The 63,979-nt window shown below is 47.0% G+C and overlaps 4 protein-coding genes and 1 long non-coding RNA gene across 6 annotated transcripts; 4 read left to right on the top strand and 1 right to left on the bottom strand.

Moving 5' to 3' along the window:
* Positions 1-3,623: 3,623 nt before the first annotated feature.
* Positions 3,624-50,373, bottom strand: LOC6589342 (carboxypeptidase N subunit 2). 2 transcript variants are annotated; one of them, XM_026988733.1, is made up of 4 exons: positions 50,280-50,373; positions 7,102-8,130; positions 6,693-7,033; positions 3,624-3,767 (listed from the first exon to the last, which is right to left on the bottom strand). In XM_026988733.1, exons 2-4 carry the CDS (start codon positions 8,097-8,099, stop codon positions 3,751-3,753), a joined length of 1,356 nt encoding a protein of 451 aa, XP_026844534.1. In that variant the 5' UTR covers positions 8,100-8,130; positions 50,280-50,373; the 3' UTR covers positions 3,624-3,750. The 2 variants fall into 2 exon arrangements, with proteins under 2 accessions (XP_026844534.1, XP_026844533.1); XM_026988732.1 differs by having other exon boundaries at positions 50,284-50,373.
* LOC113565736 lies at positions 36,978-37,299 on the top strand. Its single transcript, XR_003408752.1, has 2 exons — positions 36,978-37,057; positions 37,125-37,299. It is a non-coding gene; the product is annotated as an uncharacterized LOC113565736 (long non-coding RNA).
* LOC6589344 (chitinase-like protein Idgf1) lies at positions 47,785-49,267 on the top strand. Its single transcript, XM_002015283.2, has 2 exons — positions 47,785-48,490; positions 48,548-49,267. Exons 1-2 carry the CDS (start codon positions 47,830-47,832, stop codon positions 49,204-49,206), a joined length of 1,320 nt encoding a protein of 439 aa, XP_002015319.1. The 5' UTR covers positions 47,785-47,829; the 3' UTR covers positions 49,207-49,267.
* On the top strand, positions 49,541-52,175 carry LOC6589345 (chitinase-like protein Idgf2). Its single transcript, XM_002015284.2, has 3 exons — positions 49,541-49,667; positions 50,850-51,407; positions 51,469-52,175. The coding sequence occupies exons 1-3, from the start codon at positions 49,559-49,561 to the stop codon at positions 52,119-52,121; spliced, it is 1,320 nt and encodes a 439-aa protein (XP_002015320.1). The 5' UTR covers positions 49,541-49,558; the 3' UTR covers positions 52,122-52,175.
* A 232-nt stretch (positions 52,176-52,407) lies between these two features.
* Positions 52,408-54,450, top strand: LOC6589346 (chitinase-like protein Idgf3). The gene is made up of 3 exons (XM_002015285.2): positions 52,408-52,898; positions 52,982-53,533; positions 53,600-54,450. The coding sequence occupies exons 1-3, from the start codon at positions 52,778-52,780 to the stop codon at positions 54,253-54,255; spliced, it is 1,329 nt and encodes a 442-aa protein (XP_002015321.1). The 5' UTR covers positions 52,408-52,777; the 3' UTR covers positions 54,256-54,450.
* The last annotated feature ends 9,529 nt before the right edge of the window (positions 54,451-63,979 follow it).

Below are 63,979 nucleotides of genomic sequence, written 5' to 3'. Positions count from 1 at the left end.
CCATCAGAGATGAGAGAACATTTTGCAAATCTAATGAGCCTCGACGGCATAAAAAAGACGCGCTCAGACGAAATTAAAAAGAATAAAACGACAACCAGAAAAAGGCAACAGACGTTGGCCCGAGAAGGCCAGAAATTGACAGCATCCTCAACGTCGGAGGGGGATGGGGGGGACGGGGGAGGGGGACCCCAACGAGGGTGCAAAATCAAGAATTAAAACGTCTTAATGGTCTGCGTCTTTATGAACTCGAACTGTCCTCTAACCCCTAGATGGGGGATGATGATGATGATGATGACTACCCCCCACCACCCTCCCACCCTCCCCCTCCCACCGTGCGGCGTTGCCTCTGCTGTTTCTGGCATTTTTCTCTGAGATTTCGTCCTCGGCCGCGGCCTCGGCCTCGGCCTCCTTGGTTTAGTTAATTTTCATGTAAATTAAGCAATCAAATGTTTGGGCTCTAATGTTTCAATTAACGCGTTTTTGTGTCTCTAAATTAATTTCAATTTTGGCGAACGGGCCTTGAAATTGGGGCACAGAAAGTGAGGGACAACAAATAGGTTTAAAAAAGAAGATACAAAGGCAGTTATCTGTGAGATACAGCATGTCCAAGAAGTGCCTTGAATGGGGAGTAGCCAGCAAAGTGGAAGGTGGGAAGTTGCACAAAAGTATCTTTTAGGGGAGCACCAGTAATTAGTAGTATCTCACAGATACAATATTGCATCTATGACTGCCCTAAACACGCCAGTTCTTGCCTCTTAATGAAGCAATTAATGCTGTGAAACATTTATTTTAATTTCAATTTGAACTTTGACAATCTGCTAACCCCCTCCCGCCCCCTGGAGCCCCCCCAAACGCTGCCTGGCGGCTTCTGTTTTGTGCAATTAACATATTGGCGAGAGTCTCCCAAAAGCCAGGCCTGTGCTCCAGCCACAGTCGAGTCGTGGATGCCACTTATCCGACAATCAACAGTTGTGTGTGTGTGTGTGCGGCCCCCACAAGAACCTGGGGGCAGCCGAGCAGTTGTAGGCGTGTCCAGGCCTAGGCCCAAGTAAGAAATTTGCAACTGCAGAAGCCAAGTGCAGTGGCTGCCACTGCTCCACCCACTATGGGGCACACCCCCCCGCGTCCCCCCGCCCCACTGTATTTTCGGGTATCTGGCAGGCGATCTGAGCCTGTTTCGGGGAGTGGAAGACTGGTGCAAGTTTGCATGCCAAGAGAGCGAACAGAGAGTTGGGCCCTCGCTTGATTTACAACAGTCGCCACTTGGCACAGTCTGAGTTATGGCCCGATCTGTGGGCCTGGTTCGGGCCTGGCTCTGGCTCTGGGGACCGTGTGTGTGGGCGTCAATTACCAGCTCATAAATTTCAATCGATTTGCCAACTATTGTTGCTCCTTCCGCCCCCCCAACCCCCCCTCGTTGGCCTTTTTTCTAATTGTTTATTAATCAACTCATTAACGATTTTGGTTTTCCTTCTCTATTTTTTTCTCGATAATTTTAATTAATTGTGCATTTTTGATTAGTTTTGTGTTTTGTGCGTTTTGTGGATTTGAATCGAGTATATTTGCCCAAACAATCAACAAAATGCTCGTAATTAAATGCATTCAAGCATTTTTAATTGTTATTTGCGCTAATTTCGATGCTTAGGCAAGGGCGGGACGCTGCCAGGGGGCGTGTCCCTGCCTAAATATGATCAATTATTGATGTGTTTTTGTGTCGGCACTGGCCACAGTCCTTTGGGGTGTTTAAACAAGTGCGGCTATGATTAAGAAAACTATGCCTGAATGGATAGGAGTTCCCAGAGCTCTTTTAGCCATCATTCCAGGTTTTAGCCTCGCGAAAAATGCCACCGTTAAGGCCTCTGCAGGCGACGGGCTGGTGACAACCCAATCACAGCCACAGCCCGAGCCCGAGCCCCGGACCGTGTGTCTGTGAGCCCATTCTCTGGCCTGTTAGATCTGACTGCATATTTTGTTTGACATCATTGTTGCACATGCCACGTGCTGGCTCTGGCCGTTGTTGCACCTGCAGCAGGCCACTCCGCCCCCCCAAAAGAGGCGGAGAGAGGCCTTGCAAAAAATGCAGCCAGCTGCCTGTGCGTGCATAAATTTGTGGCAGTTGTTGTTGTTGTTTGCGGCAGGCAATGAAGACATGACACCCGGAGAAAGAGAACACCTTTTTGTTGCAGTTGCAACGTGGCGGCTGGCCTTCAGCTGTCCCTGGAGCGCCCCCTCCCCCTCCGCCCCCGCCGGAGGATTCGAAGGTATTTGGGGCATCTCTACGCCCCCCCTTGCAGCCCCATGCCCAGCTCTAATTAACTGCAGTGCGTGGCAGCGACTTGGCAATAAATCCAAATAAATAACCAACGACACATGTTGGCTCTTGGCCTTTGTTTGAGGAGGCACAATGCAGGCCAGGCACAAACAATAGTTGAATGCGATGCCCATATGACAGCCAGTCGGCGGCAAACAGACCCGCAAGACAGCGCCAGTCATGGGGAGGACAAACACAAGGAGCCGGAGCAGGAGCCAGCAAGGATATCGCGTGCTAGCAAAAAATCACCATGCAAACACATCAGCCGTACAAAAGGCGCTGCAGGACTGGAGAAAGCTTTCAACCTGTGTGTGTGTGGCACCCCCCCACCCCCCCATCGCTCGAGGAGCTCCTCCTCCTGGTCTCCTGGTCTCCTGTCCTCCTCTGTGTTTCCTCCTGTTGTTCTCTGGTTTTGTTTTATTTTATTGTGATTTTTATGCTGGCATTCTTTTTGTTTGCCAAATATTAGTTCCATTCGGTGGCCATTGTTGTTGGTGCCTGGCAAATGGAATGCTATTGTGTTACGTTTAGTTTTCCAAGGGGGGGCGGGGGGCTAATAGCCGGAAAATACTCGTTTGGGAGAAATATCATCCGACTGCGGGGGGGATATTCGATAGTTGTGGGTATTTCACTGAACAGCTTTTATTTCGGGGTGCCTTTGATCTGAATCATGGTATTAAATATTTATTTAACTACAAGCATGTCCCAGAACCCTTTTGTTCACCAACGAATCCCCCATTTTATTCTACAGATAATTCTAGGAAATTCTACAACATTTTTAAAAATTTTTTAAAATTGTTATTACAAAATTATAAAAAATTTTACAAAGTTTAATAAAGTTCTAAAAAATTCTATAAAATTATATAAAGTTCTACAAAAAAAATTCTATAAAATTCTAAAAAATTCTCTAAAACTCAATAATGTTGTATAAAATTTTATAAAATTCTACTAATATTATGTAAAAATTCTATAAAATTTTTCAAAGTTCTAAAAAAATTCTATACAATTTTACAAAATTCTAAAAGTATTTTCTATAATTATATAGAATATTTTAGAATTCTATAACATTTTACAAAATTCCACAAAGTCTGATAAAATTCTATAAAATTAAAAAAAATGTATATAATTCTATAAAAATTCTATAAAATTACAGAAAATTCCATAAGCTTTTAAAAAATTCTATAAAATTCTATAAAATTTTACAAAATTCTACAAAGTTTAATGAAAATCTATGAAATTCTCTAAACATTCTATACGAAATCTAGAAAATTCCCAAAGTTCCAAAATAAAGTAAAATCGTCTTCCGCAGTGCTTTAAGCTTAACCTAATTTGTTTTTAGTTTATTTGTCAAATGGGGTTTCTCTTTGAATACATAAACATGGGCATAAAAGCAAATACTACGCGTATTGTGCTGGGCAAGGCCTGCAGGTCCTTCGCGGCTAGTCCACCGAGTAATCTGCAAGAGAAAGAGTTTCAAATTAGATACGTTTACGGAGCCCTCGGAGCCCACACTCCCACAGCGAGCCACCGTCCAGGCAGACACAATAATTGCTAAACATTTATATTAACTTTAATTGGGGCCCACGAATGGAAGGGGGGGAATGGGAGGGGGGAAATGCATCAGATATGTATGGAATATGTAAAGTATTTTATGATTTATGCAAGACCCTGCCCCTGCCCCGCCCCCGCCCCCGCCCCAGCCCCTGTCCAGCTCCGAGACAAGAAACAAAATCAACAAATCATTTTTCTGGGCAACGCTGACAGCTGCAATTTTTCACTGCTACTGCCACTGCCTACTGCCTACTGGTGGAGTCATGCAACATTTAGCAGCAGAGTCCAGTGGCAGTCTTTAAAGACCCTGCCCCCTGTCCCTGCCCCCCACCTAGGCGGCCAGCAACCCCAAAAAGCTGCAGAATCTCCACTAGACCCCAAGCTGAACCCAAAACCAAATCAATTAAATCCAATTAAATTCGAAAAACCACAAGCCAAGTGCATTTCCTGCGTCTTTGGGGCCCATCCAAGGGGGGGGGGGAGGAGGCGGGCGCTTAACCTTATCCGTAGAGTGCAAGTGCATTGTTATGGGGATCCAGACCCAGGCTGGGGCCCAGGCTGGGGCTTATCTGTCAATCTTATTCTAATTGAAATGCATACAGAAGGCACACACAGTGCCAGGACCTTCATCTTGGACTGGAGTTTCGTTTCACAAATTGACTTTTACGCATCAACAATTGAAATAACTCTCCACCCCCTGCCCCCTGTGGGGCAAAATCAACAAGTTAACTGCATTCCTGGCACTTTGGTTGGGGGGGGGGGGGGCTGTCATTCAAATTGATTTGGATTTTGGCCCCAGGCCTGGGCACTGAGTGTTGGGCCTCTCACTGTCTAATTGACTGGCGGGCGGGGCGGGGAGGGTGCGGGGGCCATTGGGCATGGGGATTGGGTCACTCGAAAGGGAAATGAAATGCCGGCTTAAAGGAGTCTTAAAGGAAAAACTGCTGCAAACTGGAACTTTATTCATTTTTGTCTACGAAATCACTAGAGAGGCTTCCCCCCCCCCCGCCTTTGGCCCCCAAATACCTGCCATTCTTTGGCCTCTTCGTCGGCATACATTTTTCCAATTTTTGCATAATATTTTGTCAAGCCCTTGGCTATCTTTTGGGTCTGCCTTCTACATTTTTTGCTCTTAATTAATTAAAAAAGTTGCGTCACCTTTTTTTTCTACTTTTTTTTTGGGGCTTGTGCGCAATTTTTATTTGGCACATGCGAAATTAGCGCCGGGCCCTGTTAAAATATTTGCAAATATTTAAATTGACATTTTTCCCGTCATGTTATGTGTGCCCCTCAAGGGGAGGGGCAGGGGGCAGGAGGGGGGGTTTGTTTTTGTGTTCTTAAGGGAACACTTTAAGTTTCAACTAATCAAAACAAATTCAATTAAACGACACAGCCAACGGATGGGGGATGGTGGGGGCACGCCAAAGTCGATTCAGGGTCCAGTCTGTAGACTGGGGTCTCCAATGGCCATCGGCAGGCAGCCTCCTTTTGCGGCCCGCTTATCTGGCAGCACAATCCATTAAAATTGCACATCGTTTACACCAAAAATCAATTCGCCAAAGCATTTAGGCATTACAAATGCCAAGCCAGCCACTGAAGCTAGTCCAGCGACAGGGCACTCCAGTCCAGAGCAGGCCAGAGACTCCAGAGAGCAGACCTGGCCTGGACCCCGGCCAGTGGCTTTCGGGGTCCCGCTTCAAATTCAACGCTGATGCCCATAAATTTCACATACGGCTCTTTCTCTGTCTCTCGTTGGGTTTTTTGGTTTGTTTTGCTGCTGCCTCCTGCCTCCTGCCTCCGTCTGTCTGTGGGGCTACCAAGCGATAAACGCAGACCAGTTGGCATTGCTTTGAAATGTATCCGCCAGATACGAGTAGTACAAAAGCTGCTGGTCGTGTGTCGCCTTTTAAGAGAGGAGCGGATCAAAGGGGGGGATCTAGGGCCTGCCTCTGGGCCCTGTCAGTGTCACCTCACGCGCCCCGACAAATGATGTCTATCGGAAACACAGAACCCAAATCGAATGCCGTGTATCTGGAGGGGACTGGGGGGCGGTGGGGCTCGATGCCTTGGTGTCAGCTTGTCGTGCGTTTTATTAGTTGGCAACTCAAACAGCAAATTGAGATTAGAATGTGGTCGGCCCCCCTGAGTTATGGCCTGCATTAAAGCGCATCAAAAGGGGGCGGGGGCCATTAGCAGGTGACACTTGAAGGCAAAGGCTAGAAGCCTAAACAGCCAGGGGGGCCCACCCCCCCCCTGGAGACCTCTTGAGGGCTCATCCAGAGGGCATTCCATTTGTGGAAATTAACATTTGATTGCTGCTCAATCGGGCCAGAGACCTCACATGTCGAGCATGTGATATCCTTGACATTTATGAGTTGTCATCGCTGTGGGGCCCCCTCCCCCCTCGCCCCTTTTCCGCCTGTCAAATGTGATTTGCATAACACAAAAAGAGGGAAAAACGCTTCCTCCCATGGCTGCTGTTTGCCTTCCCCCCCCCCCTGGACCCGCATAACTGCAACTGTCTGACTTTCACTTAGAGACCCGGAATGGAGGCCAGCATTAGGCCTTATTAGATTTGACGTGCTGCTCCCTGCCGAACAAAAAGGAAAAAGTTTTCCGCTTCTTTCAACCCCTGGCTACAAATCAAAAGATAAATTGTTTCTTCCCTCCAACCCCAAAGTTTTCCTTCAGCAACAAATATTAATATTGTTTGTGTTTTCTTTTTTGTGTTTTGTTGGCAATGCAATGGGGAAATGCGTATGGCAGTCGCTTGTCAAATTTAATATAAATTATTGTCCAACAATCGACCGAGAGACTCGACTCTACACACCCTCGTGGGGGGCCCTGGAGCTGATGTTTAGCTGGATTTCGTAGGCCTTCTTGGCCAGGATCTCCTTGGCCTTCGGGGTGGCCTTGTTGCAGGTCTCGTGGTCGGCAAAGTGGTCGGCGTACTCGTCCCGCTTGCAGTAGATGCACACGCCGTAGATGTACTCCTCCTCGCAGATGGTGGCGTTCGAGGAGCGGGCCCACTCCGCCGTGGCCACCAGGGGGAACAGCTTGCCCACGTAGATGTGCGACGACAGAGTGCTGAAGGCCGTGGGTGCGATGGTGGTGATCGGATTGTGCTCCAGATTGAGCACCTGGAGCTGTTTCAACCTGTCGAAGAGGCCGCTGGAAAGGACAGGGGGGAAGTGGCTTTAGATTTGAACTATGTATCGCCTGGTTTGGCGTCCACTTACGCTTGAATGCGGTCCAGGTTGTTGAAGGCCAGGTGGATCTCCAGCAGCATGGGCGTGTGGTAGAACAGCTGATCGGGCAGGCGGGCTATGTTGTTCCGCTCGAGGCGGAGGGTGAGCAGCCGCCGCTGGGCCTGCAGGAAGTCCCTGTGCAGATAGCTGATGTTGCTGCGAATGCCGATGTAGGCCAGGTGCTCGGACTTCCAGAACAGCTCGGTGGGCACGTTGTCGCCGCAGTTGAAGAGCTCGAACGACTGCAGCTGGGCCATGTGCCACAGCTCGTCGGCGGCGAAGGCCGACATCTCGACGCTGCTGTTCTTCACGTCGCAGTCGATCACCAGGTGCTTGAGCAGCGCCTGCTTGGCGAAGATCTGGCTGGCCACCTTGTGGATGTTCTTGACCACGATGTTCAGCTTTGTGAGCTGGCCGAGCGGGTGCAGGATGGTGGCCGGCAGGTCGCTGTAGCCCTTCAGCGTCAGCTGCCTCAGCTCGAACACGTTCTGGAAGAAGTCCTTCGGCAGCGTCGACTTGAAGCCCAGGATCGTGAGCTTCGCGAGGCCCGGCAGGTTCGTGTAGCGCTGCTGCAGCACCTCCCCCCGGTCGTTCTTCTTCGGATCGAAGAAGTTGAACACCTCGAGCTCCGTGTAGTTGGTGATCCCCAGCTGGGTGATCAGGTCGGGGATGCTCCGGGCGTCGGGAATGGCGCAGTTCTGGATGGTCAGCGCCCCGATCTTGCCCACCCTCAGGGGCGGTATGTAGCCAAAGCCCCGGGCGTCGAACAGCCGGCAGCTGACGCTGTACAGCTTCTCGTGGTCGCTGTTCACCTGCAGGGTCTCGCACTTGATGTCCTGGTCCTGGCAGTCGCACAGGCTGAGGTCCTTGATCAGCGCCTCGCAGCCGGCCTTTGTCAGATAGCTCAGAGTGGCATTTCCCTCCTGCCACGACGGGCAGGCCAGGGCCAAAAGCAGCAGCAGCGGCAGCACCAGCAGCGGAGGCAACATCTCGAGGCGATCGTCAAAGCCGAACTGTGGCCTGAAAGAGGGGCAAGAGGAAAGTGGCATTAGATATTAGTTTCTAGCAGCTGCTCCTGCGGCTCTAATGGTTTTCCCCCCGCAGGTAGCACGCATTTCTGCGTAATATCCACCCAAAGGCCGTCTGCGCCGTCCCCTGCGCCATTTTTCCCACCTCAGGCAGGGCCCCGCACCTCTCTCTCTCGGCCCCTACCTGTCCTACCACTTAATGGCCCATAATTTCCTACGCAACTCGCTCGATCTGTGCATAATATTAAACCATTTTGGATTCGAAAAAAAACCCGCCAAACAAAATGACTTAAATTGCCATTTGCGTGGCAGACTGAGGCACTGGGCGCTGGGCGCTGCCTGAAAGCGAGATGATCTGCCAGGGGTCCACGGGTCGGTCGGGGGCTCTGATAACAGTTGAAAATGCCCGACTTTACATACGTTTGGCGGCTCGGCGGCTCAGCGAGGACCCCAGGCAGGCAGCAGGGCCAAGAAACAGTGGTTTTTGGAGGGCGAAAAGGTGTCTTTAGGAGAGGAAGAACCAGGCAAGGGGACTATGGAATTGGGATAGGTTTTTAAAGCCCATTTATAGGTTGTTTTGTTACCCTTTTGCTGGCAGAATATCTGCCAAAGACAGGCCTCTTTTCATGTAGAGTTTCCAGGTTTCCCCATCGCCGACCCACTGTGCCACAAAGTTCAATGCTATCAACCTCTGCAGCCTCTGCCCGCTGCTGCCCCAACCCCAAGCCACATCCTCAATCGCAAATGTGGCCTTCTTTTGCTGCAACTCCTGGGAGCCAAGCGGCTGCCGTGGCTTGATTTCGAACAAATTACAATTCATTCTGGTTTCTGGTTTTCAGTTTCATTACAAATGCAAAAATGCAAAATGGCAAGCCGGCCATTATCTCGGCCTCTTGGATGGCTCTCGATGGCTCTCGATGGGAGTCTGTCTGTTGATCGATGATCGCTGTGGCCGGCCGATGATCAGGTTTGTGCCTTCGCCTTCGCCTCCTCCTTCTCCCGTGTATCGTTTGAGGCGTACATGCGTAAGTGCCTTTTGATCCCCCCCCTCCGCGCCCCCTCCGCCCCGTCCTGCCGTCCGTCCTGGATCGCAGTTGCATTCACAGATCGGGGCCAATGCATTTGAATTTGTCTGGCCGCCAGCCAAATCGATCGACAACCAATCAGCCGCCCGTCTGGCCGGGTCCAGTCCGTCAGCCATCATGGCCAGCCACAGCCACAGCCACAGGTACAGGTCTTGGCCAGAGTCTGTTCTGTCTCTCTGTGGCTTCTGCTGCTGCCGCTGCTGCTGCTGGCAGTGGCAAACATTTCATTTTTCACGATCCGCTGTCTCGTATTCCCAAGAGCTAAATCAATAAATTACGTGACAGGCATGCAGAAAACCCGATGCTTCTCCAACGATTCGGGATCGCAGTCGGAGTCCCAGTTCTAAGTGGTTTCTGAGCTTTGCTTCGTTTTGATTGAATCAATCAAAAATGTGCTGCATTTATATGAAAAGATACAAAGAAAGGGGCAGGGCGGGGCAGTGCTCCAAAATGAAGTCGAAATACCCTAGAAATGGGAGGCTGAAGGGAATTTGTATTTCTTTGAAAGAAGAGAGGTTTAAAGAGGTGTAAAAATGTTAAAGGAAAGGTCTAGAAATTACTGAGAACTGAGACCCCCCCCCTAGAGGTCTTTGCCATATCCTTGGAAGGCAGTTCTCCCTGTAGAGATATGCCCCTGATATTGCCCCCATTTGACGCTTGTTTCTGTGTTTCCTTCCCCCACAAACCCCCTGCCCTACACCGCCCTACCCTGCCCCTCCACATATCATTTTGCAGATCTTCTGCTGTCCTGCCAGCACATAAATTATTATTTTGCCCAGAGATACACACGGAGTATTCCTCGGCACGGCCCGGGCCCGGCATCGAGGTAAATTCGCATTAAATTTGATTGGTTTCCATTTGTTTGGGCCAGGAAATGCCCAATAAAGTTCTTAACTCGATTTAATTAACTTTGACAAATTGAACTCTAAGGAAAATGCTTGCTCGTTTTTTTGTTTTTGTTTTTTGCTTAAAAATAATCAACTTAAGGCATTGCCAGGGCTGCCTGCCACGCCCTCAATTAGTAATAAATAATTTGAGTTGAGTTTTGGTTGAAAGTTTTGCGTTTTTGGGCTAAGCGATGCATAATCCATGAAAGCAAAGTTCGGGAAGCCAAAAGGCCGGAACTGAAAGTGGAACCGTAGAACTAGAAGCCGTAGAAGCTGCTGGTCTTTTGTACAAGAAAATCTTCATTGATTTTGATTTTGATTTTCTTGTAGTGGAGCAAAATCGCCTTAGGCTGGAAGGCTGCCCCCCCCCCCCCCACACACAGAGGAGTGGGGGGAAAACAGGGAAAAGTATTTACCATTTTGAGCCACAGGACAGGCAAATAAATGGCCATAATCCTGCCCAGACAAAGGGTGCAAGGGCGTACCAAGTCCTTCAGGATGTGTCTGGCCAGGACGGAGGGGGAGGGTTGGGGGGTGGGGAGGGGGTGTGGCGTCTTTTATGCGTTCTACATTTGATTTATTCCACATGCAAATTGTGGAAAAATTAAGTTGTACTCCCAGGCCGAGGCCCAGGCGGAAGCCCGGACTTTATTCCCAGAAACGTTTTGCGTTTCGCTTCGACTAAATAATAATTCGCTTCAAATTCGAATGCGCACGTTCCACAAAGGCCCCAGGGCCCCCCACCCCCCTTCCACCCCCCTGCCACCCCCTTCCCCCTCTCTCCGGGCAACTCTTTTGTCCCGGGGCCCAGCCCATAAATGCATGAAATTGAATACCAGGCAAAAAACATTTCTGACAGAGTAATCGAGAACGTCTCCATCATCTCTATTTGTCGGTTTTCGGTATTTGCTGGCCATTGTAGTTCTCTTGTGTTTATTTATGTGTTTGCGCCTATTTATTTATTTTAATTAAAAGGGCACGTGTTGCTGTTTTGCTGTTTTGTTGTTTTTCTTTTTGCCAGGGCAACACACACCAAGAAGGGTGCCGTCGAGGTGTGGCAGTGGGGGCGGGGGTGGGGTGGGAACGGGTTGCGGCAAGTGCAATGACAGCCCCAATTACAGGGGAAAGAAGTAGAAGAAGGAACTTTCCAAAGGGAAAGCATTTCTTAAGAGAGAGAGAGAGAGAGTCACTCTTCTGCCTTGGAGGAGGCCCTCTTCTGCCTTGGAGGAGTCCCTCTTCCGCCTTGGAGGAGGCCCTTTTCTGTTGCCAGTTTCAGTGACTTCATCGCCCCCCCCAATTCCGCCGCATCGAATCCGCCTTCAAATGGACACTAAATGAGTGTCAAAACAAACAGAGCCGCCGCTCCAAACTGGGCGTGGATAAGCTGGAATAAATGGCTAGCAAATAGTAATAAACAAAGGAAGGGCCAGCAATCAGAGCAACTAATTAAATGCCACAACCCCCAGGAACCCAGGAACCAAGGAACCAAGGACTCACGACCCACAACCGAGACAAAGTCAAAGTTTTCCTCGACTCGTTTTCATTACGAGTTAATTTGAATGTAAATGAACAGACAGAGAGTAGGAGAGAGCTCTGAGGGGCGGGGGGCACCGAGAATGTTTGGCTAATGTTTCAATTAAGAAGACAGTGAAAAATTTAATTTTCTTTCATTTGGCCCCCCCTTCACCCCCTCCCAGAGCCCCCCTCGAGACTGTGGACTTTGGACTGTTGTCCCGGGTGATGTTCACAAGGAATTTCAATGTTCCACTCATAATTTCATATAATTTCCATTAATTGCATGAAATGAATGCCCCCCTTGGCTTCTGGTTCCTCTCGTTGGCCACTCCAGTAGCCATTTTCATGATTTTCTACGCACTTTGGAGCGCCAAAAGCGAAAACCATGTCTATGCTAATTTCCTTGTTTCGATGGCTAGTCGGCTACCGGCCTAAACAACCGCGTAACCACGATCGAGAGGATCGAACACTCAAGGGCATTTGGGGCATATTTTGTTCTGCTCGTGCTTGAGCTGGCTCGATGGCTCGCTGGCTGGGCCATGGCAAATCTCCAGTGCCCCGAGTGCCCGGGCAACGCCCCCTTGCGACTTGGCAATTGTCATGGGCAGGCGGTGGGATGTGAACAGAGAAATGACTTGTGAACCGAGCGATGGAATGACCCAGAACTCTCTCAGAATTTGGTTACCTTTCTCCAGTTTTCTTTCCCCATATCCCTGCCTTTTACCAGGCCAGGAGTCCGCCAGCCGACACTCATTTTCCGCACACACAGCACAAATTGCAATCAAAGTCTGTGCCCCCTCCCTCCCCCTGGAGGACCCCTTGAGGGGGGGCAGGCAGGCACCGACTTTTTAGCACTTCAAATTGGCAAACAAACAAACTCGCGTTCAAATGAAATGTGAGCATAAACAGAACAGAGAGACCCCCTCCCCCCCCCATCCCCACCCCTCCTTAAAGGCAAACAAACTTGAAAAGCAGAAGCGGAAATATTGCGCATACGACGCGTTGCACGTGGAGGAGCAGGAGGAGGAGGAAGAGCAATGGGAGTGGCGAGGCGAGGAGGGGGGAATCACTTGACACGCAAATATGCATAAACAAGGCATGAATATTCATGCACACAGCAGACACTTGCCACTCCATCAGTCCGCATCTTGAAAAGGACTCGTCCTCGTTCTCGGCCACGTCCTGGCCGTCCTGGCCGTCCCGCCCATATCTCGTTTAGAGATGAAATGCAATGCGCATTCAAAAATTTGCCCGCAAAAAATGTTTACCCAAGCTCCAGCGAGAGGTGAGTGACACCACAGTGGTGAGTGGCTATAAGGGAAGAGCCTAAGGGTGAGAGGTCAGGAATGCCTTCACGTCTTGTTCCACTGTACCGGGGGCTGTGTCCACTGTACTTGTAATATGCAATTTTCACAGCATTTGAATGAATGCCTTTGTTTGTGTTTGTTTTATCAGCTTTTTGCTTTTCTTTTTCTTTGCAAGCAAAATGCAAGCAGGTCATTCACTTTCCTCTGTCCCTGTCTCAAGCCCCCCCCACGGCCCCGTTCTGAGAAGATTTTGTAGAAAATTTTTAACAATCATAAATCCTTGTCAATCACACGCGGCTGTCATCATCATCAGCAGGGGCATCGGCATCGGCATCGGCATCATCCGCCCTCTAGATAGGCCGAGGCCTATCCTCGTCCTCGAGAGCCACATAGTTCCTGCTTCCCGCTTCCTGCTTCCTTGAGCTCCTTTGACTTTTGTGACTTGCCTAAGCGGAACTGATTACGCGACCGTCTGCGACGTCATCGACTTGGCTGCGTGACAGAAATGTTTCTTCTTTTTTTCAACAATTTCGATGTCATTTATTTGATGCTGCCTTCGACTTTGACAGCTGCGCGGCAGATCGATTGTGCGGGGGGGTGGAGGAGGCGGAGGAGGCCTCTTGAACTGTTAATTTCTTGGGCAACAATCAATCATTTCGCTATGGAATATATTGCCAGTTATTGTGGTGTTTTGTTGGAAGATAAAGAAGTCAGAGCATGACTGGGAGGCTGAGATGGAAGAGGGACTTTATGCTGGAAAGTACTATAAGAAATAGAAGAAATTTCATTCAAAAAACCCCATCGTCTGGCTCAAAAGCCTCTTCTACTGAATTTGGTATCCAAAAACTCTCACCTTAAAAAAAGGGCCACAAAAAACAGTCGAGCCACTAAAACTAATCCCCCAAATCTGCGACGATTGCCAGAGCAAATCAAAGACTTGAAACCATAAAAAAAAACGGAGACAGGGCCTGGGCCCGGGCCTGGGGCAACAATTTAAGATTTACGCCACTTAGAAGACATTTAAGCGTGCAACAAATGCAGGAACAACGAAAACAAAAAGCCAGCTCCACATGCAAAAGGCCGCCAGAACTTGTTGTTGGGTCGCCTTGTGCGTGCAGCTTCCTTTGGAGGAGCCACAGAGAGAGGCCAGTTCCCAGAGCCGACTCGGGGACAGGGGCTGTGCCTCCGCCTCTGCCTCCGCCTGCCAAAAAAAAAATCAAAAGGGATTCTCTCCGGACAGTTTACAAGGTTTTCTCGTGTTTCGACAACATTAATTTGTTGTCGCTCTGGCAGCATGTTGCTGGGCAACATTTCGGTGGCCAGCTACATGTTGCCGGCCGCAAAAACCACAAAAGATATCGGCGAACGAACAGTAGCTGCAACAGCAAACAATAACAAAAATTATTTTAGTTTTTTTTGGGTCTTTTTCTCTACCGAAAGGCGAAAACCGAAAAACCACAACATTTTACGAGCTCCTCGTCGCCCTTAACAATGTCTCATCGTCAGGTCTAAATCATTTTTAACGATCAATAAATGAACACAGGGGTATTCAGGGATATGCTGAGATATTCAGGGATCAGAGCGTGAAGGAAACACGAGATCGGAAGAGGACATGTTGGAGGAGTTATGGAACGTTTTTCGGAGGTTGTTTGGTTAAAGGTTATAGGAATACTAAAACGAATACTAATACTAATAAAAATTATTATAAATACAAAAAATAATAATTATACTAAAAAAAATAAAAGTAGTATTATACTCAAAATAATACTAAAAATAGTAATATAAGGATACTACGAATAATAATAATAATACTAAAAATAATAATAGTTCTAAAAATAATAATAGTTCTAAAAATAATAAAAATAATAATACAAAAAAATAATAAATTTAATAATAATAATAATAATATTACTACAAATAATAATTAAAATAATACTAATAATAATAGTACTAAAAATAATAATAATAATTAGAATAATAATAATAATTAGAATAATAATAATAATAATAATAGTCAAATTACGAAAAATAATAATAATAATGGTAAATAAATAATATAATAAATAAAATAATAATACTTAGAATAATAATAATAAAAATAATAATAAAGATAATACTAATACTAAGAATGAAAATAATAACAACAATAGCAATAATACTTATAAAACTAACAATAATTATAAAAATAATATAAAAAATAATAATAATAATAATAATAATACTAATACTAATCCTTTTGTTCCTTTGTGTTTCGATATTATATATATAATATATCTTATATCTTATATGTATCTATTGTCCCCTTATCCGTATGTATCTTAGATGTATCGCATGTAATGGATAAGTGTCTAGTTTTTCGTCTATATATGTCTCTGTTGAGCTTAGTTTCCTCCTATTCCTCCTAATCCGCTCTCCACAAACACGCTGCCATCCCTAACGCTTGTGCTCGGCCCCACGAGAATCCATATATCTTGCTTCTTTGGAACTCATCGTCCGGCGCGCTTTGTGTGGGGCCCTGCACCGGCTCGGCTCAGAAGCTCAGAAGTCGCGAAAGGTGTAAAGCTAATTGAAAGCCCCACTCTGGGGCTCTGGGGCCGCTCAGGCGGCCAACATCAAAGCCACAACTTTGTTGCGGAAGCAGAAATGGCTCTAACCAGAACTACGCGTATTGCCAGCCAAAGAGTACTCCTCCCAGACGGCAGTACAGACATATCTCGCATTATTTTATTGACAACTGTGAGGGGCGGAGTGGGTGGGAGTGGGTGGGGAGTGGGTGGGAGCCCACGATAAGCTCTGGATTGCACACATGTTTCGATATTTAGCCAAAGGCAAACACCGGCGACCAGACAAATCTATCTACAACATTGTAAACACTTGTATCGATTCGTGGGCTTTATCAGTCTATAACTTTTGTCCCTATTTACCAAATGCTTCAAAGTGACAGCTGTACGCCCCGACGGGACGCCTCGACGGGTCTCTGAATCGAATCTGAATTCCTATGATTAAATTGCAATGCCGGCAGCCCCCAACAGATGTTCCAGGAGGGGGCAGGGGGATTGTAAGCGGATATTTATTAACCATCATTTCCGCTCGTTTTAATTTTACAAAACCCAAAAACACAAAAAACTTATTTGCTAATAAAAATTCAAAAGATAAACACACAAATCAAAATCATAAGCCCGAAATGAAACTGAAACTCGAAAGGCAAAATGGAATCGAAAGAAAAAAAATCATTATAAATGGGGGAAAAATTTCGTGAAAAAATGCGTAAAAAATTCTTGAGATTTTTAGGGTAATTTGTTCGGGCCCGCCACCCCCGCCACACCCCCACAGCCCGGTGGCTTATTAAAGCAACACGTGCGGGGAAATACCGCGAAATCTTATTAGAAAGAACGAATTCCAACGACTTGGCGGACTCTGGGAGTCCAAGCAATGGGCGAGGAGATTTGCATTTGTACGTACAACTGATTGCACTTACAAATCGTAAAAAAAAGGGCGAGAGGAGAGAGGGAGGGGGGAGGAACATTTACAGCGAACATCCATTTGGGCCCACTGTGCACAGTGGGTAGCAGTCAGGGGGCAGGGGGCAGGGGCAGGGGCAGGGCTAATGCACAAAAGGAAATTATAATAAGCGCAGCTTTTCCTAGTACATCGTAGGGGGGTGGAGGGGTGGAGAGGGCTTAACGGGGAAACGTAAGAAATTCATAAATAAAAGACGCCGCAAAGTAGGCAATGCCAAGCGTTCCGTTCTCCCCATTTTTATCGCACTAATAAAAAGGATTTTCCCCGAACGAATCCCCCCGCCCCCCGCCCCCACCCCTCGCCTCGCATTTCTTTGTATCATTTTACTGCAGGCGGCGGGCGGTCCCCAAGATCTAAGGGCTGTTGCCACATTTCCTGCAACTTGGAAAAAACCGTCATTTTTTCCCCATTTATTGCTGTTGTTGTCTGGCTTTATTTTGTTTGTTTTTCCTCATTTTCTTTGGCTTTTCCCCCCGGCTCTGGGGGTCGTTGTGCATTGTGCGGCTATGTTACCTTATAAATGGATTATGGCAATTAGAATGGGCCGAATCCTAGGGGAGGGGTCTATAGGTTTGATTTGGCCAGAGATGGAATGAAGATGGTAATCAAAGGGGAAAGGGGTCCAATTTGAGGGGACAACATGCCATTTTCGACTATAGAAGTCTCCTCAATGCTTTTACTCTGTAAAAGATTGATCTTTAGGGCCATATCTGTCCCTCTTTTGATGCCATTTCTAGGGCAAACTCTCCCCCCTTCACTTAGCCCCACTACAAGCCCCTACCGATCGATGAACGATCTCTTTTGCTAGTCATTCCCCTGCCGAAAACCAATTAAAGGCCAAACAATCATCATTAGGCAATGCCACAAAATGATAATTCAAATGTTTTCGCCTGACTAGCCGCAGCGAATCGAAACAAGAAAAACACCAAACACCGTACCTATTTTACACCGTGAAATTGTACAAATAATATGCCAAGAAAGTAGGCGCCTGGGCCGACGAGAGCAGATAATTAATGATCTGATATATCAATCGGGCAGCAGATCAAAGAGGTTGCAAGGGGCAAGGGGCACGGGGGCACGGGGGGGGGGAGGGTGGGGGGGCTCCACAATTTGTACAAGAGAAAATATTTGGAAATTCGAACATTCTTTGAAGCGCACAAAATGCCAGACCGAAAACTAAAATTGAACCCCCAACGAGGGGGGGGAGGGGGGGCATCAAAGACATTTAAGCATTTTGCGGTTTTTCTGCGCATGAGATGCCTTTTGTCCTGTGGCAGGACATGTGCAGCAAAGTGTCGCATATGTGGCTCGAGGTTTTTTCTACTTTCTCTGGGATTTATACCTCATCCTGCACATCCTTCGGCGTGCCGTTTTGGGTCGCTTATTGCTTGGCATTTATGAAATTCTGTACGGAATGCCGGGGCGGACCAACTTGAAAGCCAAGAGCTGCCGTAGAGACCCCAAGAACGAGACGAGGTTAACAAACTGCTTGCCACAGAGCTCCCTTCTCGAGAGTGTGTGTGTGTGTGTGTGTGTGTAGACTTTTTCTAGTTTTAATTTATATGTAAATTAGCCCCAACTCTGAGTAGGGAAGCGCTGCCTGCAGCTCTCGAATAAAACTATTACCACAAAGCTGTAAATAATGACAAGTTGAGTGCCATTTGATGACAGTTGCAAGTCGTTCGAGTAGGAGGAGGAGCAGGAGGAGGCACTTTGCCACCCAAGGGGCAAGGGAGAGCAGCTCATCATCGTCTCTCGATAGTCATGGACTCCGGGCCCCATCAAATCAGCCATGAAATTGTACAAGTTCCACGTTTTCTGGGATAATAAATTAAACAAATTTTAATCAAAAAAAAACTCCGACTGATATTTTTGTGTAATTTTCTCACAGCTCCATTTTGATCCACAAACCACTCGAGGCGAAAACCAACTCTGGGTTTTATTTAAACATTAATTAAATGTTCAACTTGGGAGAGAGAGGCCTCCCTCCCCCCCAGACGAGGCGTGAAAGTCGGGATACATAATTTATGAAAGCTGCCAAGCATTGAACGGCAGTTGGTAATCGACATCGTCATCGTTATCGTCATTGCGATTGCCCAAAACGCAATTGTAATCATCCATTGACAATCGTCATAATTTATGGCCTACTTCTGGTTGGGCTCTGAGCTCTGCTGATTGATAAAAACCACAAAAATATGACAATCAAGAGGACAGAACGGGAGCGGGTCTAAGGGAGGGACTAGAACGATTGGGAGTCGCTAGGGGAATACCCTGCCTGAAAAAGGGGGAGTATTTTGGGGTAAATACAAGAAGAGTAGTTGGAAGAGCAAAGAAAGGGGTTTGTGGAGGGTTTTTAAGGGGTAATTGGGGCTTCAGGTGAAAGAAATGAAGAGCTTTAAGGTTGAAGTCTCTCCTGCTGGAAATGTACCTTTTTTCCATGGATTTGAAGGCCTCATCTAAGCCTTTAGGTGCTAGATAATCCCTTTGATTCTCCTTTCTCTCTTTGAGGGCATTCATTGATGATATTCCCAACCAGTTGATCTTTATTCCCGCATGGTGCCTTGCCTCGAAGACTCACTCCCAAAGAGTACAATCGGAACTGAAGCCAGAGTGGCATCAGGGAGCTGGTAGCTGGGAGCCCAGACAGCAATCGAAAGCTATGCAATAATAATAACAGCCACAGACAGAGGCACAGACACAGCCACAGCCACAGCCCGGGCAAAAGGCCACACGAAACAGCTGCCAACATTCACACGTCATTTAATTTCGATTAGTCCCCGAGAGAGAGGAGTCCCGGAGGGGGGAGAGGGGAGAGGGGACAGAGAGACAAAACAAATAATGCGACAAATGCCAAGTCGAATGCGAAAGGCAAATGCTTTGTGGTCAATACTTTGGCTCTGGTAATTGTCGCCTTCGACAGAAGCTGGCCAACAAAAATGTACAAAATGCCTAATTGGCACTTGGGCCGGCCCAGAGAATGCCAAGAGGCCGAAAGCGGACAGAAGGCCAAGCCATCAGATCAGTTTTTTGTGGTCTTCTGGCAGTTGCAGCTGAAATATCATCTCATTTCGATTGCATTCGATTCATATTTTTGATTGATGATTCAATTTCGTTTTGCGGGCAGAGTTCAAAAGCTGAGAAAAACCCTAATGAAGTCCGGCCTGTATCCGTTTCTGGTTTTCTTACGGGGATTGACTGACTGATTGAGGCCTGAGAAATGCCCTGGGGGCCTGGGGGTCTACATATTAGTGACAAGCCGATGGAAATGGGTGTGGGAAAGGTAGGGTAGCCCTAGAAGGTCTCCAAATCATAGGTTTTCCCTTAAAACTGCTTCTCTTAACCCCCTCCTAGTATAGAACTCTTCAAAGCCCAATAGGCCTTCCAGCCCGCCACAAAAAAAAAAGAAAGAAAAGGAAAAATGTTTTCCCCAAAGCGTTTAACACCCGCTGGAGCCTTCCTTCTCGGGGAAGTGTGAATAAAATAAGTTGGAGTTCGCTTTGAAAATGATTATTAGGTCAGTTGCTGCTGACAGGCCGGGAGAGGGGAGATGGAGCGGAGGCAGGGGCATGTGGCAGCTGGACAAACGCAGCCGAAGGCAACGGCAGGACAAGGACCTTTCGCCTCGCATGCCTTTGTACCCAGCCTGGAGAGGGGAAGGGGAGTGGCGTGGAAGAGGGTTAACTGGGGCTCGCACCTCATACGAAAATAGCAGAGATTCCTTTTGAAGTTTACGCACAAATATGCCTCTTGGAAGGGAAGCCCTGGAGGTCCATGGAGGTCCGGGCGGATGCAGACCGAACAGGATAATAATTAACGCAATAATCATCGATGAATGAAGACGAAGAGGGGTGGAGAGAGGGGGGCTTGGTCAATGCTTAAAATGATTAACGCGCTTAACCCATTGGTGCTCAGGCATTCGGCTCTCCACAGCCCCCCACAGCCACCCACAGCCCCCCGAGACCCCCCCACAGCCCTCTCCCATGGCTCGCTGCGTGTGTTCATTTTGTAATTTGCGTAGGTGATGCCATGGAATTTGATTTTCACACGTGTTGCTCTTGCCACCGGCACACCTGCCCCTTCGTACTCCCCCACCCACCAGCTGTCCTTGTTGCTCATGTTAATGTTAATAATAATGGAAATGCTGCTGCTGCTGCTGTGTGTGCAATTATCTTCCGTTTCATTGATTCCACACACGCGCCACATAAAAATAGAAAGCGCCGATGGAGAAAAACACAAGCAGGCCTAGGCGAGGGCCTTAACCCATAGAACGAGATGAAAGTCGCCATTAGAGTGTTCTCTGAAGCTAGTCATTCGGCGTGGAAATTACACAGAGATTAACCAGTTTTTAGACACAGATTCACGGACCTCTGGACGGTATTCAAAGCGAGTGCCGATTGAATTGAGTGGGTGTAAAGGTTGCCGGCGGATTTGATTGAGAAATCGTTGTGGGAACACACAATTTCTCTGCAGCACGCTCTCCGGCTTGGGTTAAGGCCAATTCGGACCAGCAATTTACCTTCGACGGCAACGAATTCAATAATTTCTTATGAATTGAAGTTACTGGCGGGTTCAAAGCTCACGACGAGGCTGTACAGAAGATGAAATAGTAATAACAATAATCATAAATACAGCGCAGACGATGACAACCCTAAAACATTCGAGACAGGAAAAACGCAGGCCCCAGAGACCGGGGAGACCGGGGAGACCAGGCCCCAGACCCCAGATGGAATCCCATAGAATCACAGATAAATTGTGGTGCTCCAGAGGAGGAGCTTTGCTTTGGCGTCTGTTGAAATGTTGCGCGTGCGCAGAAATGAAAATTGTCCGTTCCCGAGTCGTGTACTTCTGGTGGGAAGAGGCCCCTCTTTCAAGATAACTCATGGGAAGATTGGAGCAGAGATCCCCCCGCCAGCTAATTGCTCAATTGTGTTGACAGTTGCTGCTGCTCTCCAAACAAAATGTAAAAATTTATGGAAAATAAAAGGAAAACTTAGGAGCAACAAAAGATACGCTGGAGAATGCGAAAAATCGCATTAAAAAGCACGCAATTGTTGGGGATTCTCGGGGGGGCTGTGCAACAATGAACGGCGGCTATTTCTTGGCCTCATTTTAATGGCCAGATAAGCATCGATTGTGGCCGTTGCCGGACATTTTGTCCGAGCGAAATGATTGCGTGTGTTGGGCAATTTATCAAAACATTTGATTTAGTTGTAAAAAGAAAACATTTTCAACTCAATTTCGGAGGCAGTCCCCTCCCCAGACATCGTCAAAAAAATGGCAGCTAACATGGTAGCCTCTCCCTCGAGGGTCCTCCTCCCCGACGGCAGTTCCTGCGAAGTCCAGACAGTGTCCTGGGCCCGGCCCGGGGTTGAGGCCCGGAGCCAGGTGAGGCCTGGTAATTGCCTTTGAAATTTATGGACTTTGACACAAGTTCTTTAGAGGGCAACAATTTGTAGCAATGGGGCAGCAAATATACGAATTTTCTATGGGGTAAATTCAGCTAAGGATAATGGGAATCAAGGAAAGATATTTATGGTAAAGGCTGGGTGAGAAAAGCAGTAGTTTGGGAGGCAAAATATTATAGGAAGAGGATCTTAGGTTCGTCTTGGGTTCCAAGATAATTCTTTTTTTATTCAAAGATAAACTTAGACAATTTTTAAATGATCTCCAAATGGAAATTCAAGCCTACGAATGTCTATATATAAGAATAATGATGGTCTTACCTAGCAGTGCTATTTTTTTTATAGAGCCACAGTTGAGATATGGCCTTGATTGGCCTCCAAGAATCATTAAAAAATAAAATAAATTTAAAAATAAAGTATCTTGAACGCATTTGATGGTTTTAAGAGTACAATTTCTGGTGAAAAAAGCAGCCTCCAAGTGTGAAATTTCATTGTTCGAATACCCCTAGCCCCTCCCCCCGCCCATTTCAGTGTTCTTTAAAGATATGTATAGGTAGTTCCGATACCGGTATGGCCGGCAATTAAACAGCTCTCGAGAAACATCAAAATGGAACCTGTTGTAGCATTTTGTAATTAAAACGTCTGAAACAAAACCAAATGCAAATTAACCAACAAAAAACTTGTAGCATTTTGCTATAATTTTTGCAGTCGATAATTTTATGCAAGTCTCGTCTCGGGGGGTGGCCACGGAGGGGGGAAAGGGAGAGAGATATAGCGCCAGCAGCATGGTAGTTGGAGCTAAGAGTGTGAGAGAGGGAGATGGGGCGACAGGTCTACCGATTGTCTCGGAAAAAAGACAACAACAACAAGGAAATCGAGCTCCAAAGAGCTCCTGCCATTTCTAAATTTCTAAAAATTAGTTTTTGTCGCCTATAGTTTTGTGTTTTTTTTTTTGTATAATTTTTAAATTTTTGTAAATGTCTTATTATTATTTTAAACACATTTAATATTCCACAAAAGCCAAAGACGGTTTGCCGTCGGCTTTCGCGCCTGATATCAGAGCCAAGCCCTTGGAACCCCTTTCGGTAGAAAAGGGACTCTTTGCCACTCCTTGGCTGCCTCCATTAAATGCAGCTGCCCGAGAACCTTCAGCGTGGACACAGGTCCTGCCGCTCAGGTCCTTCAAATGTTTCTCCAATCAAATTTTTGTAGAATTAAAGACGTTTTCAAACATCGCCTTGTCTTTATTTTGTGTGTGTGTGTGTGTTGTTTTTTTTTTGTCATATTTTAATTTGTTTTATTTGTTTGGAGCACGTTTTGGGGATTGCTGCTGCGCGTCTTGCGTCGCACAAATACAGAGACGTAATAATATAATCGGATGGAGAGCGGCGTCGCGGCGCCCAAAGAAGAAGAACCGGCAGAGAACGCCGTCTGTGTGTGTGTGTGTGTGTGTGTGTGTGTCATTTCGCTCGCTCTCTCCCTCTCGCTCTCTCCCGTTTGCTGGCTCCGCCCACAAAGCAGCACAGTGTTTCGTTTCCATTTCGTTCCTCTCTCTCGCTCTCTCTATATACTCCTCTGTCTTTGCTTTGTGCCTTTGGTTTTGCTTTTGCCTGTGCCTTTGCCTTTTCGGGTTGGTTTTGCTAAGAGCCGAAATACCGTTTGTCGTATTGCTTTTATTTACTTAAGAGCTTTTGTTGCAGGAGCGACAGAGAGAGGGAGAGAGAGAGAGCGTGTGCGTGTGTGTGTGTGTGTGCATTTGTTTATGCGTCTCGTTTTACAATTTAAAGGCATTTCCTTTGTGGAGGGGTCTCTCGGGTCGCATCGGGTCGTTCCTGGCTCCGGCTCTCCAAAATCTTTGGCCACTGCGCGCGCCGACACCCCATCCTCCGCCTCCGCCTGCGCCTCCTCCGCCTGGGTCACCTTTTCGGGGCCACCCTTCAATCAGAAAATATTGTTATATTGAATAAATATTTTACTTACAAGGTAAAAACAATATTTTGGTTTTAGTCTCTGCTTAATTTTTCGGGCGGCAAAAGGGGTGTTCCATGGGGGGGGGGCTTGGGGGGTCGTTGGCTCTCCTTTCGGCTCCTGTGGCTCTAATTTAAAATTTATGTTTTTCAAATTTTGTTGGGCAATTTAATTTTGGGCCGGTTGTAGTTTTCCCGTCCGGCACAAAAGTTTACGATGATGACAACGCTGATGGGAGGAGGGCCCAGGAGGGGGGCGGAGGTGGGATCCTTTACAGGGCTATTTATAGAATCGTCTTGTGGCACCGTTCAACTTTGGCGGAATGTAAATTTCTTCATCAAGAATTCATTTTGAAGAGAGAGGACCTCTTCCCTCCCCTCCCCCCCTCTCCTGAGGTGCAAATTTCAAGCTAAAATATTCTTTAATTTTCCAAACAAAGGTGTCGGGCTTGCAAGGGTTTAATGGGCGGGTCTTTTCGTTGGAGGTGTTTTATAGGGACTGGCCATAAGGCAAGGAAAGTTATTGTAAGATTCGTCCATCTGTCGTGTTTCAAGTTTCATTTTAGTACTATCTTTTTTGAGTAGAATTCTATAAAGTAATTTGTGCTATTCCATTTTTGAATAGGTCTAACAATTGAAGGTCTAGGAGTACTATTATTTAAGATAAGAATTTCAAATTATTTGTATTTGAATGTATATGAATTGGGCTCGACACTGAGAGAAAAATGCCATGGCAAGACATATATTTAAATATTTAAATATTAATATTGAAATTAAATAGAACTCGCTTTGATTTGAATAGAAATGTATATAAATATATAAAAATAAATATAAAATATAAAAAATCTATAATATAAAAATTATATAGAACTTACTTTGATTTATATATAAATGTATGGAAATATATTAATAATATAAAAATAATAATAACATAAATAATAATAAATCAATATATAAAAATATAAATAAATACATATATATAAAATATAAATGTATATCAAAATAAACGGTCGTTTTAATACGGCCCATATTTAATCTATATATAATAATAATTTAATAAATATATTATTTTACATATTTAGGAAATATATTTAAGTCAAATATTGGCCCACTCTCGGGGCAAATGACATAAATATTTCACTACTTATTCGGGGCTCAGGGTTTTTTTCTGTGGTTATAAGAATTCAATCTTGGAGAAATCCTTCCACTTATCCCACTAAAAATTGGAAATTGAATCGAGTTGATCGCCTTTTTTAATATAATCATTTAAATAGGTATTTTTTCCTATTTCAATTAACTATACAACTAACTATAAACCATTGATTTAAACAATATATTCATCACCTTCCGCGACTCTTAGAGCGCTTCAATGATCAATGTATTGGCTGCTAGCAACTAGTATATTCATGGGCCAGATATTTAATCATCTGCCTACTCCCACACTCCCATTTCCATACTAGTTCTTTGACTAATTTCTAATTACTCCGAAAAATGATAATTGCCTTTCGCAGGTCTTTGGGAGCCACAGCACAATTTTCTTCTATTATCCTTTGGCGCTGGTTGCTCGCAAATTGAAAGATTAATTGCGAGCGAAATGCGTAAAATAATTTCGTTTCTCCGCCAAGTTGGCAGTCCTCAAGCCGCCATTTTCATTGTGTACTTTCTTTCTTGGATATCTCTTTATTCTCCGGGGGGGATGGGGGGATGGGAGGGGGGCTTATGTACACGCCCTGCCCTGCCCTGCCCTGCCCTGCCTTCTTGGCTCCCGCTTTTCTTTATATCCGCCATTTTATTGCTTTTGCCTCCTGCCTTCTGCCACTCCCATCAGAGATCCACGCAAAGCTTGGAAAAACTCTCGACATTTCATTTGCAATTTTCTTTTCTGGCTTGCATTTTATGACTTTTTCTTTAGCACTTCTTTCGGGGGGGAACCACCTACACAGACAAAAGGAAAGTCTCCTTCATTTCCTCCTTCCCCTTTCCCTGCCCCTTTCCCTGCCCCTTGCCCTGCCCCTCTCCCTAGAATTGGCAACATCTGCGTAATGCAATTTTCCCTTTTCGCTGGCTGCCTGGCGAATATTTCTGCCTGTATCTCTTTTGTTGTTGCTTCTCTCTATCTCTCCTATTGCCTTTTCTCTCTCTCTGTTTTCCCCTCTATTTTTGCCCATTTTCCTTCTTCTTGCTGCTATTTTTAATTCCTTTTTGCCTTGGCATTGCATTTCCCCGACAGGATTTATGTGGCCGCAAGGATCTTCCTTGTTGCAGGCAAACATTTCAGTCCACAGCCACGCCCCTAATTGTGGGGTGGCGCAAGAAGGAGAAGGAGAATAAACTTTTCCAAGTAGCACAGAAAACTCTTTGTCTGGCCTTGCCGAAGCGTCTCCTCCACCACCTCCTCCTCCTTCCCCGCCTCCTCCTCCTCCTCCGCCACCGCCCCAATGTATGCTACAAAAATTGTTGCCAGTTTGAAGATTTTAATGGGGATTTGGGGCCGGATATGTCTGCGGATGAGCGTAATTTAGATATGAGAGAGCCATCTCGAATCCTAAACATATTTTCCTATTTTTTATTACCCCACTACGATAATACTTTGCAAAGGGGGGGAAGCGAGGACAGAGGAAACGCCGCTCTGCCGCTCTGCCGCTCAGCCTATGGTTTATGCACTTCCTTCGCCTCTGCCACATCATTGTTGCCAGTGACAATAATTCAGGGCCAGACAAAAGCCTGCCAGGCAGCGCACCTGGAAATTTACGACCAAGGACCTCCCCCCGCCCCACCACTTGACCCATAACTATCCATCCACATGACTAGGCTTCTAGCCCTCTAGTCTGCCTTTTTCTGGGGCGGAGCACCTTATCGCTTTTGGTGGGCTCGTAAATACCTGCGTGGAAGTCGAATCCTTTGGCCAGGATTCCAAGTTATGCAAAGTTTGGAACTTTCTTTTCGCCATCAGACCCGTATCCCTGCCTTTTTTTTATAGTTTCCTGCATTTGGCAATGCTTTCTCCTCTGCGCCCCCCCCCTTGGACCATCTTTATTATCATATTTGTTTAATATATTAGATATTTCTGCCACTTCTTTTCTCCGCTTTGCCACCCCGGTTTCTACTTTTTTTTTTTTGTGTCCTTTTTTTCAGCCCTGACTTGTGGAAACTTTGCTCAGCAGTTTTTGACATTTTCCATGATGGATTGCATTTTATGCTAATTGAGTTTAAACACAGTCACACTTCCCCTCGCACACACACACAAAGAGACATTTTTTCTTGGGCCCTCGTTTTTTTTTTCAGCCAACTTTTGTCTTATTTGTTCTGCGGGCAAGGGTTTCGGGGAGGCTGGGGCTGGGGATGGGGCTGGGCTATCAGGGCCTGCCTGCAATTGACAGACAGCCTGTGGTGGTCTTCCCTTTCGGGGTGGCGGCTTTGGATGATTGGGCGGCATTAAGTTCTGAGTGATTAGCTCCCAAGTTGAGTGACTAACTAAATTTACTGCAAACTAATGAGAAAAAATGATTCGCGAAAGCAAAATTGATTGAAAAGCAGGGACCGTATAGATTATGATTTTTATAGCAAAAATTTGGTAACTAGAATTATCATTATTTTTTTGTATTTACTTAAAAAACCATTTGTTCGATTATTAAAATTAATTTGTATGATAAAAATAAAAGAAATCATTAATACAGTGCCGCTCAATAATTTTCCAAAATCAAACCGCTATATATTTTTAACTAATTTATCGATTTATTTGAAATACTTTTTTTTTTGCATAGAACGATTAATTTTTAATATAGCAAGAATGTTTGTGGTTTCCAGGACACGTTCTTAAATGCTATTTATGAATGTTTTCAAAAAACATTACAAATAATTTGAAAATAAAAATTGCACATATTTTTTAAAATAAAAAATTGCAAATAATTTTAAAATAAAAACTTGCAAATGGTTTTAAAACAATTTTAACATAAAAATTTAAAATAAAAGTTTATCCTGTCTTGAAATTTGCCTTAAAAAAAAAATATGTATATTTTTCCCACTCTCCTTGGGGGTTATTTTGTGCCTGAATTTTTTGAAGCTTATAACTATTATTTGCAGTCCCTGTTGATAAGCAAGTGGCTAGAAAACAATTTGCAGAAGTAGTATGTACTTCAAATGCATCAAATGAATGATTTTGTGGTGGAAAAACTGCTTTGGAGGAACAGTAGAGACAGCTGTTGAAGGATATATGTCTCTCCCTCCTGGTAGCAGCTTTCAAACCTCTTTAGAGCCGATTTGCTATAGTTTGCAGAGACATAAAACAATAACCAGGATCCTTACTTAAAGTTGAACAAATTAAAAATATTAAAAATAGTATATTAATATAATAGTATTAATATTATTATAATTAGAAATCTAAAACAATAACCGGGAAAAATATTAAAAATAATATTATTGTACTATAATATTATAGTATTGTATTATAATATTATTGTTCCTAAAGGAGAACCAAATAAAAATATTAAAAATTACTATTAGAGACTTTCAAAAAGATGTTTCCATTCCTGTTCCGCTTTCCCGTTCCCTCTTGGGCACTCTTCCCTTGGCCCATCACTCATCACGTGCCAACCGCGACCAATTTTGAATTGAATTCCCATCTCCATATGCATTCTCCATTCATTAAACAAATTACCCAAATATCGCATACAAAAGCGCAAAACCCAAGCGCCGTTCGTAGCGAAAACAATCGAAATTGGAGAAACCTCAACAAACGGGCATTTGGGCGGATATTTTGGAGGAATATCTGCATCGGCCGCTGTAGGCCGCTGCCCCATGATGATGATGATGTATGATGATGGATTGTCAACTTAATTACAATGGCAAACAATGGAGTGTTGCATGAAATACATTTGCCATTGTCGAGTCCAAGTATGCAAAAAGGACTGGCCGGAAAAGGACTCGCAACGTGCCGCACATGGCATTGTGCGACGAGGCGACGAGGGTTGCGGGGCCCGAGGAGAAGGCGTGTGCCCAGGGCTAAGCTGACTAATCTTTGCAGGCAGGACGAGCACCCAAAACCGCATCATAATTACACTATCACATTCCACACACACACACACACACACACGCACACCGCTGCAGGAGCAACTTCCCGGCTCACATGTCCTGTGCAGCCTTTTCCGCGCAGCGCACAGTAAATTAGAATGTTTTTGCTTTTTCACACAATTAAAGTCAACACCGTGTGGGCTGCCAAGGGGGGGGTTCAAGGGGGGGGTAGGGAGGGTGTGTGGAACACAATTAAAATTGTCACTTATACAGCGTTAAAAGTTTTTCCTACAACCTTTAGTTGTCGTGTGTGTGAATAGAGTTGTAATTGTTGGACTTTTTATTAATTAAGGTCTGAGTGGGCGTCCCCCCCCTGGTGGGGGATACCTGGCCATAAAACTTGCCCTATCATTCCGGTATTCCGCCTGTCATGGAGCTGCTAAACTACTCCTAAAACACCCGAAAGAAGAGCCCAATTTACGCGGTAATCCTGCGAAACGTAATCATTTACTAGTCCCAGCCGTATAGCTCCTCCGATGCCCCTCCTTTTGAAACCTCTCTCCCCCTCAATATCCGATCAAATTTAAATTAATTTCTTCGCTCGTCCAAAAACCATTTCCTACCATATTTGTAGATATTTTTGGAAACATATTCATTCCTGGCGCTCTACTCTTGGGTGCCGTCTTTCTTTTGGCCTTAGGGGCCATACCCTTTTAATGGCAGCAATTAAAATGTTGTCTACGTGACGGGAATTTGTTAGAGGGTCTAAACAAAAGACGACAGATGAGAAATAAAACTTTACTTTTGATGTTTTGGACCTCAAGAAGGGAAAAAGAGAGAAAAAAGTAGAGAAAAATGCAAAAAGAGAGAGGGGGAGCAGAGGGGGGCAAAGGGGTAGCAGAGGGAGAGCAAAGGGGGAGCAGAGGGGGGGCCAAAGGAAGAGGAAGCCTAGCACAAAGTGTGGAAATTATAAAATTTCGAAGCGTAAAATTAAAAACCCACCAAAAAAAAACACAGACAAAGATGGAACAAATCGTTAGGGAATGGAGTGACCCCAGAGCCACAGACTTGTTCTTCTCTTCGAAAGGGGCGTGGCCCACAAGTTGCAAAAGGGTTAAAGGGTCCTACACCGAAATGCCGGAGATGATCTTTGACTGGAGAAGTGTCTGGGCGAGAGTCTAGGGCGCCCAATTCTTGATTCTTGGTCGACTAATTGAAGATGTGATGGATAAATTAATTGATACGATACGATACGAACTTTTGGGGGGAGGCAAAGTGCTAGAGAGGGGGTCTACAGTTGGAATAAGTTAATCGGGTTAGATCTGTATCGAAATTGGATAAATAATGATTAGAAACAGATACAGATACATAGGAAACGAGCATCTCTTTATGATAGAAACAATTTTGAGTGTTTTAAGGGGCTTGATCCCTCATTTATGAACAATATATAATGAAAAATGAATCCAATAGACCTTAAAATCAAGGCTGGGATAGAGGAAAGTATTCCCTTTATATTCTACAAAGCATAAATGCAACGATTCCTCAGAAAAATTCTAGAAAAAGTCACTGCAAACCCTCGAAGTTTTCTTTTTTCAATGGCCCTGAGCCCTGAGCATATACTTCCGTACATACTATATGTGGTATATCAACCCAAGCCAACCCTACCCTTAGCCTTACCCACTCCCCCTTGGTACTGATGGCCCCCTCCAATCGAAATGGCAGGCCGCAACGCATTTATTTGTCCAATGGTGCGTGAAATAAATGTCAACCGCAACTTAAACCGCATATGCTGATGGCGGATACCACATCCCCGCCTCGGAGTCCCTTTTGGAGAGCAAACCACCCGAGACCGCGATGGGACACATGGCAGACCCGCGCCAGGGACCCGCGCCAGACGATATGCTTTGCTGGCTTTATCTTTTTATTGGCTGCCGTCGTTGGAGTCGTTGGAGTCCCCTAAGAAAAGGCCCAGAATCAATGTCACATTATGATTATTTTTTCCATTTTTTATGGCTCCCAAAACGCGCAGAAAGGTGAAATTTTCGGCTGGGGATATGTGTGGCCCGGCCCCAAAAAGAGATTCGTATCGGGGCACAGACTCCCAGGGGGGGGTGTGGGCGGCAGGGAGCCGGCGACGTGGCTAATAAATTTCAAATGCAACAAAGTGTCGAACCGATAGACAGACATGGACATGGACATGCCAAGCCCAGCGAGGCCCAGCTCCTGCGAGGAGGAGGTGGGTCCACACAGAAGTGCAACGAAGATTGATCTAGTGGAATGAATGGGTGACTAAGTGGGCGGGGGGGGGGAGTGGACTGAGGACCTGGAGTGGCAAGTGGAAACAAGCGATTGCGCCTGGCTGACTGCGGACATTATTCATTGTTCGTCCCCCCCCGAAAATCCACCCGGCCAAAAACAAAAACAAAAACCTTGACCAGACCAGACCAGACCAGATAAATTCTACCCCTCTGCAAAGGACCGGCCAGACAGTCGGTTAAACGTTTGTACAAGCCCATGAAATGTCCTTGCCCGAAAAAAAATCTCTGGACTTGACTCGGAACGGCCGTGGGTGGCGGGATGGATGGCCTCTCTGCGCATTTAGTCAGTCAATAAAACTTGTTAACGCCGTAATTGCCAGCAATTTATTTAAGTGGGCTTTGTGTGGTTTTCCCTAAAAGGAAACGAAAGGACGGTGGAGTCTTATATCAACTGGGGGTTTCTGTGGAATGTTAATGAACTGAAACTGGAACTAAGGAACTAAGGAACTATATAGTAGCCTGAGCTTAAGACTTGTGGTGGGATAACCCCTTTTAGGCAGTACGGCAGCCCCATTACAACCTACACTGCTCGTCAATAGATTAGACGCACCTCTTCTGGCATTATAACTTTAAATTTTTAAAGAATTTAAACAAATTTGATATGCAAAAACCTTGGTTGTTTTATAATCCTTCGAAAAAGTGGAGAAATTTAAAAAAATAATGTTTTTTAAAAAGTTTCTTAAGGCTGTGTTAAATAAGGTACTTTTTTCTTGGTCACTAGAATAGACGCACTAAAATATAATTATTTTTTAAAAGGAAAAGTTACTTTTATTCAAATTTAATTTTTAAATATTGTAAATCCACGAATGTACGGCCAGTCTAGGAAAATTCGGGGGATACGGCCACATGAAAAAGGATATACATAGATCGACCCTCGATCATTCTCCTCCTCGAGGTATGCCCAAAAGGTATTCCTTTCCTCTCGGACCTCTCAAATTTAGCAAAATAATGTTGTTAAAATAGTTTCTAAAAGCTGTGTACTTTTTTCTTGGTCCCTAGAATAGACGCACTAAAACTAATGAGTTTTTTGTAGGAAAAGTTACTTATATTCAAATTAAATTTTTAGATATTGTAAATCTTAGATGCGGCCACGAATGTACGGCCAGTCTAGGATGGCATGGCCCCATGAAAAAGGATGTAGATCGACCCTCGATCATTCAGTCGTCTTCCGAGAGGAGTAAAACCTCCCAAAAAGGTATTCCTTTCCTCTCGGTACAAAATCAATAAGCAATTTTTGCTAATGAGAGATGAATTAATGATGCCCCCCCCCGGTGTGCCCTTGTAGGCCCTCGCGTCCTTCAAGAAGTTTCAATGGGCAATGTCTTTCGATCGAATCGGCATCTTTTGCCTCGAAAAAACAATTAAAAATTCATTAGGAACGCACAGGAAAATGATCCAAGAGCACGCAATGCCAGGAGTACTCCTCCACCTCCTCCTCCCCCTCCCCCTCCGACTCGCCGTACTCCAGGGCATGTGTGGGTGGGTGGATGGGTGGGTGCTGCCCCAACTTGATTAATTTAAATTGGAGCTCGCCGGGCCCGTCTTCTCGCATGTTTGGCACGAATTAAGTTGTCGCAAGTGTTGTAAGCAAAACTTGTACGTTGCACGGGCTGTGTAGTGTATGCAAAAGTTGCATATTTATTGGTCGGTGCCACCGGGAGGGGAGGAGGGGGGGGGGGCGTGTCCAGTGCACGGCGGAAACGCGTTCCACTTGTAAATGCAATTTTTCAAATGAAGAAACCGCCAGCTTGAAGGTAAAACTTAATTGAGAGAACAGTCGTATGTGGTGGAGAAAGGGGGACGGAAGATCATTCTTTGTTGGAGATAAATGGAGACTCTTGAGAGGCCCCTTCCTCCTTAAGGGTCATTCCTCTATGGCCCCTGCACTGCCATCGATTTATATTAATTTCTGTCAAGCTCCCAGCCCTGCTCCCAGCCCTGCCCCCAGCCCTGCTCCCTGCCCTGCGCCCAGCCCTGCCTTGCTCCCAGCCCTGCGCTCCCAGCCCTGCTCCCAGCCCTCATCTTTGTCCCCCTCAAGAGTTCAAATGGCTACACAATGTTTTCACAGTCAAACGACTGACAATTTGCATAAACGTCGCGGACCAGGACCCACAGCCAGGACCATCCCCCCCATCAGAGGACAACAGAAGCACCCCTTTCGAAAAACGGGGGTCGAAAAAATGTGAAAAGCTTTTCAAACGTATGTTAACCCCGGTTGTTGTTCCTGTTTTCACACCAGGAACCCCACCCCGCCCCACCCCCTGCCACCCCCTGCCACCATTCGTTGGGGGGGACAATTTCAACGCATTTTGTTTCATGTTTCAAATGTAAAATGACAGGAAATTTAATCGATTTATGCCTTTGTTTGCTTTCATTCACAGATTTTTGGCTCCACACAGCTAGGGGGCGGGGGGGCGTGGCAGGCAGCCTCCTCTCCTAGTTAATTAATGGCAAAAACTGTGCCCAATCCTAGGAAAAGTTTTGCGGCGAAGGGGGGGAAGGCAAGGCGCAACTTTTATTCGATAAGAGGCGAACAAATTTAATTGAATTGAAATGTCTGCTTGACATGAGATTGTACACAGACCAACCCTCCCTACCTCCATACCTACCTCCCCCTCCCTCTACCACCGCCTCTCCCTGTAAATATTCTGCTTTTAGCAATTATAAAAAACAAAGATGGAGGAAGAAGAAAAAACTATTAAATGTTGAGGCAAATATAGTCGAATATATATACCATATAGAGTGTATATATATATATATATATGTATATATATATCTGTGCAACAATCAACGGAACGTGTTGGAGTTTTCCTTTGCGAAACGATTAAAAAATTAAAACTAAATTGCAAATTTGCATGTTGCCGCGTTGTTAGCCTGGCCTTAACTTTTTACATAAATATACTACATATATATACTATATATATAAATTATAAGCAACTGAAATTGGGCGCAACAATGTCTGAGAAGAGAGTTGGGAGCACGGTGGAAGAAAACACAATTTAATAAACATTTAAATAGGCTGCGTAGTGCCGGGTCTGGCCTTAATTGGGGGGAGAATCTCTCACAGTTTTCCCCGTTCAGGCCCGGTCGAGGTGTTGAGAGTCTTCAATTAGTCTTGAGCCGCCCCCCCCCGCGGCCAACATAAAAATAAACTAGGCAAAAAGCCACATAGAGATGTTCTTTCAAGGGCCAATGGCTCGGAATAAGTCATGGGAATTTACTAGGAATTTTATAGGAACTATGCTAGAGGATGGATGATATGATGATGATCTAAGAAAACACTGGGCAGGAGGCTAGAGCTGGAGAGGCCACTCTTTTGAGGCAGTGGATGAGGGTTTCTTTTATTTGAAAACCAGATGAAGAATCCCTTTTTTTGGAGGAAAATATATTATGGAAAAAGTGGGACAGATGATCTTCGCTCTTCCAGCATGGCAGGGCTCGAAATAAGTCATGGGAATGACGATCTAACTTATAAAGAAAAGAAAACACAGTCCAAAAGGTTAGAGCTTGAGAGCTCCTCCATTTGAAGCGGTAGATGAGGTTTTCTTTTGTTAAAAAACAAGATGAAGAATACCCTTTTGGGTATCTAAAAAATATCAGCAATAATATACAAATATACCTTGGAAAAAGTTGGATATTCCTCGTAATAGATGTTCCTAGAGAATTCCCGATTATCTACGATTGGAGCATCAAATCTTTCTGGATTTGTCTCTGGAAAATATCTTAAAATACAGCATTCCCTGCCCTCAGATACATAAATCAAACCCTTGCATTTTGTCCACTTTTTCTTCGGCATTTTCCTCAGCCACAAAAACATTTCCTCGCCAATTAACCCGTAACTTTCCCAGGCAGGTCTTTGGCCCCCTTGTCAAAGGCTCTCCCACTTTCCCGGGGTGCCCAAAATCCAGAGCAAACCAAGCCTTGAGATCTTATCCGAGACCTGAACAAAAATATCAAATCCAATCAAATTGTGTTTTGGCCCTGGCTCTGGCTTTGGGTCTGGGGCCAGAAACAATTTCATATGATTTATATACTACATACAGCACATACCTATGCCTTCTCTCCTGCTCTGGAAATCTATCTGCATCTCTGCCCTGAACCATTGCAAATGAAGTTGCAAATCAAGTTGCAAGGGGGACCCCTTTTTTTGGGCGACTGGAGACTGGAGCTCTGCATGCAACCAATTTCTGCCTATGACAGCCGCACAAAAGTTCAACTGATGATACATTGTGGCAGCAACTGCAGTCTGCCACACACACGCGCACACAGGCAGACATCGAATGGATTGCAGTTGCAGCAACGAGTCGGTCGCCGCCTGGTCGGTCTCTTCATTGTTTCGGGCTTCGAGTTCGTTTTGTGGTCGAAAAGTGTTGCCAAACTGTGACTGGGAGTCGGAGGAGGGGGGAGGGCGGAGGGGGTGGGGGGGTGTCGCTAGAGGAAGCTGGTTTATGAAATGAAAGCAAAGATAAGACCGAAAGCGGGGGAGGGAGAACCCTTTTTCGGGCCATGTTGCTGGGTGGCGGCAAATTGCATTTTGCAATGAGAAGTGGCAGCCAGCCGGGGGCAGATGCACACACACACGGCGATAAGGGGCACGAGGGGGCGGAGTGGGGGCATGGGGGCATGGGGGAGTGGCAAGTTGACAATGTGCGAACAAATAATTCCATCAGCAAGAACAAAAGCGTCGAGTGTTTGTTTGGGTGGCGACGGCCACCCTCGGACCACCTCGTGCCGTCGTCCCGCAAGGACCAAAGGATCCCTGTCTGTGCATGTGCATGTGCAATATGTTACACTTGCTGACTGGATGCTGCCCCCCCGTACCCCCGTCCCCCCCTCGTCCCTGTACTTCTCCTGCAGTCAGCAATCTTGCAACGCCCTCTTCAAACTCGGAGTTTGCTCGATTATCATTGTTGAAATTTATGAATTGCATTGCAGCAGTGCACGAGAAGGGACAAGTGGGGGGGGGGGGGGCATGCCCTGTTTGTCCATTCCGCACACAGACAACTCAATTTGGGTTCTGTAGATTACGCTGCCAGCGACCCACAGGGTGACTTTGGCCGTATCCTCGGCGAAAGCTCTCTGGGGCGGACAGCCACCGTTCCAGCCAGGCAGAGGGCCTTCAGGGAGTAGAAAGAGTATCCCCCATTCTTCTTATCCCCAATTTCTCAGCCATTGCCTACTTCTAGGCGTCTGATCAGCCCCATCATGATGGTGCCTGCCTCCTGCCGCCTAATTAGCTGTATGTCTTATCGGAACTTCATTATATTCACATTCACAATTCATACGAGTATGAATACCATCCATTCATAGTCACAGTTACGCCGAAAATAAATCAGGGCCCTTAAGCACGCAATGTCGACGCCCACGCGGCCACGGGGCGTATGTGTAATGTTTATGGCCATGTCTGGCGTCTCCTCCGTTTAATTGTTTCCCGTAATTTATACACGCATTAATTGCACATTTTTCTAAGCGCCATAAATCTGCGGCTCATTGGCAACATTTTCCTTTTTATTGGGAGGTCGGGTCCACGCCCCCAGCCCCCAGCGCCCCAGCGTCCCAGCGGCGAAAAGGTTAACGTAAATGTGTGAGAATATTGTGAGAATTCTATTAGCGTTTCCTGGAACCAAGCCACATAAATATTCATGGGCCCCCCCGACCAAAGGCAAGCTGTTAATGAGATCTGTTTAGGCGGCCAGAACTGGGATTCGTTGGGGTGGCGCAACAAATTGGCCAGGCCAATGGATTCTTCATGGTTCGTTCTAAAACAAAGCAATGGATTTTCGATTAGTAGGAATCTACGCCTGATATTGGACAGATATTGCGCCAAACTTCTTTTTGGTAAACCTTTTCCCTGGCATCCATCATGAGGCTGTGGCTTTCGATTTGGCTTCTGTCCATACTCAATTGTGAGTTCTGCAAGTCTTTATATCTATGAGGTGTATATTTCTAAAGCAAATTTCTTTTCCATAACAGTTCCGACACCTTGCCATGAAATAAGAAATGGAAAATTGGTGTGCCCATGATGGCTTTTTTCTCTCCGACTGAGGGGCTTAAACGGGGAAGGTGCAGTGGCTGGAATGGAGACCCGATTTGTGCCTTAATTATGAGTAAAATTCTATGAAACTAGCATTAAAGGAAGTGCCGATTAGTCGAGGTTGTTGGTTGAGAGGGGCAATGGGGGACTCCTGAAACTCTGCAGGCGATCAGCAGGAGAATAAGGCTTTGAATAGCAACTTTATAGATAGTTCTATCGGTATACCCGATCCCCAGAGGTGATATCCATAATATATATACAATATATTCACATTCTCTATTAAAATTCCTTTAAAATTAAAATTCAACACACAAGATTCTTCAGTAAATATTTAAAAAGAAAAGAAATAAAGTCCCTTTTGCACTTATTTGATGGTTTTCTTTAATTTTAAAATTAATTTCTTTCTTTTCAAGTACAAAAATCTTCATTTTCCGTGAAATGGAAAGCCCCATAGATCTACGGGAACTAAGGATACTACAGGTAAGCCAGATCTAAAAGGATACACCTGTAGTGCCTGAAATCTCGAGGAATTCTCGCCCCCTTCCCCATAATTTATGACTTTTGCTGTACACTTTTATTGGCATTTTTGGGCGTAATATTTCCATGGCATAATTTCTACTTTTCGGGGCTGCTGGCCCCCTGCATTGCCAGACCATATATCCTCGTTGAATTCCAAGCCGCTTTTGTGCGGTTTGTGCCCATTTGATGCCACGCCACATGCCACATGCCACGCCGATGATGGTGATGGTGATGGTGATGGGTGATGATGCCGCCCATTGGTCAGCGCAGTGCAATTTCGCCGACCAATTCCGTGGCTCTGCACCGAGCTCCTCCTGCACCAGAAACTGGCTTCGGCCCCTCTCCAGAGCGTTTCGCACTCCGGCCATTTGTCGAAAGCAATATTTTCTGCATGCAAACCAAAAAATTTGCATATAAATGCGAAAACGCATTCAAACTAACAACGACCAAAAGGAGGAGCGAATGCAGGACGCGGATGTGGATGTGGACTGGGATTGGGACTGCAAATGGAGCTCCATCGTCGAGAGTAGAGGGTAGAGGCGGCTTCATTTGCAGTGAAATAAATAAAGACGGGGAGGTACAAAAAAAAAAAAAGGAGGAAATTTTCAGTGCGAAACGCGCCATCGAAAATGTACGAAAAAGTAATTAACTTGTGGGGCTAGCCGGATCCGCTCCGAGAGGAACAAGGGACCGGGACCGGGACCGGGACCGGGACCCAACGAATGCAAATTTGGCCAAATGCACATTGCACTCTCGGCTAATGGCGGCCGTTGCAGGGCCAATGGGGCACAGTGGCACCGAATGGCATCATCAATAATGCTTGAAAAAGCTGATGCAGAAATATGTAAGGGATTTGGAGCGCACAGTGGCAAGGAAATGATATTATTTGTCTAAAAAAATGGAGGCATTCGGGCGGAAAGTGATCGCTGCTTTAACCCGAGAAACAAAAGACTTTTAAATGTTTAAAAAATTTCTAAATAAAGCCCAATCCATTGACAAAATTGTAGCCCTTGAAACGTGTTGGAAAATTCCCTAAAAATTGAATTAAAAACTGCCCTAAAATCCCGAACCACTGTGGCGGGTCGGCCATTACCCACACACACACACACACACACACACACACACACACACACACACACATACAGACACATGCAACACTTACAACCAGCTCAATTGCATGCCGGCCTAACCACGCCTCCCCGCCCACCCCCTGCCCCTCGGCACAGACACCGCCGCATGGCCGACAAAATAATATCATTTGACGATCAAAGTAATTATTTTGCTTTGGTCTACAGCATAATTGTGGGTTCTACGCCGACTAGGGGTTGTCCAGGGCTCGGCTCGGCCCGGGGGGGTAGGGGGGCAGAGGAGGAGCACACTTGGTGGCCCGAACCATTGGACATTGCATGGCCGTCGCTTTGGTTGGCTGATTGCCCACACCCCACCCCCCCACCCCACCCCAAAAGAGGGTACAGTGGTTGCGGCATGGGATGGGAATTTGGGAATAGTTTATAGAAAAAGATTAACAGAGTATTTCGTAGGGCGTAGGGAGGAATCTTTTCTGTAGCATTTTATTCCCTTTTTGAATCGATTAATGCCTTGCCCTTTTTTGCCTAGGGCCTGCCCCACTGTGGCATGGGAATAGTCGTAGTTCAACCGGTTGGTACTTGCTACTGGTGGCCCTCTTCCCCCTCCCCCTCCGCCTCCCCCTCTGGCCTTTTTGCACATGGTTGACATTTTCCCCAACGCCATTTTGGGCCATGTTTGTCGCAGAGGGGGAGGGACAGAGGGGGGGCGGCACAGGTACCAAATAAAATGTCGCGCACTCGCTCTTTGGCGGAAAATATGCAAATGCATGCAACAATTTCCCCCCTGCCCCGGCCCGGCCCGGCCCTGCCCAGACGCCATTTTGTGGCATCAACGGCCGAACACGAGAAAGCCAAATAAATTTATGTCATTCCTCGAAACGAAACGGAAACAAACCGAAAAGAAAATTGAGAAAATTTCCAAATTGCATGCCAAGCGAAACTCACGAAAATCGAGTTGAATTTTTCCAAATTATTTTCCGCCCCACATAAAATACATATATACAAGCCTTATATAAGGCTATGTGGCATGTACTGGCGGCATCGCCTGTTTCCTAATTACAGTTAAAAGCTCTCTCTCTCTCTCTCTGGCTGGCTCTCCCTGTTTGGAGCCATTAAAAAGTTAGCCCGAAAGTTTTTCCTTGGCCAATTGTTGGCAAAGTGCTGAATTTTCGGCTTTTCTAATGGAGTCCCTGGGAGAGTTGCACGCGTTTTTTTGCGAGCAAATTAAAGTGCAGAATCCATCTATGGATTCGTATCTACAAAAGCGAGTATCTGGCTACCAAAACTCAATCGAAACTTGCACTGAAAACTCGGAGAAAAAAGTAATCAAAAATGCAGGAGCACCGGCACTGGCCCCGGGGGCATACCGCCAAACTGCATTCCGAATCAACAACAGAAGCTAACAAAACATGCATCAAGCTCATCAACATCCCCATCAGCAGCGGCAGCAACATCGTCGGCAGCAACCAGCCAACAAAGTAGCAGCCGAAAATGGACGAAGGTGGCAGCAGGCAGAAGGCAGAGGCCTAACCCGATCTATGCCCGGCCCAAAGACAGCCACAACAACATGGTCTATGGAGTGTGGAGCGCAGAGACCCAGACCCAACACTTATTACTCACCAAACCACTCTGCCACTCTGCCACACAGCCACTCTGCCACACAGCCACTCTGGCAGTTCATAATGAACTTGAGGCCTTTGATTGACTCTAAAGACGGGCAGACTCTCGCGCAACTTGATTCGCGACTTGGCCATATTTGCAATGAAGAAAAATCACAGACGGCTCTGGGGCTCTGCGGCTCTGCGGCTCTGCGGCAATGAATGAATGATGAATGCCTCTCCCTGTCGCTGCTCTTCGGGGCAACATGGAAGCCAACAGTCGCAGGCCGCAGAGCAACATCTAAATGTGAATTTTATGCATTTTATACAAGACGAAGATGGAGACGAGACACAGTGGTTGCAAATGATGAATTTTGAAGGAGAAATACCATTTAAGGAGGAGTTTTTGGAGTGGAAAATGATCCAGTTTTTGTTCTGATTGAAGAAAAACCTCAGCCTGGGGATTATTCAAGGGGAAATGAAGGTTCTATTCAACGAATTATGGTTAAGATCTACCCAAGAAAAGGCTGTTTGCCTTTTCCACAGCTTCTGGCCCACTGTGCCTCGACAGAGGAGAGGATGTGGCATGTAATCCTTGATACGGCATGGCGGCATATATACAATCCATATACGATATATATGTGGCTCTATATATAATATAAAAAGTGCTTTAGGCGCGGCACAGCAGCAGAAGCAGCAGCGGCAGGCGGCAGATGGCAGCTGAAAGATGCAAAGATACTCGAACTCGAACTCGAACTCGTAGTCGTCCGCCCGGAGAGCACAGGAGACGAAGACGAACAACATCGAATGTGGAACCGGGGCCTGAAATCGGAGGGCCAAAGAGAGGCTGCGAGACGCACGGAACGAAGTGCAGACATTGCGCATAATTTCGCGTACGTTTTGTGAATTTGTAATTTTGAAATTATTATTGCCAGGGTGGTGAGAGGTGAGCGGGGTGCGCGGTGGGCCTCGGATGAGGTGAGAGACAGAGACCATGTGAGGCTTGTTCTTTCAGGGCTCTTCCTCGCGGGAAGAGGCCTCCACTTCTGGTCGTTGTTGTTGGAACAAATTGAGTCTGATTGGAAGTTTGTGGCAAGTTTCTTTTCGATTTGATTCGCTGCACGAAAAAAAAAGGGAAAACAAGAATGTCGAAGGCGTTGCCCGCTGTATGGCAATTGGAATATGTTTTTACTACCCACACGGGAAAAAGTTTTTGTGGCCTTTCACCCTATATAACTCTTGGAAAATCTCTTTTCCGCGCCGCAAAAAAAAAGAGAGCGATCCATTAAGTGAGCTTTTGAGCAATTTTTTAACGCCGCGCTTGCGGTTATTTACACACACAAAAGTGCTGTTCATAAATATGAACCGAGCTCAGCCCCATGCCATCCCGGAGGAGCTCAACCGAACTGAACTCTCAACTGTTTACTCATGTAAATAATTAAGCAAAATAATGGCGCTACAACAGGAACAACAGCGGCCGGACAGGACCTTCGTTATGCGGCAGTGATTTTTCACACACGCACACACACGCACACACACACACACACACACATGAGTGTCCAGCTGGGCGGATGAACCTCTCGACTAGGAGCTACCTCCAAGGACAGTCTCCTGCCAAGCCAATGAGAGCCGATGATTGCCAGAGGCCGCCAAATGCAGGCATGGAATTCGAATCGAAACCTTTCCTCCTGTTCCACATACCCCTTGATCTCCACAATTACAGGGTATTACGAAAAAAACAGACAAAATAACGTTCAGGTCCATTGTTGTGGGTCCTTTTTGGGCAGCAGCACGCGCCGCCCCGCACCGCCTTGCGTGTCTGGCGTGTGAACAAAAAATGGTCAGCTTTATTTTACACACACACACACACACACACACACACACACACACACACACGCGTAGCCTCATGCATTTTTTAATAAATTTATTGGGCGTAAAAAATGATATTTAATTGTGTGTTTGGAATTGTTTGCCGGGCTAAAGGTTACCCAAAGACCCCAAGGGGGTAGGGGATTAACATAACAGAGGAACAGGGGATAAGGGACGGATGTGAAGAGGGGGAAGAAGTAGAGACTTGAGAGTTTTGGACTGGGAAGAAATACAAGAGAGTTGTACTAAAAATACAAGGAAATATCTAGCTATCAAGAACTGGAGATGAATCTTCTTTCGGCCCACAGGAGATGCCTCAAACTTGGAGACAGAAGCTACCCAACAGCAAGCCTCGAAGACACCTTCCACCACTAATTCTAAGAGCCAAAACCCCAGCCCATCTCCAGCCCAACCCCAGCCCATCCCCCCGCCCATCCTCCCCATCAGCGACCACAGAAAAGTGCGGCCAAGTCGTCCCGACTTGTATCTACCTTCGGCGCAAATACCATTTGCGGGGCTAAAAAGTAAAATTGTAAATGAATTATTGGATCCATTAGCAAAATCCATTTACACAAATTTAATGCCAAAGCAGCTCGACAGCGTCTTTCGTGAAGAAGAACTTTACATACTTCGTTGAACTTTTTGGCAGGGCTCGAAAGGGGCTCGAAAGGGGCTCGAAAGGGTCGAAAGGTGGGAGGGTGGAGGGGGAAATAAAAACTTAACAATTAAAAAATAAGCAAAGCAAAAGAAAACATTTTTAGATTTACGAATAATGCGCAAAGGGTTGTCTAACGTTCCATTTCCACCTCCATTTCCACTTCCGGTTCGATTTGCATAGGAAAATAGACAGACAAATGTCTGTGGATGGTCTGTGGATATGCCCCGTGGGGTGGCCAGACTAGGGGGGGGAGGGAGGGTTGTCTGGGATTGGGGCTGCTGCCTGTCACAATATTATCTTAACTTTGCCCGCCCTAAGTGCTGAAAGTTCTCCTCGAAATTGGGCAAAGATGCGGCCCTCCACAGCAGGCTCGATTTTTGTATTAACCATTGGTTTATGCTATTAATGTATTATATGCGATATGGATTTTCTGTAACACAAACAAAAGCCACAAAAATTTATTTACACTCGTTCTTCTTTTTTTTTGTGGCCTGCGACTAACTTTTCAATTTATTTACAAACCACTTAATTTGTTTTTATTTAATCAGATTCTGTTTTAATTACATTCTATGTGCCGCGTTAAATCTGAAATTAAAAATTTATATACTTCGATTTCGAGGCGGGGTTTTGCTTCCTTTTTTTTTTTGTCTTTTTTGTGCGTACGATCAATATTTATTGGAGTGTCGCCTGGCGCTGTTTTTTAATGCAATTACGGACAATGCAAACAATTGGTTTTTATAGACTTATAAACCATTTTTATAGGCAACTGTCTGTCCCCCCCCCCCCACGCTCTTCCCAGATTTATGTCCAGCCTTTTTATTTATATTAACTTTTTTTCAGTTTTTTTTTTTTCCAGTGTGTACATTAAGTGGCATTAATTATTATTTATGACATTGTTTTTGCCATTCAATTTTTATGATATTTTTCAATAAATTAATGCCATTATGAGTTTTCTTTTGTCTTAAACAGCATTTCGTATATTATAAAAATTAATTAATAACGATAAAATCTTGTTGTTGAGAAAAAAAACTTTGGAATAAGGGTTGAGGGGAAACGGAGATCGAGGTGTGGAAGGGTCAGGCAAAAGGATATCCAGAAGAGATCTCATATCTCAAGGCTTGAGGATCTTCCTGGGGCCCACCTTTCTTCCAGTTGGTGGCTATATCCTGCCTTCTATGGCCAGAAATGCCCCTGCCACCCCTGGGTATCCCACATTAAAAGATAACATGACGGCTACGAACAAAAAAATCACATTTTGATTGACCACAAAGCGTCGATATTGATTTACAGCAAAAAGTACGCCTATTGGACGGTGAGGAGAGGGGCAGAGAGGGGCAGAGAGGGACAGAGAAGGGCAGAGAGGGTCTGAGAGGGGGCAGAGAAGGGGCAGAGAGGGGTAGAGAGGGACAGAGCGGGCCAGAGAGGTGGCAGAGAGAGAGAGGGGATAATCGTGAGCCAGGGCCAACTGTCGCCGGACGCCACTAGGGTTTCGCTTCTCGGCTGACACTTGAGCAGCAGCAGAGACCTGGCCAAATCGCATAACCCTCGGCCAAAAAGCCAGTCAGTTAGCTGCAACTGGTAACCCGAGCCCCCGAAAGGTGGTCGGGGGGACGGGGGGGGGAGGCCAGAACAAATTGAGCAGAAAACCAGAAGGCGCCAGCCAGACAGAGACAGAGACAAAGAGGTGACGTGTGATGGATGGAGGGGAAGGGGAGGGGGGGCGCCCTCCCTTTGGGGCCTGGTATTTTGACACTTGCCACTCGTTCGGGCAACAAACAACAGTTATTTGGGCTTATAATGAATATGAGCAACAGACCGAAGGTCATCCCGTAGCCCGAGAAGAAGTCCTTCAAGGTTTCGTCTCGGTTCGCGCTGGCCGGTGACATGTGGCGCCACCAAAAACCAAAGCAATTTCCGGACCCGGCAACCGGCAACCGGCAGAGAACTAGATTTTCCGAACTTACTTTGAAGCCCAGGCCAGGTCTAATGAAGACAGCAACAACAAGAGAAGCATGTTCTGGCCTAATGAATGACAGTTCAGGGAATCAGCCAGGCTCTAATAGAGAGACCTGACTGACTCCCTGGAATGCCAGAGAGCACCCTCCTGAAAGACCTGAAGAGCTAAAGAAACGAAGGCTCTTTGTCTCATTAGAAAATTAGATTTTGAGGCGAGCTACAGGGCACTCTACAGAAGGAGGTCGTGGGACTAGGACAAGAGGCTTGTCACCGATGAAGAGGGGGAAACTATGGAGACTATAGCCATGGAAAGAAGGGCCTCTGTATCCCCCAAAACAGTGTGGAGGTCCCTTTTCTGGGTACAAGAGAGGAGCTCTTTCAAAGAGGAGCTTGGCTAATGAATCTATCGCTGAGATCCGAGTCCTCTGTACCTTCAATTGGAGCCATTTGCTGCCCATCCCAAAGAGTATCTTCACTTCGTTTTTGGCTGCCCCAAAAACTGTATTTTTCCTAGGTTTTTTTCCGCTTTATCCATTTCCTTTTTTGCGCTTAAATCAACAACAATTTTTAATTTCATTTTTCAAACGTCGCTTTGATACCTGCACGTCGCATTAGCAGCCCCCCACCCCCACCCCCGCGCAGCTCACACCTCCCCCGAAAAAGCACAAGACCCAAAACTGACAGACGGACTGACTGACTGATGGACTCTCACTGAGGGACCAGGGCCCAGCCCTTGGCTGATAATTTGATATGCCTCTGTGGTGGGGGGTGGCTACAACCGGGGGGTGCTTTAATTTTATTTGCACAAAAATGCGCCTCAATATTACCGAAAAAATACATTTGGACAAGGAAGCGTCGCGTCGCGTCGCCTTTTTTTTTTGGCTCTGTGGCCAAAGCAAATAAAATTCATTATGAATTTCTAATTATATTGCCCGCCAAAGGCAACCCCCAAAAATAACAACAAGAAAAAAAAAAGCTAAAAGTTGCCTCAAAAAAGTTTACATTTTTCCCTGCCCCACCACCCCGCTCTCCCAGACCCCCCTCCCCCCCTGGAAAAATGTCAAGCCGCACATTTGACAATGATGAATTTCCCTGGGCTTTGGCCAGCCACCCCTGGCGAAAAAAAAAGAGCGCCTTAGATAAACTGATTAGGCACATCAATTGGGCAGCAGCACTCCGTCCGGCTCCGCCCTCCACCGCCCGAAGGAAGGCCTTCACCTAATGGCAATTGTTTTGTGAAAATTGAATTTTCTTTTGTACTTTTGTGCTGCCGACATTTCATTGTCTGCCTGGTTACAGAAAACGCAGAAAACTCGGGCGGGCGTCTGTCTAATTAGAAATACGAAATAAGGCAAATGTTTTCTGCGGTTTTCTGCACCTGCTTCCCTGGCAGATAATGAGGGGCTGGCCAGGTGATACACAGCCCCCGGGGGGGGGGGGGGGGGGAGGGGTGGGCTCCCTCCCTAAATTGGTAAAGGTATTTATTTAAATTATTATTGGACTTAATTAAACGAGCCACAAAGCTGAGAAATGGAAAGAATGTCGAATAATGGAAAACAATTTCAAGTTTTCAAGCAAAAAGGCAAAAGGAATACCTAAGCTGGAGAGCCATTAAGATTATTTATATATGAAAAGGGTTCCCGGCAAGTCCTTGAATTACGAGGGGGTGGAGGGAGGCCAGAGCGGCCACAGATAAAGATTGAGGCACGTCGAAGCATTCTTTCGCGACTTTTATAGAGCCCAATCCATTAACCATCCCCCCCCAAAAATATATATTCCCATTAAATAAATGAAAGTCAAACAGTGCAGATCATAAATGTAATACAATCCCCTCGTTTCACGCATTTAACTATTTGGCATTGGTTGCTATTTGCCCCGCATTGATTGACTGATTGATGACTGACGGAAACTAACGAAATGGACGGCAAACAGAAACCAAAGGGGGGAGGGAAGGGTGGGGGACCAGGCTTGACCTATTTTAGCTGTGCCACAAGGCGAGAGAGCGGGAGGGGGAGGGTGTGAGTGTGAGTGTGAGTAGACAATGCCTGACGCTGCGGCTCGTTGATATAAATCAAAGAATAACGAGAGCCACAGATACAGATACAAAGCACACACTCGAAATCGGAGGACATTGAGGAGGATAATGCTGCCTCTCAACACGACTACGCCCTTACCCCGCCCCGCCCCGTTCCGCCTCTGTGCCGCCCCATTGTCAGCGCTAAGCAGCGTGTGAGGATTATTTCGCATTCTTTTGCAGGACTCTCTCCGTGTCCTTTGTATAATTGGCTGTGTCACATACGCCATCCTGCAACATCCTAACCATCCCCCCCACCCCCTCATTGTTGTGACTGTTGTCATTAGCTGTCGTTCGAGGTCCTTGTGCGGCTTTCGGGCCTTTGTTTTGGGTATTTAATGCTTCAATTGATTTTTGATGTGAAGTGCCTCCACAGACAGCTGCTGGTTGGGCGAACCTTTTCGTGGATCTGCCCAGCAGGTTGCCTGTGCCCGTCTAAAGATCTTAAAGATCAGCCAGGGGCCGGCACAGTGAAAGTCCCCCCAAATGGTTTAGAAAGAGCTCGAAAGAAAGAACGAATGAACAGAACCAAGGGTTTTAGGGAATATCCATCCAGCAACAACTCTCTATTTCCTGTTCATCTTTCCCTTTACAGACCCCAACCAAAACCCTCTTTAGAGGGCTTGAAAAGTACCTCGAAATGTGCCCCCACCCCCGACTGAGTCACAGCATAATTCTAGAAATTTGTTTACTGCAAAAAAAATGACGGCGTAAACTACGTAATACCTGAAAACCTGATAGCGGCCTCATCGTCTGGCGACTCTCGGAAACCGCGATAAGCCCCCATCTTGGCAGCTCAAAAGCTCCGAGAGTCGCTGCCCCTCAGACAGTCGTTAATATTCACTCCCAAAGTCAGGACGTACTTCTAGATTTCGACGGAGAATGCGACTACTTTTGCTCTGTTTAGTGGGGCTTCTCGGCCTCACAGATCTGACCCGGGCCGCCAGCAATCTGATCTGCTACTATGACTCGGCCTCGTATCTGCGCCAGGGCCTGGCCAAGCTGGCGCCCAACGACCTGGAGCTGGCCCTGCAGTTCTGCACGCATCTGGTGTACGGCTATGCGGGCCTCAAGCCCGGCACCAACGAGCTCTTCAGCCTCAACGTGGACCTGGACATGTTCCACTACAAGGACATAACGGGCCTGCACGCGAGGTTCCCCCAGCTGAAGATCCTGCTGAGTGTGGGCGGGGACCACGACGTGGACGAGACTCATCCCAACAAGTATGTGGAGCTGCTGGAGGCGAATCGCACCAGCCAGCAGAACTTCATAGACAGCAGCATGTTCCTGCTGAAGCGGAATGGCTTCGACGGCCTCGATCTGGCCTTCCAGCTGCCGCGGAATAAGCCCCGGAAGGTGCACGGCTCCATTGGCGGCTACTGGAAGCAGTTCAAGAAGCTCTTCACCGGCGACTTTGTCGTGGACCCCCAGGCGGAGCAGCACAGGGCCCAGTTCACGGATCTGGTGGGCAACCTGCACCAGGCCTTCAGCAATGCCAACCTCATGCTGACCCTCACGGTTCTACCGAACGTGAACTCCACTTGTAAGTACAGAGAGCAGGCCATGGAAATGGGCGTAGCACTGAAATCCTTTCGTTTAGGGTACTTCGATGTCCCCAAGCTGCATCCCCAGCTGGACTACATCAATCTGGCGGCCTTCGACTTCCTCACGCCGCTGCGCAATCCCGAGGAGGCCGACTACACGGCCCCGCTCCATCTGCCGGACGAACAGAACCGCCTGCCCCACCTGAACGTCGAGTTTCAGGTCAACTACTGGCTGCACAACCACTGTCCTGCCCACAAACTGAACCTGGGCATCGCCAGCTACGGCCGTGCCTGGCAGCTGACCAAGAACTCCGGCCTGAGTGGCCTGCCCGTGGTGCCGGAGACGTACGGACCAGCGCCCGGTGGCCTGCAGATCGCCAGTGCCGAGGGCCTGCTCAGTTGGCCGGAGATCTGCTCGAAGCTGGTCCAGAACTCCACGGCCCTGTACAGGGGGGCCGCGGCGCCCCTGCGCAAGGTCACGGATTTGAGCCAGAAGTACGGCAACTACGCTCTGCGTCCGGCCGACGAGAACGGCGATCACGGCCTGTGGCTGAGCTACGACGATCCCGACTTTGCGGGCATCAAGGCGGCCTACGCCAAGAGCCGGGGACTCGGCGGCATGGCCGTCTTCGATCTGGGCTGCGACGACTTCCGGGGCCTCTGCACGGGCCAGAAGTATCCCATAGTACGTTCTATTAAGTATTTCATGGGCTGAAAGGGGGCCGGGAGGGGAGCTAACGATGGCGAAATAAATTTTGTAAATTCTAATCAGCAAAGTGTGGGGTTTTTTTTTCGATTGCGAATGGCCTCAGACACTTGACCCTCAGTCGCCGTCGCCGTCTCCGTAAACAAAACTAAAACTTGGATCGTACTTGTACTCGACTCGGCTCTCCCCCTCTCTCTCCTCCTCTCTCTCCCTCTCTGTGTGGCTCCAAGCAAAGCTCCAGCTTAAGCTTTTCGTGCTGTCATTCGATTTCGATTTCGGTTTCTATTTCTGTTTTCATTTCAGTTTCATTTTCAGCTGCGACTTTAGTTCGATTTCATTTGATCTTCGCTGCGGTTGTGTAATGAAGCTGTTGTTGTGGCTCTCGTCTGTCGCGTGCCTCCTTGTGGCTGGCACTGAGGCGGCCTCCAATCTGGTCTGCTACTATGACTCCTCCAGTTATGTGAGAGAAGGTAAGAGGATCTGAGGGGGGGTCTGCCGGGTGGGGAGCACTCCCTGGGGGGGAGCAGAGATCAAAGATTCTCCAAGGCTGGGCTATAAATGGTCACAGGGAAGTACATTTCGGCTTAGTTGGGAGCATATTTCAATTAAAAGTGTTGGAAATTAAGTAGTTTAGGTGTTCCTTGTGCCCCCTACCCCTTCTAGAATGTACATTCCTCTACAGAAGATAGTTCTCTGGAAGCCCAAGCCCTTAGTCAGCCTCTAAAACTAGCACAACAAACACTTAAACACTTTGATTAGCATGTGCCAAACTCACACACACCTCTAGAAATTCCTAGAAATATATGAAATACCCGCTAAACGAGTTACATAACAATTTGTGTATTCAAAACAAAACTGGGAATTAATTCAATTCAATTCGAACAGCCAGAAAGAGATAGAGAGAGAGAGCTGTGCCACTGAAACGGGGGCCCACTGTGTCCGGGGGAGGTCAGTGGCTTATCGGACAAGTTTTTCGTCCAAAGAGAGAGACTCCGCGACGAGAGAGAGAGAAGGCTCTCCCGCAGAGCAGAGACCGTAGACGGTTGCACTTCTTGAAAGCTAATTGCAGGTGGATTACTCACTTACCAGGCCGTAATCAGAGGTAATTATTGGATGATAGGCCAAAAAATGATTCACTCGGAGATCTCTGTTTGATCTGTTTTGAAATGAAAACCAGAGCGTACAACACACAGCGAGAGCAACACGACAACTGCCCCAGCGACTTGCGGCCTGCAGAGATTGAAACAAGTGGCAGGCAGAGCAGCAAGTGACTCAGCAGCGTTGAACAGTGGTTGCAAAACGAGATACTACATTAATTGGGACTTGGAAGAGCTATAGAGCTATATCAAAGTGTTTGAGTTTCCCCCATTGATGGCCTCTGCGCCACTGTGCCACGCACCCAAGCGAGCAGAGCCACAATGAACCGCTCGCTGGGCTCACACTCTGTTGGCGTTCAATTAAGCCACTGAAAAAACAGCGAGACAATGGAGATGACAAGCCACACGGGGGGGTGGAGTGGGGTGGGCTGGGCTGGGGCTCAATGCGGAGAGGGAGAGCGATGTCGAGTGTCGCTCTCCAAGCTAGAGCTGACGATTATTTGTCATTCCAAGCAATTTGTCGTACATCTTATGAATATTAAATTCGCCTTTCAGGCCTGGGCAAGCTGCTCAATCCCGACCTGGAGATCGCCCTGCAGTTCTGCACGCATCTGGTGTACGGCTATGCGGGCCTGCGGGCGGACAACTACCAGGCGCACAGCCTCAACGAGAACCTGGACATCTACAAGCACCAGTACTCCGAGGTGACCTCGCTCAAGCGCAAGTATCCCCACCTGAAGGTGCTGCTGAGTGTGGGCGGCGATCGCGACATCGATGTGGAGCACCCCAACAAGTACGTGGAGCTGCTGGAGGGCGAGAAGGTGCGCCAGGTGGGCTTCATCCAGTCGGCCTTTTCGCTGGTGAAGAACTACGGCTTCGATGGCCTGGATCTGGCCTACCAGTTCCCCAGGAACAAGCCGCGGAAGGTGCACGGGGACGTGGGCTCCGCCTGGAAGAGCATCAAGAAACTGTTCACCGGCGACTTTGTCGTGGATCCCCAGGCCGCTCTGCACAAGGAGCAGTTCACGGCCTTTGTGCGGGATGTCAAGGACTCGCTCCGGCCCGATGGCCTGCTGCTCAGCCTGACGGTCCTGCCCAACGTGAACTCCACATGTGAGTACCAGATGGGTTTCTCTCTAGAATATAGATATATCTGCAATCCTCTCTCCTTTAGGGTACTTTGATATACCCGCCCTGAACGGCCTGGTGGACTTTGTGAACCTGGCCGCCTTTGATTTCATCACGCCCGCCCGCAATCCCGAGGAGGCCGACTTCACGGGGCCCATCTACCATCCAGAGTCGAAGGATCGTCTGGCCCACTACAATGCCGATTTCCAGGTGAACTACTGGCTCCAGCAGGGCTTCCCCTCCAGCAAACTGAACCTGGGCGTCTCCACCTACGGCAATGCCTGGAAACTGACGCCCGAATCGGGTCTGGACGGTGTCCCAGTGGTGCCGCACACCGATGGTCCCGCCAAGGAGGGCTCCCAGTCCCAGAAGCCGGGTCTCCTCAGCTACGCGGAGATCTGTGGCAAGCTGACGAATCCCCAGAACCAGTACCTCAAGGGCAACGACTCCCCGCTGCGCCGTGTCACCGATCCCACGAAACGCTTCGGCACCTACGCCTTTCGTCCCGTCGACGGGGCCGTCACCGAGGGCCTCTGGGTGAGCTACGACGATCCCGACGGCGCCTCCAACAAGGCGGCCTATGCGCGGGTCAAGAACCTCGGGGGCGTGGCCCTGTTCGACCTGAGCTACGACGATTTCCGCGGACAGTGCACTGGCGACAAGTATCCGCTGCTGCGCGCCGTCAAATACCGTTTGTAAATGCTTTTCGGTGGAGATATTTTAGTACTCGAAATAAATATTTACCCAACACTGTTCGTAGATTGAAGTGGGCTCTAAACAGACAAATCTAGAGGCCTTTTCCAGTGATTTTTAGGCAGCTGTGAACGATACACAGTTTTCGTTTTCAAAATTCAAATCTGTGCACTTTTTTCTGATCAAATTTCCAAGCTTTCTTTCATTATTAACCTTGTAATGACGTATCTCGGTAAACTGTGAACTAAATTTTGGGCAAAATATTTGCAGAGGCCTTGCTAGTGACTACCCCCCCCGCCATAAATTGCTGAAGATTTGCCGAGTCGCTGGGCATTATCTCTCGAGTAAACTGGAAGTAAACGCGGCTGTGTAAATTTCCCGGGAACCAGAGCCGGAGTGATCTCATTGAACTGGCGGTGTCAGCTGTCACTTGATTTCTTGATAATAAGCCCCACGAATTACGTGTCGTGTCCGCCTATTGTTCGGTTCGACTCTAGAAAAGCTCCGACCACGGGCCAGTGCCAGTGGCAGTGCCATTCGAATTCAGTTTTGTTTCGCATCTCGCCAGAGACGGACACATCACATCTCACATCTCACATCACCTGCCTACGCACTCCATTCCGTTCTCTTTGTGAATCTCTCTCTCTATCGAGGTCTACACGATGATGTACTCTCTGTGGCTCGGCCTGGGGCTGAGTGTGATGCTCTTGGCATCGTTTTCAGCGGTGAGCGGAGCTCCTAATCTGGTGTGCTTCTATGACTCGCAGGGCTTCCAGCGTCAGGGTAAGTGTCGTGTGAGACTTTCCAGTTCCCCGTAATTTAAACCTGCCTCTTGCCCGCTCTCCGTTCCCCTTTCTGTGGCCCAGGCCTGGCTCAATTTACGATGACGGATATGGAGCTGGCACTGCAGTTTTGCACTCATATCATCTACGGCTATGCGGGCGTCAATGCGGATAACTCGGAGCTGCAGAGCATCAACAAGCGGCTGGACTTCGAGCAGCGACACTTGGCCCAGTTCACGGCGCTCAAGGACCGCTATCCGCACATCAAGTTCCTGCTGAGTGTGGGCGGCGACGCCGACCAGAACGAGGGTAATCAATACATCAAGCTCTTGGAGTCGGGACAGCAGGGTCACAGGCGCTTCATCGAGTCCGCTCGCGATGTGGTGCGTCGCTTCAACTTTGATGGCCTCGATCTGGCCCTTCAGCTGCCCCGCAACAAGCCGCGCAAGGTCCACGGGGACGTGGGCTCCGCCTGGAAGAGCTTCAAGAAGTTCTTCACCGGCGACTACATTGTGGACGAGGATTCGGAGACCCACAAGGGACAGTTGACGGCTCTGATCAAGGATCTGAGCAGCGCCTTCAAGGCCAACAATCTTCTGTTGAGTCTCACCGTCTTGCCGAATGTCAACTCCAGCTGTAAGTGGCCCCCCAGCTGACCCCCCAAGAAGCCCCTTTTAAACGAATATCTGTGCCTCTTTCCAGGGTACTACGACGCCCCTGCCATTGAACCCAGCTTGGACTTCATCAACCTGGGAACCTTTGATTTCCTCACCCCCCAGCGCAATCCCGAGGAGGCCGACTTCTCCGCCCCCCTGTACGAGGCCTTCGGACAGAACCGTCTGGGCCACTACAACGTCAACTACCAGCTGGAGCACTGGCTGCTGCAGCGCGTGCCCGCCCACAAGCTGAACATCGGCATTGCCGCCTACGGCAGGGCCTGGAAGCTCAGCACCGGCTCCGGGGACTCGGGCATGCCTGTGGTGGCCGCCGCAGAGGGGGCCGCACCTGCCGGACGCCAGAGCAAGCAGGAGGGAATGCTGAACTGGGCCGAGATCTGTCAACTGATGCCGAATCCCAGCAATGCGAATGCCAAAGGAGCCGACGCTCCTGTGCGCCGCGTGCTGGACCCCACCAAGCGCTACGGTAGCTACGCCTTCCGTGCCGCCGACTCCAACGGCGAGCACGGCCTGTGGATCAGCTACGACGATCCCGACTCGGCCTCCAGCAAGGCCTCCTATGTGCGCTCCAAGAACCTGGGCGGCGTGGCCTTCTTCGATCTGACGCAGGACGACTTCCGCGGCCAGTGCACCACCGATCGCTTCCCCATGCTGCGTGCCATCAAGTACCGCCTGCTCTGAGGCCCATGAAGACATCATCAGCCTCGGCCCCAGCCACGCAAATGTCACAATGATGGGGGGGAGGAGGAGGTGGAGGGTCCAACGGTGTTCCAAATGTCACCCAATGGGTCTCTGTCTGTCGCTGTCGCTGTGGCTGTCCCTTTTTGCAAATTAATTACAAAGTTGTAAACTAAAATGCACCGCAAATTAATTCGATGTGCCTGGTCCTTGCGCATTGCGCAGTAGCCATCTCTCTCTGGGGGCTTTAATTGCCTCTCTTTGCATTGAATTGTTTGGCGCCCACGTCTGCGCACCGCTCGCTTTATCATCCCGGACCCATCTCGGTCAAATGGCATTTCGCGGTGGCGTTTTTTGCCGTTCAGTTCGGTTCGGTTTGCTTTGCAGATTTCCAGATTTTGTCTCTCGCCAAAGCCGCAGTTGCGACTGCGCAACTGGGTTTTGTGTAATTGGCGCTACATACGCGAGGCAGGCCACTCTCCGGGCCGGGCCGGGCCGGGCCGATCCTCGGGCTCCCTGCCATATGCGTACTCGCCCGGTGGGTGCCTGTGTCGTCTGTTCACCGAATAGCTGACATACCACCATGCAAAAGGTTGCCACCGAAGGGAGCGCGGGGCTCCGTCCATTGGCGGGGGTGTCTGGCCCGGCTGCCTCGACTGGCGACGACAACGACACGATGTAAGACAACTAAATTAAGTTATTGTTTCTGGCCAAGCAACCCCGGGGAGTAGCCGACTTTGGGTTGCTCTACAGAGGCAAAGACCAAGGCGATATGGGAGTCACACATATCTTGGGAAGCTGTCCTTCTTGGGCCTCCTTCAGGGTCTTCCCCCTCGTTATCTCTGGATCTGAATATGCTGCCCGGGGACCTGGACCTTTTGTGAGTGTCTCCCACACTTGCCCTAACCACTTATCCCCTGGCAGAGCCAGGCAGTTCTAGCTGCTATCTATGCGGCTTATCCGGGAATCGTGATCTTATTAAGCAAACTATACACTCGGAAAATTATTTGCAATTGGCGCAATGCCTTATTGGAATGCAAAATATGCCATTAGTGGCAGAAGTCGAGACCTGGCCATCCACAGCTCACTTCCCAGAGGCCCTCAAGGCCCTCAAGGCCCTAAAGGGCATGGGCATGGGCTTGGGCTTGGGCATGCCAATCGCATAGCGTACAAGTTGTAAACACGGCATTGTTTTTGGCCACTGTTCCATAATATAAGCCAAAACAGAAGCCAAGGGTAACCCAACTGAAATATCGTTGATCGTGTTCGAAGTGCTCCTAGGCTGAGGCTGTTTCAGAGGCTGTTGCAGAGGCACTCCACTCCTGGCTTTTGCCTTGTCGCCTCATCTAATTAAGGAGCATTTGGTCCATGGCGGCGTCTACAAGATCTGTTCATGATTATTGCCCCCAAAGCTATCGCTTGCCAGAGGCCCCAGGCCCCTGCCCCAGGCCCCAGCTGCTGCATCCTCCGACTCCTGCAAATGACAAATATGTTGCTTGCAGCAGACTTCGACTTCGACTGGCTGCTTCCATGGAAGGCGAAGGCTCCACTGTGTTGCCTCTTTAAATAAAGATATTTTCGCCCTCATTACGCGCTGTGTCCTTTTGTTTATTTGCTGCTGGCCACAGATTTTTCTTCGTTTTTTCTTCGTTTTTTTTTTGTTTTTCGTTGGTCGATGAAGTGTCGCTGATTGCGCGTTGCATTGTTTTGGCCAGGTCAGCAGCGCGATGTTGGCGATAAGGAAATGCATGTTGGTCAGGGATTGGGTCTCTCGACTCCCAGATATGATAAGCTGCTTGGCCGGTCTACCTGGACGATAAGGATTTCCTTGGAAAGATGCCTGACAAAAAGTGGCTTAGTTTTTGTCCAAAGACATTAGTATGAATGCGGCTCTGAGGGTTTGCCCTGGCCCAACTTGGTCCCACAGCTGCTTCACAGCCTCACAAAGAACTTGGCTAACTGGAGGCTATCCCGGGCCTCAGTCTCGCTCCTCCTCCGCACTCTCCCCCCATTGTTATACCAGTGCTCGCCTTGAGTTTGCATTTTTATTGCTTTGTTAATTTTAAATAAGCCACGCGACTTTATGTATGAACCCATAAGTTCCACGAACATCGTTAAGGCCTGGATGGCTCTTCACCTCGTTAGAGTCCCAGTCCCAGTCCCAGCCCCAGTCCCACAATCCGAATTGAGCTGTCCGCTCCGACAGGGAGATCGTTCTCGTTCAATTGTCAGCGGGTTGTCACACAAAATGATTTACAGATGACGATCATTGACTCTCCGATGGCCAAGTGGCGCCAGCAAGAAGTTTGTGGGAGAACTTGGCCAGAGAATAATGGGTAGAAATGGTTGGGGACTATGGTATACCCTTTGAAGGCTTGCAAGGAGACCTCTTCATAGGGAAGGTACCCCGAAATGGTATAATATCGAGGTCTAAAGGAGGTCGCAGTCACCTTTCCTATGTACCCAGCCTCTCCCTGAAGGGTATACGCTATTCTCAGGCAGCATCGTGCAGAGCCCGACATTCGTTTATAGATTTTTAACGCCCAGATCGTGTATATGTCTGACCACAATTATTTTGGACAACAAAAAAGCCTTTCGCTGCAGCGTCCTGTATTCGGTTCGGTTCGGTTCGGTTCTGTTTTTATTCATAAACAAGCGACAATAAAAATGTGCCATAACAAGTTAAGGTTATTCTTGTTTAAACGAAATAAACAACTCATAAAATTATGCTACACAAAAAACAAAAAAAAAACCAACAACGAGAAGAATCAGAAAGTTTTTTGTTTATATTTTGTGTAAATTTTTGTTCGCACCAATTAAATTCAATTAGCTGACAGCTCTGCCCGGTTCGGGGTCTATGCGGGGTCCGTACGGGGTCTAGGTGTGATGATGTGATAGATAACCCCGAGCGGCACCTAAGCTGCCAGGGTGTGGGTCTGTATCTGTATCTGTATCTGTGTGTCCGTGTGCGTGTGCGTCTGCGGCTAGCTGTAGCGCCACTGCCTCGTAAAAGGTTAGTTTAAACAAATAAACACGTGGAATTTAATGAAGAAACGTGTGTGGCTCTCTGAATATGGCATATGTGCTACATAGAGGGCAGAGCGAGACAAACGAGGCTGATATCGTAATGGTATAAGTGGGTTAAATGGTATGGATTGGACTGCGTGGAGGATGGGGGTATAGTAGGTTAGGAGTAAAAATTTGTAGGGCAAAGATTAAAGAGGATTGGGAGCAGAGAACTCTTTGGTGTTCTTACGATTAGTACTTAAATATGCTTAAGATACATCGATACATCCCTTTTGTTACTTTGAGAGACGCGGCAAGGGCAGCGGCTCTACTTCTATGCCCAATACCCAGTATATACATATATATAGGCTATATATTACCTATATAACATATTTTAAACCTAATTATATGAACGCAAGCGCCGGAAATGGTACCGGATCCATTGACTGCCGCGTCACAGATCTAATATTTCGGAATACATTGAGTATCTGCATCATCTAGACACCTATTCCCTCTTCATAGCATCAAAACTGTTATATTTTTCTGCTCTACAAGATATATCTTATCTAAATAGATATATAGACTACCTTCCTCCTCCCCCCATGAGCCTGCAAAATGGCAAACAACAAACAAACAAATTGCCAAAGACTTGCGGTCACCAAAAGAATGTGCATAAACATTTGCAAAACTTTTGATTTGGCACTAAAAACGAGCAGGGGGGGGGGGGGGGGGGGGGAAGTGTGAAAACGTCTAAAGACAGGAATCTATGACTCGAAATGGGATTAGTATTGGGGAGCGAAGGAACCAGCAGACCAGGGCAGGGGGGCAGGGGGGCAGGGGGGCAGGGCAGATGACGACGCGCCTTAAACAAACAAATAAAAGTCGCCCAGCAAATGGCCAACTGACTAACAGAATCCATCCATCGACTGGCGGCACGCGTTTGGTCTGGGCCTTAGAAATTTAATTAAATCGTCAGAGGAACAATAAAAACTTCAGAGGAGCATGGACCTGGACCTGGGACCTGGACCTGGCTGCAGACTTTTATTACGCACTGCTCTATGCGCAATAACTCAAAAAATACTTTGACCCGTGTATCATTAAAATCAAAATCGAGAAAGAGAGAGAGAGAGAGAGTGAATGCACCACCCACGCGGGCTGGGGCTGGTCCTAGGCGGGGGGCGGGGGGCTGTTCGACATATCATGGATCTTGAGATTTGCCATTAAAAATGTTTAGATGCACAAATAAACACTAGGCGGGCCATGGAATCGTTAAATGGGGGCCCCCGAAGGCCCAATTGTAAACATTTAGTGGGGCAAAAGAAGCGAAACTGGAAGATTCTTGGCCTTACAAATGGGGCTCTGTCGGCATTTGAATGTACTTAGATAAAGTACTTGGAAGACAATGAAATAAGTTTGTGTATCTTGTTGGATGGTGACAAAAGAGATGGCCCTTCGAAGAAGGCAGCCTTCAAATCGTTGAGTCAATCAGTGCACACGCATCTTTATCTCTCTCGCCAGGCAGGAAATCGACTACCCCCCCACCACCGCCACACCCTTATTTTTCTTTAGGGAAAATTAGTATGCAACCCTTTTTGGTCGGGTTTTGGGCTGATAACAAAAAACGGTAATGTCAAACGTGGTTTAGCGATACGTCATCGTGATTTGCCAAAATTTGACAGCCGAAAACGTGGAAAGAAAGGAGCAAGGGTTGGATATGCTGGTTGGGGGGGGGGGTTCGGGGGTTGGGGGTTGGTTTTTTGCATAAATTGCTTAACAATTGGGCAATGTATGTTTGTCTCAGTCAATCGGTTGCCTTCTGACAGCAGCTGAGAGATTACGGCAATGATTTGCCAGAATACCAAGGCTGGCAACACTTTGACATCTTTCGGCTCTTCTGGCCGGCCCTCGGAGGCACTTCCCTGGGTTGCGTGACACGCGGAGATTTCTCATTTGGCCGCAAATCGAACTGCCAACTTGCCAAATTGTTGTCCTCTCTCATTGATGCGTGCGTGCGTGTGTGCTCGTGGAGGCAAACAGTTGGACAAATTGAATCTACAGATTCGCAGATTCCCTGGAGCACAGCAACAGCAACAACAAGAAGAACAAGAATTGAATTATCATTTGCTGGTGCATCAGACTTAATTCGTTCTGGCGCTGTACGCGTGCGCACGCAAAATCCCCAACTGGAGACCCTCTCCCCGCACTAAACTGCCCCCCTGCTGGGGCAAAAACACAAGCGACTGACATAATCGTGATATATTAGCACGAAGAGCAGTTCCAAGTTCATCTTGTCTCTCACCTCAAGCTCCCAACGAAAAGGAAACCAGGGCAGTGAATGAAAGTTGGGAATAGTGTGGGACTTGTGTGGGATTTGGGGTTTATTCGGGGCTATCAAGGGCTGAAATTAAAGATATTGATGTAATATGGGGGCCAACGTCAAAGGTTTCCCCGTATTTAATACAAAAAGCATAGTTTTTGAAGTAAAAGTGCATTTTGTAGCATTACAAATGGTAGAAAACTTCCACTTTGGTTCGCTATATCTTCAGCTATATCCGTATCTATTGTGTCTATCGACACGAATCAAAAATCTGGTAAACAGTCATAGATTTATCTTATCAATCCATTAGTTTTTGTAGATATCCACGCTGCAGAAGCAGAGGGGAAAATTATGAAAGTGCGCAAAGTCAGGCAAACGCGGGTTTTTAATTTTCAAAAAATATTTTGGTGATATATGGCAACATTCAAGTATGAGGAAGTGATCTACTCAGCCAGGCCTACAAACTAATTTTTTCCCCGTGGAAAGCACAGTCAAAAGTTTTAATTTTATAGCAGCTAAAGCCCCAAACCCTCTTCGCCTAAGAGACTTTGCACTATATAAAATACAAGAAGACGAATCAAGTCAATCCCTAATACATAATGCATAAGGCGGGCTTTTCCTTGGCTCAACACTTTCAATTTAGATTAAATTTCAGTTCACAGCGGCGCTACCCCCACCCCCCAACCAGCACAACCCCAATCGACCCAAACCATCCATCACGCACTCGCACTGGCACTCGCATATGGCAAATAAAAACGTCATCGATCAGATCCTGGCAGGGCGCCCAATGCTATGCAATAATATGTTATGCTCCGAGTACACAAGAAACCCACAAAAAAATGAAAAGAAAATCGCTGACAAATTAAAATGCAAAGCCAAGTGAAACTTGCTCAATAGATTTTCCAAAAAAAAAAAGAAACACCAATGACGAATGCTGAAAGAATTAAGATGGATCACATGACGGAATGACGGCCAGAAAAAGAAAGGACAACTACAGGAGGAGAGGAAACCAAAACCAACAAGAAACGAAGAAGCGAAGAGTTGAACTCGCACAATGGGCATCAATGGGAATGCTGGTAAAAAGAAAAGAAAAAAAAACGAATTGAAAACATCTTTCAGATACGATTTTGCCATTCGGCTGGCTGCCTGGATGATGCAGCAATTTGGCTACCTACAAACCGTCATGGTCATGTCACTCACTCACTCCATCGCATCGAATCCATCGGCAGCCGCCAAAAAGAGTTTGAATTTCAAATTGAATTGAAACGAAGTAAATGACGTTGAAAACTTACAAGGTGCGGGGGGGGATCCCCCCAATGAAATGCCTTAATGGTTAATATACCAATGAATCCCAGACCCAAACCCAGTCCCAGCAAAACTGTCCAGTCATGGCGCCAGCACAGAGGAAAAACTAAAACAGGATATGAGCGTGGCAATGAGTAGCATGTGGCAAATCATTTATAATGTTTAAATTTTTAATAAATATTCTCCTGCCAGGCAGCACACACACACACACTCACATCAGCGATTGGGTAAGGAAGATGTATGTATGTATGCCCCTGCTAAAATCCATCCTCAGACCATCCTTTGTTCGGGTGCTTCTTTAATCAGCACAGGAATCTGATACTTGTACAAAAGGCTTTTCTTTGTAAACACACTTCCTGAACTTTACCCAGCAACCAGCAGCCAGCAGCCAGCAGCCAGGCGATAGATGGTATAGGGAATACCCATTCCCCCCCTTCCTCCCTCCATCCATCCCTATGTATTGTATGGATTGTGCGCATATTTACACATATGAAAAACATGTTAACCAGAAAATTAATTATAAAATTTTCAAAAACCTTAACAATGTCTACAATATGGCGTTGATTTTACTCAAACAAAAACTAACTGTTACGTCACATTGGTTGTAGTAGTGGGTGTGTGTGCATGTGACGCCAGGAAAATTGCATACAGGATCCTGCAAAGCTGGAAACTGTCCAGCAAAAACATGCAAGCAAAAGAAAAGTTTTTTAGATTTGGATAAACTTTTAATTAATGGAAAATGTATTAGAAATACTCCTAAAAAAAGTAGAAAACTTTCTACAGAAATTTTGAGGATGATGACAAACCCTTTGGATCGGAAGACAATCGTTTAAGCACAGACCCTCTTGAAATATCTTAAAGACTGTCTGCAACACCCTGTATTCTTTAGAAGGATCCCCATTCGTACCTAAAAGAGTTCACATACAGAACACGCACACACTTCTTCTTCTACTTACTTATAGACATTGTTTGAGGGGGCAGGACACAGCCAAGGAAGGAGCAGCAGCAGGACCAAGAACGGAGAGCGGTGGGAGGGGAGTGGAGTGGAGGAAGGAGCTTCCTTCGCTGGCTGCCAACAGCAACAAAAGGCAGAAAAAGTGCCCGTAATTCATACTTCCTATAAGAAAATTTACAATTTCTTTTCTTTAGCAAGAAATCCTCCACCCCACCCCCACCCCATAAGCCAGAGGCTAAGCAGGAAGGATATGGATATTGTGCTGCTGCGAAATTAAACACGGCCAGGACTTGGACTGGCTGGAGTGGAGGTGGAGTGGAGTTGGATGGGGGGTTTTTTGGGGGTAGAAGCAGTAAGAATGCCAGAAACGTGCACAAGTTGCGGTTTGTTTGGAGAAGAACAACCGGAAGAGGCTGGAGTCCTGGATTCAGAGTTTAGCGGATGCAAATCTGAGAGATGCGGGTCGCTGCATGAGAGGGGGGGGCTATCCATATACGATAGGTATGTATTTATCTTCTCCCACGCTCCACCAACTGTTGCCCCATTGACAGCTGTTGTCACCTGTCTGTCCCGGGTCCTTCGCCACAGAGACCCCAAAACTGTAAATCACAAAAAGAAAGCCAGGACCAACCAACATAATGTGTGGTCTGTGCGCCCACATAACGGTGAAGCTCTCAGAACCTCAGACGTGAAAAACATGCCCGCAGACCATACCATACCATACCATACCATACCATATACCATTATATATTATGTGCCAGACTCGACAATATAAATAACGGATCAGATTGCATTCACATAAAATTTATATTATATTTTTCACCCAGCCATAATTATCATAATAAGAAAAATTATGAGAAATTATGCAAAGGAAGGGAACACAGAGAGAGGGGGAGGGGAGCTACCCTCTGCCGGCCGCTGTCTTGAAATAAAAGTATCGAATTAGCGAAATAATATCAGATAACCGCTCTTCAACTACTGGCAAAATACAAAGGGAAAAAAAAAAGATATATAAGAAGAAAAAAAAATTCCACTTGAATTGTCAGCCGGCATGCTGGCGCTCCTTGAACATCGAGCAAAAAACAACAACAACAACAAAAGATACAGCGAATGGTTCAATATCTTTCAAATTTATAGGCTAGTCCGCTGCCCCGTATCTGTATCTGTATCTGTGTCTGTGTCAGCTGCCCGGAGTTACACAACTGGAACCTGGAAAAATCAAACCACATCGACACATGTAAGCCTTTCGCTAATCCCCCATCCAATCCAGTCCCCTCCCTCTGCCCCCTACCCCCCTAAAGATAGTTGCATGTTGTTGCCATATTTATAAGCAGTTATCCTTTCCATCAGAGCCGCAATAACACAAAGAGTCTGCCGTGAAGTTCTCTCCTTTTTTCTTGCCTGAGTGCATTAGAATCGCCAGACGGACGGACGGACGGGGAACCACTCAAGGATTTATGAAATAATTTTTTTTTTCTTTCTTATATCCCATTCTTCTGTGCGCTCTCGAAGGGCAACAATGGCCAAGGAGAACCTTTTTTTTTGTGTGTGTGCTCTGAGCGGATTTTGGTTGCGGCTTCTGCGGGCTGGGCTGCTGCTGTTCCTGCAAAAATTGCATTCGAATTGACAAAGAAATGGCAAGAAGGTTATATGGCGGTAAATTAAACAGCAGCAGGCAGCACCTGTCGATGTCAGGGGCTAGAATGTGGAGTCCTGGAGCGAGGGTATCCCAGGGATATAGGGATAGAGAGCAGCCAAACAAAATAGAGGGTTTAATCTGGCGGATATTCGCCCTAAATGCAGCTAAAAGATACCTTAAGATAGGAGACAGATACCCAAGAAAATACCTATAAGATACAGTATTTTTATTGCTTTTATAGCCTTTCTTCGCCCCTTTCTTAATCCCAGTCCAAATCGCATCCCAACACCCCTTTAACCCCTCTTTTTTGCTGCCAAACCCAGATATAACACTTGGCCACCTGTTGTAAGTCTTCTTGGGCCTGGCACCCAGCTCCAGCCCATAATAAAGAAGTCCAGGATATGAAATATACCCAGCATTAAGCAGCATTGAGCATTCCGACTGACCCATAACCCAGGGAATCCACCTGCTCGCCCGGCCCGCACCATCACACCCACCCACAAAA

Source organism: Drosophila persimilis, unplaced genomic scaffold, assembly GCF_003286085.1.
Source record: "Drosophila persimilis strain 14011-0111.01,24,50 unplaced genomic scaffold, DperRS2 tig00000191-arrow-pilon, whole genome shotgun sequence".
In the NCBI taxonomy this organism is placed as follows: Eukaryota; Metazoa; Arthropoda; class Insecta; order Diptera; family Drosophilidae; genus Drosophila; species Drosophila persimilis.
Note: the sequence above shows the minus strand (reverse complement) of the source record. Positions and strands in the feature narration are given on the sequence as shown.

Bases quoted from the DNA above. Each gene is read 5' to 3' on its own strand.
- LOC6589344 (XM_002015283.2), top strand. From the start codon at position 47,830: ATGCGACTACTTTTGCTCTGTTTAGTGGGGCTTCTCGGCCTCACAGAT. The intron at 48,491-48,547 runs GTAAGTACAGAG...CCTTTCGTTTAG, and splicing joins ACCGAACGTGAACTCCACTT to GGTACTTCGATGTCCCCAAG.
- LOC6589342 (XM_026988733.1), bottom strand. From the start codon at position 8,099: ATGTTGCCTCCGCTGCTGGTGCTGCCGCTGCTGCTGCTTTTGGCCCTG. The intron at 7,034-7,101 runs GTAAGTGGACGC...TGTCCTTTCCAG, and splicing joins AACCTGGACCGCATTCAAGC to CGGCCTCTTCGACAGGTTGA.
- LOC6589346 (XM_002015285.2), top strand. From the start codon at position 52,778: ATGATGTACTCTCTGTGGCTCGGCCTGGGGCTGAGTGTGATGCTCTTG. The intron at 52,899-52,981 runs GTAAGTGTCGTG...TCTGTGGCCCAG, and splicing joins GCAGGGCTTCCAGCGTCAGG to GCCTGGCTCAATTTACGATG. The intron at 53,534-53,599 runs GTAAGTGGCCCC...GCCTCTTTCCAG, and splicing joins GCCGAATGTCAACTCCAGCT to GGTACTACGACGCCCCTGCC.
- LOC6589345 (XM_002015284.2), top strand. From the start codon at position 49,559: ATGAAGCTGTTGTTGTGGCTCTCGTCTGTCGCGTGCCTCCTTGTGGCT. The intron at 49,668-50,849 runs GTAAGAGGATCT...TTCGCCTTTCAG, and splicing joins CTCCAGTTATGTGAGAGAAG to GCCTGGGCAAGCTGCTCAAT. The intron at 51,408-51,468 runs GTGAGTACCAGA...TCTCTCCTTTAG, and splicing joins GCCCAACGTGAACTCCACAT to GGTACTTTGATATACCCGCC.